Raw genomic sequence first — 72,089 nt, 5'->3', positions numbered from 1 at the left:
ACAAAGGAACGGGCCCAGATCTAGCAACCCATTAATGTTTGTAAATACCTATAAATATGATAAGTAATGGAGAGAAAGATTCATTCTGTTGAAGTGTAAGAATTCTAGAGAGAGAAAATAGAAATGAATTCTTTGCATCTTCAATTGGCGCCGTCTGTGGGAAGCATTGAAGATTGATTGATCATTGATCAATATCGCGTGGATTCAAACCAATTCGTGAAGACGAAACTCGATCTTTGGGAGTTGGATCCAGATCTGAGAGATTGTGACCTATTCTGGAGGAATTTTAGTTCTGTTGCTTTGACGGAAGTGGCTTCAGATCTACGCAACAACGAGTTGTTCGATTGCGGCCGGATTTGATGGATTTAGAATTCGGAGAATTCAGATCTCGTCAACCGTAAGCATAACTCGGAGAATTCGAGTCTAGATCTGAAAAATTCGCGCTCACGAAGCTCAGATTTACTCAAGAACTTGAGATTAATGCTTTTACTCCGTTCAGGAATAATGATAGGTGAAAGCTCCAATCCGATGGAGGCTGTCCAGCAAACGAAGCTTGAGGAGTTGATGAACTTGATCGAAGCTCTCAAAAGAGAGAATGCAGAATTGAAAGCTGGAATGCAGCATCAGCAAATGCCGGCGGTTCCGCGTCCACTTCTGGCCGGTGAAGGAGGTATTCAATCTAATATCGCACATCAAGGCGAGCAGGACGAGAACAATCAGTCAGCTCTCCACCGTGATGAAAGGAGGATGGACAATTTGCCGCCAAATGTTCGTCGAGTTGAGGATCACGAAGGATCGACTCACGTTAATCCGCGACATGAGCAGATCAGATAGAACGAAGCCATGACCTTCGATACGCAACAGGAAAGGTTCAACCGAGAGGAAGTGATAGAGGTTGATCGCCGCCGAGTTGTATCGCCTTGGCAAAGAGAGCTCATTGAGGAACGGTCATTCGATCCGTCTTACCGGCTCTCCATGGCTACACTCACTCATTGCGGTTCGGAGAGCAGATCTGTAGCTCATAGAGCTACCGCTGGGCTCCAGAGAGAGAATGAAGCACTCCGATCCGCAGCTCGGACAGTTGATTCACCATTTACTGATGAGATCTTGAATGCTCCGCATCCAAGGAAGTTTGCCATGCTAATCTTTATTCTGTTTGACGAAACAACCGATCCGATCGATCATGTGTACCATATCCAGTTGAAGATGGCTCTGAATACGGAGAACGACTCTTTAATGTGCAAATGTTTCCCTATAAGTCTAGCCGGACCGGCGCTTAGCTGGTTCAAGAACTTGCCTAGGGGCTCGATTGATAGCTTCCGGAACCTGTGCGATCGGTTCATAAGCCAGTACTATGGGAACAAGCGTCCGCCGAAGGACATCTCGAGCCTATTCACAATGAAACAACACAAAGATGAACGTCTCTAGGCTTTTCTCACCAGGTTTAACCTCACTAAGAGTATAGTGATTGAATGCCACCCTTCTACAGCGGTTCAAGCCTTCAAGTTGGCCATGACACGTGGCACTCCGTTCCATACCAGTCTGGTAGTGAACACGCCGACGACTATGGATGAACTCAATGAAAGAGCCGATGGCTTTGTGCGCCTGGAAGAAGAGGAGGCAGCCAATCCTCGGACAACGTCAGTCGTGTCGACCGAGGAAAAGTCCAAGGCAAAGATCAGGCAGAAGTAGGCTCAGCCGCAACGTCAGACCTCCTGGAAGGCAGAAAAGAGGTCCAGGGAGGAAGAGCTAATCATTCCGTTGAAGGTCACTCTGGCGAGGCTATGCCCCATGAATAAATATTACATATTGATACCACCAACTTTTCTCATTCGTAAAACATTAAAACCTAAACCTAGCTAAAGAAGAGAAAGCGGCCGCCTTCAGTGAGCTCCTTTTCAATTCTGCACTTCTGCTATCGTCTCCTTCACCGAATCAAAAACGGGCCAGGATAGAGCAGATCAGAGCAAGTCTTGGCTGATCTGGATTCTTAGAGAACGTTTACGCCTTACGGTACTCCTTTCATTCTTTAGATATGATCTGGAATCTAGATTAAAAAAAATAATAATAAATAAAATTTCTTCTTATCAGTCTCTGAATTGATTATCTTTTCAAGTACTGTTTCTTGAAGCCTGGAGAATCCTTGAAGGACTTTTATAAACGTACAAATCTGATCTGCTGCTGCCGTGAAGAATCATTGTTATTATGCATTTAAATTAAGTTAACCTATGTTCCATTATACACTTTTGTAAAAAATTTAAAATAGACTAATTTGGAAAATCCAGTCCGCGGATTGGATTCGATCCGATCCGTCATTTTACGGATCCTATCCAATCCAATCCGTGGACTAACGGATTAGTGGCGGATTCAAAATCTCCCAATCCGTTAATCCGATCCGATCCGTGGCCACCCTATTGTGTATGCCCCATCTTTTTTGTACTTACTTTCCTTTTTGATTATATACCACTTATACTTACTTTCCTATATATATGGCCATTTGATATTAGGGGTGTTCAAAAAATCAGATAAACCGAAAAACGGGACTGGACCATACTGAATTGGGCGGTTTGGGCTAGTTGTATAACTGTTTGGACTAGTTGTATAGCGGTTTGGTACGGTCTTGGGCCCAAAATTATGGAACCGTAATTTTTCGGTCCGGTTCTGGTTTAGGGTCATGATGGACTGGACCAGCCCGGACCGAACCGTTACTATGTGATATATATATATATATATATATATATATATATATATATATATATATATCATATCCTAAACTTAAATCAAGTAAATTTCTCCCGTGCCCCTTTCTTTCTTTTGTTTTTTAAATTCCTTAAATTTCTTTTAAAAAAAAGTCAAATTTCTTTTTTCAAATATATCTCATTTTTCTTTCCTTTATTTCTTCTTAAAATTCTTTTTATTGCGTGTTATATCAATGTTAGCTAATTTTTTTTTTTTTTTTTTTTATTTAACTTTGCCCCCTTTAAATTAAAATAAAATAAAAAGAAAATCAACTGAAACCGACAAATCGAACAGAACCGGTTTTTCGCAATTTGGTTTGGTTTGGTTCCATGAACATTATGGTTTGGTTTGGTTTCAAAATTAGTGGAACCGTTATAAATGGTTTAGTCCCAAAATACTCTCAATCCGATCCAAACTGGACCGTGTGCACCCCTATTTGATATATATATTTCTCGTTTGAAATATATATATATATCTCTTGGCTTCTAGCTTGGAATTTACTTTAATATAGAAAGTGAGTGAATTTATATGGTTGTAGTGGCTTGGTGGAGGTTATGGATGACAATTTCACCTTAAAGACCATCCCTAATGCTAAAAGTTATTTTCACATGTTAAATCTATATTTTGACAGGTGCTACAGTGTTAAAATGTTACATTTTACCAATTCTGCTCGAATAGTGCATTTTATGCAAAATGCTATTTTTTTATATAACAACTATTATTTTTCAACTACCATTCTCACAATTCATATTTGCATCAGTGATATTACGTCCATTCCAAGTCAAGTTGTAGACATTAGAAGAAAATTATAATTAAACCTAATTATAAAAAATTAAAAAAAAAAAGTAAAAATCTAAAATATCTGGTCAAAAAAAAAAAAAAAAAGAGGCCCATGACCCATATAATTAACTGTATAATTTATATATATTCAACTATATAATTTATAGACCCATGACCCAAGAAAAAAAATAGTATATATTTAGGGCAAATCATTTCAGCCTCCCCAATCGCCTCCATCTCTATTCTCATTCTCACTGAACTTGCCCCCTCTCTCGGCCATATCATTCCAGATTGTTCAAAAAATCAAAACCCATATCTTTTAGTTTCCATCGCCCGCTGTACCAGTTCCCGCTGTCTCTCAACTCTCAAGCTTGCCCCCCTGTCTCTCTGCAACTGCTAACTTGTATGTATAGGTTTTGTTTTAATTTTTTTTTTTTTTTCTGTAATTCTATTTTATGATGAAAGTCTGTAATTCTATTTTTCTCCTGTAATCAAGGTCTGTAATTCTTATTTTGCAAACTAAATCCTATTTGGTGAAATTTTTTATGATCTTTTTTAAATATATATATAAATAGATCTGAAACCCTCTCTCTCTAAAATAGCTACTGCTAAGCTCACCTGCTATATTTTGAATTGACAGCTCATATAACAGCCCGATTGGAGATCAATCAGTTGCGTATAGTAACGGGAAACGTTTTCAGTTATCAACCCTTTAAAAGGCAAAATAAAAATTAAAATCATGTTTAATAATATGTTTTTGTTTTTTCTATAACAGAAAATGTTTTTTTTTTTTTTTTTTTTTTTTTTTTTTTTTTTTTTTTTGTGAAGAAAAGAAAAAATGTTTTAAAAAAAATGTTTATCATATTTTCAGTACAATTGAGCAAAAACGTTTTCACTATTATTATTACATACACACTGTTCATTTCAAATAAAATGTATGTTATTCATGTTATATATTAATGCTATATATTAAATACTAATAAAAATTATATTTATAATATATAATTATATTATATTAAATATTAGTGTAAATTATTTTTTATTTAACAAAAATATATTTTAAAAATGTAATATATTATATAATAGTGTAAATTTTTTTTGGGACAAAAAAAAATGATTTATTTATGATTTATTTTATATAATATAATTAAATTATTATGCAACAAATATAATATATTATTATATACCAAATCTATATTAAATTATAGATATATTATTTAACATTTATATTTATTATAATAAAGTATATGTTAAATGTATTATATATTATAGAGTTAAGTGCAAAAAAAACTCCCACACTATAAACAAAAAATGCAAATATTCTCGTTGTTCAATAAACCCCCTTACATTTTTCAATTTGTGCAAATAAAGACAAATTTACAATTAGAGAGTAATTGAGCAATGAAATGACTAAGTTACCCTTAGTTTATTAAAAAATAAAAGAAAATAAAGAGGCTAAATGCAAAATGACAGAACTACCCCAAGCTAACACATGAAGATTATTACACCAAAAACAAAACACTCACAGTGGAATCTCTGTTAATTTGTTCCAATGATGGCTGCCAGAATACGACCCGAATCTCTATAGCGTGCCACGGCTTCTCCTTCTCCATCCCCTCACTCCTCCGCCAACCAGTTGATGTGTGCTCGGCTTTCCACCGACGATTTCTCTTCTCCAGCTCGTGTCACGTCCGGACAATCTCTCTTTAGTTCCGGAGTCACTCCCGCTAACTATTATGGCGTCGTCGAGTTCTTCATTTTTTTTTTGAAAACCCAAGTTTTGTTCTCTTTTTGCCTCTCTATTTTGGATCAAAAAGATCAGACCTATTTTTTTTGGGAAGCGTATTGTAGTATATCAAGATTAACATACCAACATATACAATTGGTATGCTATTTTTTTCAGAACAAAAAAGGTAACTTGGGTTATGAATATATGTTAATTTTATTTGATTGATTTTTCTTTTATGATATTCTTCCACTTGTTTAATTGGTGGATAATTCTGATGGATTTGTAGTTGCAAAACTTTTGGAAATCTTCAATATCCATCCGTCTGTTCAGTCACTTACAAGGTCAATTAAGATTGTAACATCCAAACCCACAGTTATAATATCAATTTTTTCATTATGCTGGGTAGAAATTAGTTGTTGCAAATGTGAATTTTTAAAAAAAAAAAAAAAAATCTATTTGCTCTGATTTAATTGTTTATGAAGGATTTAAATAGAGCTCAAGATTAGAGAACGGAAGCTTCTCTTTTTAGAGAACAAGATGAGAGAGTGGGGGCGGTGGATGTGAGAACTGAAGTCTCTGTTTAGTTGTTGCAGATGTGATTAGTCTCCTATATTATATGCCGACTGCTATTCGGATATAAATGGATCCATTTGGGTGAGAGAGAAAGAGAGAGGGTAGTGGTGGTGGATTGACTGTTGCGGCAGTGGAGGTGGCCAGCGGGTGGTGTATTGGTGATGGAAGAATGGGTTTGAGAGTTGCAGTTAATTATATATATATATATGCGCACGTATACTCTATACATATACTCCCTCCGTCCCAAATTTAGTCGCAGAAACAATGGCGATGCTAAATTAGGGACACAGAGAGAGAGTATATAAAAGCAATACTATAATTTTAAGAGATATAATTTTGTACTTTTATAATGAGAGTTAAATGGGCGTAAAAAAATTAAATAAAAATTTTAAGGGCATTTTGGAAATTTTATAAAAAAATTGGTCAAAATTGATGATTAGAGGGCCATTTGCTCCAATATTTGAAAATACAGGTTTTATATTCACTTATTTTCTAATAGGGACGTTTCTTGCACATTTTATATATAATTATGGGGTTTTTCGCACTTAAATGTATAGATAATGCATATGCATGCACTTATATACATAATTGGTGAGAGTTTTTTTTAATCCTAATATATATTATTTTGTATTTATTGGGTATTATTAGGATTTGTAATTTTAAATTGAATATAATATTTTATTATAATGTATTGGTTATTTTTTAATATTTGTTAAATCCCTGAATTGCATACATATTTAAGACTTTTTGGTACCAATGAAAAAAATTAAAAATTAGGTAAAATAATTTAAAAAATGTTATGTACATCTACAACAAGTATGTGTTACCCAAGAATTGACTCTAGAGGGGGGTGAATAGAGTCAATGGCCAATTTTTGCAAATTATAGAAATATAATTTCTAATCAACAATATAACCAATTATGCAATAAATAAGATATGAAAGTAATCAATTTAGCACAATTGTAAAAGAGATAAGGGAAAAGAGATTGCAAACAATAACATAGCGATTTTTGCGAGATTCGGAAACTCCTACTCCTCGGCTCAAGATTCTTCTTGAGACTTCCCAAATTCCTTAGAGCTTCTCCTTAATGATGGACAGCAAACCCTCAATTGAAGTAAGACCTTACTTCTCTTTCTTGCTAGGAGAACACCCTTCTCCTAGGTTTTCTTTTGGGTCACACAAACCCTTTACAGTATCGTTGCTAAAAGACCACCTCTCTTAGTTTTACATAGGCCACACCAGCCCTTACTATTTCTTTGCTAAGAGAAACTCTTCCTTTTAGGCTTACAGTAAATTTGTAGATAGAATTTGTAGTACAAGAAATCCTCTCAAGAACTGATACAAATCAAACCTCACAATAGAGTATATATGAAATCAAGTGAAGCTCAAACTCTGAGTATGAAATGTATGAGAGATGATGAGGAAAATGTAGAACAAAAGCTCTGATAAAATACTAGAATAAAAGTTCAGCAAAGGCTCATGAAATGCTCTCTGAAGTTCACTCTGATTCAACTCTGGAAGCTTGTATATGAGATAAAGATCGATGTATGAACAGAGGCTCTATGAGTGAGTATAACCAGAACAAAAGCTCTGTATAATGGTAGAGCCAAAAGCTCTCTTTGATGCAATATAATGTCTCTCAAAAATGATCAACTAATTCAGCAGACAAACCCTCTGTATTTATAGAATTTCATAGCTCAATATAGCTGTTAGAAGTGGTTAGAGGAAATAAATGCAGAAAAAATTGCTGTTGTAATTCAAAACCCTCAAAGGAGCCGGCTCTTTGCAAAAGTGGAGGCGGTTCCATTAAAAAAGTGAAGCAGGCTCTTTTTCTAAAATGGAGACGGCTCAATAGAAAAATGGAGCCTTCTCTAGTTTTGTAGAGCCTTCTCTACTTTCCTGAGCCTTCTCTAAAAAAGTGGAGCAGGCTCTTTTTCTAAAATGGAGACGGCTCAATAGAAAAATGGAGCCTTCTCTAGTTTTGTAGAGCCTTCTCTACTTTCCTGAGCCTTTTCTAATTTTGTAGAGCTTTCTCTAGTTTTTCATTGAGCCTTCTCTAGTCTTTGAGCCTTCTCTAATTTTTCATTGAGCCTGCTCCATTGGCCTTGAGAGAGCTGGCTCAATTTCTTATAGAGGCTGCTCTTGCTTCATGAAGGCTGCTGCTAAATTGGATTGGACAGAAAAAAGTGCATGACTTCAAATGGACATAACTCAGTCCATGAAACTCCAAATGAGGTGAAATTTGAGTCTAAATTTATTTTCTTGAAGTCAGCTATCTAAAGCCACCAGCCTTGCTCAAAAATTCCAACCATAGAAAAAGTTATGGCTGTTTAAGTGCAACCTGGTCAGATTTTTCGCAGAGCAGAATCAGGTATTTTGTGAAGCTCATATCTCAGTCATTTTTAATCCAATTTAGGTGAAATTTAAGTCTAAACTCAAGGGCTAGAAGGCAGCTTTCCAATGCCACTGGCCTTGTGTAAAAATTCCAACTACACAAATAGTTATAGCAGTTTTAGTGCAAGATGGTCTGAAATTTTTCTGGGCTGAAATTGCTTCTTTGAGATATCCATCTTTCTAGCACCTAGGACTTTGATGAATGATTCAATTTTGTTCAAGGCCTGTTTCTAAGAGTTTAGGGACATATGAAGATGATAAATTTCAAGTGCATTGTGTCCTAGAGTCATTTACCAAATTTTGGCAACAAATGCTTTAAAGATGAAAAATTAATTCAATGCATTTTCCTTTTCTTTTTAGAGACCAAAATAAATGTTATGATTAATGTGCATGATCTTAGCATTTCTAACTTAAGTTGTGAGTTCTTTCAAAGCTTATGCAAGTTTGAACTAACTCATTCTTAGCAAAGACTTTATATGTTAAATATATATGTATTGAAGTTCATAGTCTAATGCTAATGATGTAGGAACATATAAATGATGTATGATATACATAATCCAATACAGATGAGCTTCAAATGAATTCATAAAGACTTTGACATTGAATATTAAGCTCTCACCATCCTATCTACCATTTTCTTCATTCTTTGACCATGATCATTTAGGCTTGATGAAGACTTTCTTTCTTTCTTTGAAATGCTTTGTATGATCTTTGAAGTCCGAGTTCTTTTTTAATTTCTTGCACTTTAATGCTTTCTTGAATCCATTGCTTAAGTGTTTAGAATGCTTGAAATGGAACTTCTAACTCATCATTGAGGATTGAATGATTGATCAACTATACTTCACTCAATGAAAATATTAGTACATAAACATCATTAATGGTTTGTAATTATCAAAACATAAGATTGATCTTTAGATAAAATCCTTAGGCCAACAATATGTATTATTAAAAAACTATTATTTTTTATTTTTTCTTCTTTCAAAATTTTGATAACAATAAGTGTTAATAAATATTATTTTTGCCTTTTATTATCATTCAAGAAAATAAAATTATATTTCTACTTTCCTGAAATAACAAAAACAAAAAACGAAACATACTCTTAATTATTCATTCCGCGGATATTCTCAAGATTCAGGAAGCCTTTATTGGGTCACATGTTGTCTTGAAAGGTTAGCGCACAACAGAGATGATACATGGTCTGCATGACAAGAAATTATAGAATTCACCAATGTCAGTGGCCTTTCAACATGAAAAGAAAAGTACCCTTTATTGCCACACACAAAAATATATATATAAATAAAAATTAATAAAAAAATATTTTAGAATTTTCTATTCTCGTATAGGGTTTTGCGGATTTGCACATAATGTTCTAAATCGATGTAACTTTATATAGGAGTTTTAGATATTTTTTAAAAGTATTATAGAACTCTATTCTAAAATTTCTACAGTTATAAATAGGGTGCAAACTCATTTCCTCCAGCTTGGTTGTCTTGTATAGCACAATTTCTCCCATGATTATAAGTTATTGAATCTACAAAACCTATAGTGACACTAAACTGATCAGCTACCATGAAACCTATAGTGACGCTAAAGTCACTAAATTAGGTGAAGTGTTTTCAAATTTTAAAAAATACCTTGGTAGGGAGGTGTAAATTTCAAACTTATGATTGTAACATTTCATCACTAATTCAGAATAAGATAACAATGCAATTTAATAAAAATGATTTTTTAGTGAATTTTTTTATTATTATTAATTTTTTAATCATTTAACACAAGTAATAACTTATTCGTGAACCTTAAATTTCTATAATTATTAAAAGATGTTTAGTTACATTTTTACTGAAATAATAAATAAAAATAAATAGCGCAAAATAAATAGGGTATTACAACATGGTAAAGTTTTCTTGGCATACAGCACACCGACAAAAAGTGCATTTCTTCAACTAGATAAGTTTTGGCTCAATGCCTAGACAGCACTCGGCAGTGAACTGAATTACAAAATGATCACAGCAGTATTCCACATCACATTTTTTTCTCATTCCCACATTTATTTTTTTTGTTATTATTATTAAATTTGAATTGCTAAGTTCGTATCAACCAAAGCAAAATAAAAATATGTACGATTAGGATGTATTTTAATATTACGTACCAACCACATAACCAGATTAACTGAATTGTTTATAACAGAATTTAATATATATATTTTTAAGAAAAATAAAAAAAATCGCCAAGACCAGTGGATCTTGCCCAACTTTTGTTTCAGAACTTGAAGTTCGGTCTGGTTAGATTTCACGCACATAAACCATCAGCTTTATAAACCTACCAGCTTCATGTTAAGGATTTTCTATGTTTCTTTGGATCTCTAAACTCCCACCAGGATTTTCTTTGTTTCTTCATCTTCATCTATTTTATCAGCTTTCATGTTGGCCAAGAGTCCATCCACTTCTTTACCACCTTTGATATATGCCTTGAGCAAGGCATGATACATCTGTCTGCTTAATGGAATCACAGTCCTTACTGAACCTACCAAGTCTTCTACATCTTCAGTGCTGCCTTTCGCACCCAGCAAACTCAATATGCCTGTAATAACCTTAGGATTAGGATTCCAACCTTTACCATCTTCATATAATGAGAGAGCTGCCTTCATGCACACTACAGCCTTCTGCATCTCGCCCTTATCTAGGAACCCGGCTGCCACTCTGCCCCAACTATTTGGAGTCGACGCCTTTCCTTTATCCATTAAGTCTAGAAGCATTGCCTCGGCTTTCTCAAACAATCCCTTCTCGATATACCCAACAACTACGGTGTTTGGCACTCGAAAATCGTAGCAGTTGCCAGATGACTCCCACTCCTCCAGTAATTTCTCAGCTTCTTTGACCTCGCCAAGTCTCACCAGAGATTCCAGTATAGTAATATAATCCCTGTTGATGCACCTCTTACAAGCATTCTTCTCAAGACCCCATAATCTCAGCACCTCAGCCGTATTCCCGAGACTGGCATAGAGAGAAATCAAATGATTATAGCCAAGACCATCTTTATCATCGAGCCTCCCCTCTGATTTCTTTAGGGTATCATTCGCCTTATCTCTTAGGCCAGCCTTAATGTAGAAATTTGCCACAACCGCATATGTGTTCCAGTCCATGACAATGTAGGGTTGGCTCTCCATTTCATTCAAGATTGTTTCCATTCCCTCAATATTTGATTTTACTCCGTAAGAATTAATGCAGATTCTGTAGCTGAAGTTGTCGGGGGAAATGTTGTTATTCTTCATCTCAGTTAGAACATCAGGTACCTTCTCATACTGACCAACATTTGCGTAAAGGCACATGATGTTATTGTAAGTGAGAGGCGATGAAGCAAAACCTAGTTCCTTCATTTTCTGTAAATGGGACAAGGACTTATCAGTTTGGTGCTGTCGTACATAGCAATTCAGCAGAGCACCATATGTCTTATCTGTTTTATCTTGGTCCCTCAAGTTATTGAAATAGCTTTCTGCAGAAAGAAATCCATGGACCCTACCAATCAGATCCAACTGCACAGCATGTTCAGTTGGTGAAAATGTGCAGATTCGTTTATTATTCATCCACTCGGAAACCTGCATCCCCTCACAAAGCATGATATCAACAAAAAATAATTTATAGAAAACTAAATAAAGAACAGGTAACCACATTGATTGAATATTCGGTGCCAATTTTCCATTTCTTCTGGAAACTAGACAACACATAAAGTTTGATATACTAATTTCTTTCCATATTCCACACTTACTTTATTCCAACAACCAAGAGACAGGTCAATCGTGTCCTGCAGAATCACTTGTCAAATGATTCTCTTGCAGACAGACTTGTAGCAAGTCATTTGAACACTTGGATTCCTACCCTAAAAAGCCTTTTCCAGGACAGTTGTGTGCCTTTTAGTTGGTTCATTTAGAAATCATAATCTCTGTTTCTTAAGAGAAGCACAGAGCTTTTCACTGCATCCATTCCATACGGGTCAACTTTGACTGTGTGCATCAGTGTCATATGTTTAAAACTTTACGGTTATATTTCTATTGCTGCCAATGATAATGACATGCACTTGAAGGGAGCATCCACCATTTGAGCCCCTCAGCCTCAACAATCCCACTCCCCCCAGAAAAAAAAAAAAAAAAAAAAAAAAGACATTAAAATTAAGATTATAAAGGCAAAAGAAAAGGGTTATCATGCCACTCCCCTTAACTCAAAATTACAAGCATAGACTGTTTTGTTATGTATAAATGATATAGTTTACTGTATCAGGAGAAAATTTATGTTCCTACTTTTCAATCTAAGCTACAACCATCATCTCTATAATATATTAAATGTGACATTTGAAATTTCTCTAGGATAATTAAGTGCAGGCTTAGAACAGGAATGTTCATCCTTTCTCAACGTCCTTTATGGATTTTGAGTCTGGATGCTCGGGAATAGAGCTATGGCAAGAAATATATATCTCCCTTGCTCTTTATCTATTAAAAAAAAAGGCCTTCTTAGCAAAACTTCGGCCCTATGGGGTAAAGGGAAGTGCATTACTGTGACAGTGTGGCGCCATTTGTACTTGGTAGTTCATAATCTTGAAATATATACTCGTATGAAATTCTGCAGGCTATTACTTTTTCATTTCTTTTCAAAACAAAATAAACATCAAAAACAACTCAATTTAATTTCTTAAAGCAAACTCTTTAAGAAGGATGCATCTATCCATTTCCTGAATACTCTAACTTTCTTCAAACAAATTCCCAATTGTTCAAAAGAATACTTTCATTCATGAAATTCTCTTTCCTAATGCATTATCGCCAGCTAGTTGGTTATGCTTCGATTATCCATTAACACTCAACCAGTAAAAGTACGGTTAATTATTAACTCTCTCTCTCTACTGGGAGAAATGCAAAACTATACAAACCATATCACAAAATCACATATAAACATTTTTATACATACATATCCACCGGAAAATAAAAAAATATATATATACAAACCATAACACAAAATCAAACACATAAACATTATAATATGTGTGTGTGAGAGAGTGGAAAAAAAAAAAACCTGGAGGGCATGAGAGAAGCGCTTGCGCTTGCGGAGATCGTGAATGATGCGCTGAAGCTCGGTGAATCGCACCTTTTTGCCCTTTCCTACCCAGTCGTCAAGCTCTGGCACCACACTCAAGCTAGGGTTTCCGAGCGGACTGATCTTCGAATAGAGTGTGACCTTATTCTGCCGATTCGTATAGTACGATCGGCTCCAAATTGGGTTCCGAATTAGGGTTTCGAATAGACGACAATTGGATTGCATGTTCTAATTCGAACTCAAATCGATTCAACATCAATGACAGTTTCAGTGGAACCCTCAGAACACTGATGTAAGGTCTGTTCTGTTCTGTTCTGTTCTCTGTTTAGTTAAAATGAAGTGTAGTGTACAATACATAATTGGGTTTAGGTAGGGTTTAAGGTTTGAGGCTTTGAGCCCAAGCATGGGCTGGATTTGTAGAGATCAAAGGCTTTACTTTGATTGTAGAAAGAAAATCTTCAGTTTGAGGCTTTGAGCCCAATGCTGAGCCGGAGTATTATTTACAGTAATTTTTTTAATAAAAAAAACTCATTATCTAAACTAGACTAATATAACGGGTGGGCATTTATTTATTTATTAAAAAATTTAAATTGTTGAGTAATACTGTATACCCACCCATTTATATCTCTTTCTTCATCTGGATCCGATGTGGAACAAATACCCCTTGTAACATTCTACTCCACCTGAACTCGTAACGCTCTGGTTACGGTTGGACCACCCTGCCTACTCGAGTGACTCATTTGGACGCTTGGCATGACACCGGATTAAGGATCAGATCCTATCTCTGATATCAACAGTCTGTAAGTCTGTAACGGTGGGCGTTTGCTCATTTATTAAAAAACTTAAACTGTATACCCACCCATTTGTCCTCTTTTCACTTTCCATCCGAAAATAATGTGCGACAAATACTTATAACAACAAACCTCATTAGTAAAGATGTGTGAAAAAGGTTAAACTAATCTTATGGAACAAGTCATGTATGGTCATTTTAAGTTCCGAGTTCGGACTATCACTTGATAATGAATTAAATGGCCAGATAAAAATTTGAAATGTCAAATTGAAACTTCAAATAAGCTCATGTTTGGGAAAGATGAAAAATTAAAGCAAGTCTGATCCTAAAGAGTTCACAAGACCTCCCATCCTTAACCTGAGTTTTACTTCGGGCTCGCTTTATTCACTGAAATCAGATTTAGTCACAAATAGGAGAATAAATTAGTAAGAATGCTTTGCAAATCATAAATAAATGATAATCAAGCAATAAGTTCCCGAATCAATCACACATTATATTTAAAAAGAATTTTTGTTGCGTTTGGTAATCTTAATTGAGCGCTTTAAATTTGAACTAATTTTTTTTCAATTTTAATTTCAAATGGTCTATTCAGTGTTTCAAAACCTAAGAAAATTTATGTATTTTTATTGATTTTAAAATTATGTTTAATGTATTAGGAAAATTTAAAAATAAGTTCAATTTTTTTAATTTTCTTAATGATGTAGTATAAGTTTTTATTTTTATTTTTTTTAAATAATCGTGAGTGTGCAGACGAATTTGTATGCACCTCAATTAATTTCTTGAGGTCTTGAAATTAATGACCGAATAAGCCTCCACTAAGATGCGAAAACTTGAATTGGTGACCCAAGGCCCAGCTGAAGTATACCCACAGGGTTTATGTAGTACAAGTTACAACAACAGATTGGGTTGATATCGAACTTTGGACTAAAATTTCCCAACCCGAACCAAACCTAAGCTTCAAAATAACTCTCTTCTCTTAAACCCTACCATTTCTTACCTTTCAAAAAAAAAAAAAACCTACCATTTCTTCTTCTCCCGATGAAGCTTTCTCTCTCTAGCTTGCTAAATTCACGCCCCAAATTCGCTTATTATCAAAAGGGTTTGAGGCATTTCTTCAGCTCATCACCTACTCCGATCTCATCTTCTTCGTTTACAGGGTCCGGTTCACTGTACAGAAGGATTTCGCCAATCGGTAACCCAAATCTTTCGGTTGTGCCTGTGCTCGATCAGTGGGTTCGAGAAGGAAAGAATGTCACCAAAGAAGAGCTTCGACACATTATCAAAGAGTTGAAAACCTACAAACGCTTCAAACACGCTCTCGAGGTTCTATTACAGTTTACTTTTTCAATATAAACAACTTTATTTCTTTTTGTTTAGTCCAATTTTCTGTTACCCAAATGTTTTTTTTTTTTTTTTTTATTTAATTTTTTTTTTCAGATTTTGTGATTGGAGAGAATGGGTTACTAGAAAAAATTTCAACAATTTAATTAATGTGTCAAAAAATTCAAGACACCCTTGAAGTTGAAGGTCATGGATCACTATGCCAGAGCTGAGGTAGAATTAGAATAGTATTTCGTGCCATGAAATTAGAATCGGAGAAAAACTAGTTTAAAATTTGAATTAATTATGATCTCAGGTTCATTACTACCAAACACTGTGATGTATAATTGTTTGCGCCAAAATATGGCTCATGCCATATTATGACCATCTGTAATGGGTTAAAGTTGAAGCAATTTAGATTTACAAACTCCAAGGATGAAGGAGTGTAGTAAGTTTACAATCGGTCAGAATTCTGGGCAAGACGGTAATAAACTGTTATGATTAAAGTGTTCTTACCAAAATATGGCACTATTTGAATGTTGTCGTATAAAACTATCATAGGAAAGAGTGACATGGTTCACGTTGAGGTAATGCTAGGGGAACGGGAAGACCGAAGTTAACGGATATGGTAACATGCATTAGTTGAGTCTATGGCTTAGAGCATAATGAAAAAATAGAATTCATGTAGTCGACCCCAAGTAATTGGGAAGAATGCTTTGTTTGTTTGTTGTTGTTACATATAATATTATTACCTCCTCCCCAAAAAAAAAAAAAATAAAGAAAGAAAGAAAAGGGAAATGGAAAAACACCTAAGAAAGAAAATAGAAAAAAATGGAAAATGAACCAACTTTTTTCTCCATTTTGAGCTGTAAATTTTAATTTGTGTGAAGAAAAAAGTGGCAATGAGGGTACATTGCTTGGTGTGGCAATAAAAGATTTGGTTGACAAGGATACAAGTTTTACTGAATAATGCCAAATGATACGCCTGTCTCTAGTTTTTCCCTCCTAATATGTAACCTAGGCAGGACTCGTACCAGATAATGATCTTTCCGAAAATATTTTGGTGGCAATCTAATGTCTTAAGCATAAAAGTTATCCCAGCTCATTTGTATCCTCATAATGTCATAGATCCAACCTCTATATTTTGATTTTAATTTCGTTTTTCCAGGTATCTGAATGGATGACCGAAAAAAGATACATTTGTCTTTCTGCTAGTGACACTGCCGCTCGGCTGAACTTGATTTCAAGGGTTCATGGCTTAGAACAGGCAGAGAATTATTTCAATACCATCTCGCAACAATTAATAGGTTTTGAGATTTATACTGCCCTTCTCAACTGCTATGCCCAAGACAAATCTGTGGAGAAAGCGGAGGCTGTCATGCAGAAATTAAGGGATATGGGGTTTGCTAGAACACCATTGAGTTACAATATTTTGATGAATCTCTATTGTTGCATGAGAAGTTGGGAAAAGATAGACGCACTGATACACGAAATGGAAGAGAAGGGCATTTTCTGGGACAACTATACATTCACCATCCGCCTAACTGCATATGCTGCCGCTTCTGACAGCGAAGGAATAGATATGACTGTGGCAAGGATGGAATCTGATCCTCGTGTAGTTCTAAACACTCATACCTATTCTGTTGCAGCTAATGGGTACTTGAAAGTTGGGCTAGTGGACAAAGCTTTAGCAATGATGAATAAATTGGAGGGATTGATAGCAAACATGAAGACAAAGAATGTTGCATTTGATATTCTACTCAGACTTCATGCAAAAACTGGGACGAAAGATGAGTTGTATCGGATCTGGAGTCGGTACAAAAAGGAGAAAGTTTACAACAAAGGCTATATAAGCATGATGCACGCACTATTGAATTTTAATGACATTGAAGGAGCAGAGAAGATTTTTAAGGAGTGGGAATCTATGGGCTTATCCTACGACTTTCGGATTCCAAACTTCTTGATTGATGCTTATTGCAAAAATGGTCTTTTGGGGAAGGCTGAATCCCTTGTAAACAGGGGAATAGAGAAAAGGGGTAATCCTACAGTTGATACATGGTATTATTTGGCGGGCAGGTATATCGAGGATAATCAAGTCTCAAAAGCTGTGGAAACATTGAAGAAAGCAATCTTGGTGTGTCCACCTAACTGGAAGCCCGACAAGGATATTCTGGCTACCTGTTTGAAGCATTTGGAAAGTCAGGGAGATGTTGAAGAAGCAAAGGAATTTATAGGGTTACTGAAGGTGAAAGGAATTTTTTCAGCGGGTGTTCACGAAAGATTGCTCAGCCTTGTCAAAGGATGGAAATCACAATCACAAGCACAATAGTGAAATGGAACGGAAATAGTGATTAGGGCTGAAAAGACACGTGGAACCCCATTGACGAGTCAGAACACTGGTCACTGAGTTCCACTGCAAGCATTGGAGTTTTTGAAATTCAAGAGCCTATATATCTTGGCTTAATGCTCGATACTCGTCATTTCAACCATTGAAGTAATCACGTTGGGGTTCACGGTGCCATATTTTGTGAAGCATGGACAGGTCTCTGTAGAGCCGATCTTAGTTCTGTCACTATAATTCTTCTACGGAGACTGAACATTCTTGGGTAAGACTACCTACAGGTTATAACCGTTCTCATTTTTATCTTTTGACCTCTTTTAAGCCATGGAGGCAAACATTTTCTTTGTATATGCTACGAAACATATGCCATGTTTATGGTTAGCTTTGTGATGCATCTCATTTTTGGCGTTTAATAATAACCCAACTAGAATTGGTATCATGATGTCTTCTCCATGTTAATGTCATTGAACCAGGAATGCAGAAGAGCCAATTTCTTGATTATCCTCGATATAACATTTCTTGTCTGCAGGTTATGAGCCAAAGTTTCTAAATTTGCAATCAGCGTGCACGTTTCATCCTTGACCTTGATTCTTCTAAAAAAAGAGTACTATGCTAAGTCACACAAAAAAGTGGGAGCGGGAGCGAATGCAGCAAAATTTAAGTCACCACGTAGTGGAAGTAGTGGAATTAGGCTGAAGTAAGAGCGTGAGCGGAGCGCGAGAACATTGCATTACGTGACTTAGGTACACTCCCTCATAGGTACTACTCCCTCTGTCCCGTAATAATTGGGCGTTTTGAGAAACTGAACTATTATGGGACGGAGGGAGTGTGATGGAAGTAAAGACCTTACATTATTGGGCATGAAATGGGGTGGATTGGATCCAAATTTCTGTCTGGATCTACTTATGTTGGCCCACGGAACAAGACATTAATGCAGGTTAAGATGGATAACAATGATGGATTATAAATTTGGTGGTCTAGATTCCATTATTGAGATGCAAGGTTGGCCCAAATCAATACATGGCAAAAGAAGATGGGTAAACAAATTGCCCTTGATTCCTTAAACTGAGACAAAATAATAATAATAATAATAAAATAAAATAATAATAATAATAATAATAACATTAACATTAACATTAACATTAACGTGAGATGAAGTAATTAAAAACTTTTTTAAAAAAAATTAAATATAATAGCAGTCATGGTTTGTGATAAAAGAAATAGAATTAATGTCGATTTTTTTATTTAACGGAGGATGGTCGTGTCCCACATCTTAAAACACATTCTTAATTCATTTATTAGTGGGCACCTATTCATAATTTATCTGTGAATGTGAAAAGGTATCGAGGAATAAGACATAAAATTGGAGAAATTATTATATGGTTCTAACCAATGACAAAAAGATACATAAGTAAAAAATGTAAAATAAAATTGATATAAAATTAGATCGATTTTATGATGTGTCAAATAAATATTAGTCCGAATCAATGGTTCCGAAATCATGGAAAAAATTTCTGTAAATTGCGGGTGCGTGTGAGTATAGGAATGGTAGTGACGGTGACAGGTAATTCCAGTGTTCAAACACGGGGTTTCTTAATGCGGGTTATCCCACTCCCGTTTTCGCTGCAGGGAGACTTTCCACCCCATCTTTGCCCCCGTTTAACATCTTTACCCCATTGAATACCTGCCCCAACCCGTTTAAGACTAGAAATTCTCCTCCATTTAATTGTTTTTATCAACTAAAATTATATAATTATTGAAAAGATTCATTAAAAAAAATTGACAATAAATAGTTTTAACATAAAATTCAACATTAAAAACATTCTAAATGGTCGCGCAGGCTACTTGTTCCAGATTTTCAGATTTTGTTGTAAATATATATACTAATGAAATAAGGGTACTTAACTAATTTACTTATCTAAACGGGACGCAACCGTTTAAAAATTCCACTCCCGTTCTCACCCAAAACAGCCAAAACGGGGGGATTTTTCACTCCATCTCCACCCCCGTTTAACATCTTTACTCCCGCGAGTACTCGTTCCGACCCGTTTAAGACTAGAAATTCTCCTCCATTTAATTTTTTTTATCAACTAAAATTATATAATTATTGAAAAAATTCATAAAAAAAACAAATGGATAATAAATAATTTAACATTAAATTTAACATTAAAAACATTTTAAATGGTCGCGCAAGCTATTTATTTCAAATTTGTTGCAAAACAAACTATCTCGATATATATATATATATATATATATATATATATTAATAAAATAAGGGTACAAATATAAAATATATATATTAATGAAATAAGAATACTTAAGTAATTTATCTATTTAAACAGGCAGGACAGAATAGGGCGACCTCTCCTGTCCTGCTCGGATTTCTAATATATCAAATCATCCTTACCAAATAAGTTAAACAATCTCTCAAAGTTATAAAAAACAAAACAAAATGGGATGAGACGGATACCTGCTAGAGGGGGACAAATTGCCATCCCATTAAATTGAGTGGCAAAACCACCACGAACAAAAAGTAACATTAAAAGATGCAAATCAAACCACGTATAATCTTATCAAACATGTGGAATAACACTAACATAGAACGCGGAGCCAATCACGCTTTGGATAAGAAAACGAAATCAATAATTAATATCACTCCCTCTCAATTCCAGTTTTTGAGAGAGAGACATTACTTACTAACTACACTCATAAAAGTCTCTCAAGTCAACATCAGCACCATCGCAGGTTAGATTATGAATTCATGGATCCAATTTTAATGGGTTGTTCATCCAATCTTTTAACCCTTTTGTTCTCTATTCTTTTCGTTTTTAACTTGTCGGTAATAATGTGAGAAACTATAAATAATAAGAGAAATAACTCGTGATCATGATGTATATATGACGACATTGTGTATATATATTTAGGGATAAATTATATTAACCTCTTCTAAGGTTTTTTCACTATACATTGACATTTCTCTTTGTTTACTAAATTATATTTATCTTTCTTGTAATTTGTACGTAAATAACACATATTGTCACCAATTTTGTAATTTTTAAATTTCGATTATATCCTTAGACGACATGTTTATTGCAATAAAATATAATATATGTAAGGACATAAATATAATTACAAACTAAAATGAGGTAAGTGTAATTTGACAAAAAAAAAAAAAAAAAAGAAATATCATTTATATTGATGAGACTTCATTAAAAAAATCAATGTATATATATATTTTTTTCGTAACGAGAATGTTATATTGTTATGAGTTAGTAATTTAAAAGAAAGAAAAATATAGAAAGCTCGAACACAGTTTTCAAACATAAAGAATAACCAACCACTCAAACAACAGCACTCACAAAAATCTGTATCTGTATAATTTACTTTATATATATTTATCACTTACAAGAATGATTTGTGGAAGATCGTATCTGATAGTGGAGTAGAAGTCATCCTTCCGTTTGGGTTACTTTTCTGGTTAGTGGGACAGTTGGAGTGTGCTAAAAGCCCCATTTGTGAGCCGATGAGTCAAATTGGAAGGCATTATTGTCAACTCCCATGGGGCCATCTTCAATCATTAATGCTATCGATTGCTGTCTGCTCTGATTCGGTCTACCCACTATCTCTTTTTTTATTTTCATTAATTAAATGAGGTGGAGTTTTATAAACTTACTCGTTTTCTTGACTATCTTACTCTTTTATCCGATGGATGAGATGAATTTTCGTAGATTTTTATTTTTATTTTTATTTGTTCTATTGACTATTTCTTTTTTTAATTCATTGAATGAGGTGGATTGTCGATTCAGAGACATACCTACTAAATTTTACCAAATGTCTTTCTTTAACTGACCGAATGAAGTAGAATAGACCGATGAAGTAGAATCAACGTAAAACTTGTATCACCATTCACGGTGACCGAAAGTCCTTTCTGTCAATTTTCTACGGACGTCTATGGTCCGTTTGTATTGCCTTGTCACTTCCAAGAATCAAGCTATTGTGCTGGTATAAGGTTTTTTTTTTTTTTTTTTTTTTTTAAACCGACCACCTTTGACATAAGAACTACAAGATGAATTTCGAATATATATAATTACTTACAAATCACATATTAACCTAAAACATTTTACATAATTTCACTACAGTCAAAGATACACGGTCAATATGGGAACGTACATGTAGTAGAAAATGGTATGTTACAAGTGAATATTTGTGACAAGAAATGAATCCTAATTTTAGGATGACTGAGCCTTTTAATCCAGTCCATATAATGTCTTTTTCGGGAGCTAGTGAAAATGTTTAAGCAAGTCCCCGAGAGAGTTTCGTGGATCTATGATTTATGTCTCATCTTTCATTTCTTTTTCGTTTGTTTTGACAAATATATCAATCAATTCCGATTCTCTCTTTTTCGCTTGATTCTTTTTGGATCAAAATATATAGAGTCATGGATAATTGAAAAGTTCGAGCAATTTATGTGAATATGCAATCTCGACAAACTAAAGAAATATCAAACACCCTCTTCCAACACAGGTTTATTAGACCAACAGGTCATTGACAGTGAAACGAGTGTAGAGAAAATATAATACAAAAGACACAAGAAAACTAGAAACAAAAAATCTCATTGAGAGTTAAAAGTTACAGCTTAATGAGGAAAATACATGGGAAATTCGCTAGGATGGTTTTTGTCATATGCACTGAGAATCCATGATCGAACCATTTGGTAACGTCTGTTCAATTTTGTTTGTTCTCTCTCTAAGTCTCAAAATCTTGACCTAGGGTTTGAGAGTTCAGACCACTAAGACAAACGTAAACTAGTAATGTTTATTCAAGCTGGAGGCAATATGGTTAGAGGAGCAAAATGCTAGCCAAGATTTAACCCCCAAAAAAATAAAAAAATAATACCAATATTTTGAGTAACCTATATCAAAACAATAGCATGCAAAGCATATATGTATTGTTTAAAAATATGGGCAAAATTTCATATATTATTTTATTTGTAACACTCATATCTCATCTATTCATCCATATTTCATAACCTTACTTTGCATAAATTTTTACAGTATACAACAAGGGCCAAGGGAGAAAGACATAATCCATGATCAAAAAAGGAGAAGGCACAGAAGAAAGCAACAGCAGAGGAAAATTGAGATTCTGTTCAAACACTTATTAGCCTGCATCTCCTGCCTTCTCAATCTAGGGCTGGTATTCCCCACCAAGTGATACGAATTGGGATATGCATATAAGCTCTCCGAGTTTCCAAACACCCTCGCATAAACCATCTCCCCAAACATCCCAACCATAGGATGATAAACACCCATAGCTGTACTGCCACCAAGATTAAATAGTGGTGGTGGAGAATCTTCTTCGTAACCACTGTATTGATGAGGGGAATATTGGTGTTGATCCTGATAAGGATTGCGATATGGAAGCTGGTGACCAGGATGTGATGATGCGGTCAGAATTTGGGTACCACATGCTGGTGGCCTTGGGGGAATGACCAAACCCTTGCCCTCAAGTTCAGCATCGGAAGGGGTTTGGCCCCGGCCATAGAGGGGGACAACGGTGGTGTGGGATATTTCAGCTTTGCATACCGGGCATCGTGGGTGCTCATCTGAAGCAAGGGAGTCACTCTGGATGTGGAACCACTTGTAGATGCAGGGCCAACAGTAGAGGTGGCCACATAGGGTAACCACTGGATCATGTGCAAAGTCCAAGCAGATGTTGCAATCGAAGCAGCCAGAACAATTTTGTGGGTCGGCTCCTGCAGCCGAGATGGATTTCCATTCATGAGCAAAGTATGGGTCTAAGGCCATGGTTCTGTACTTAAAATTTCTTCAAGCTAACAATCCTCAACTCTGAAAGACAAGAAAAAACAGAGGTTAGTGATTGAGAATTGATTTGGTAGCTAAGTAACCTAAGACGATGTGGGCATCTTTTATCTGGATGGATTTGACCTTGAAACCAATCATTCTATAACTATCTACTTGGGGTGATGGGACTGAGAGTGCGGCTATGGGAAAGAGAAGATACAGGTAAATTTAGAAGAACTGCAAACCAGACAGCACCTGTGCACAAGAGCATAAAGAAACTTGATGTGCAAAAAAAATGCCCAAATTTTAATAATTATGTGTCTGGACCACAAGTCTGAAAACTCCAAAAGCACCGACCGAGTGTTTGATTGGCTTGGTTTGTGGCCAAAAGATAATGTGTCTAGTCTATCACAAAAAAGCATGAAGCAAAGAATTAAATGGACCCACAAACTTGGCTCAACAAATTTTATCAAATTTAGAAGATAAAAGATGACAGGTACCGGCAGTGTATGATTGCCGTGGTCCAAGTCTTCCGGAGTTTTTTTTCCCAATTTTTATTCTTTTAATTAATATTCAAATTGGAATTCCATATTAACATTCAAATAAGCGATTTTCCAAAATATTGATATTACATGAAATCTAAACCAACAAAGTCTTAGCTATCTCTAGTTAAATGCACTACAAAAAGAATAATCCCAAATATTATTCCCAAAGTCATGAAATCTGAACCAATAAAGTCTTGGCAATTTCTAATTAAATGAACAACAAAGAGAGTAATCCTAAACATAAAAAGAATAACCTAAACAAAATAGGAAATAAATAAAATTATTAAATCACATCCCCTTAATGCTAAAAAAAAAAATAAAAAATAAAAAACCTGATTTCATTATGTTAAAATTGGGTGAAATCTAAAACCAAAACAGAAAATAATATGAAAGTAATGCAAAGCTTTCAGAGCAAAGTTCAGTTACCTACCTTACCAAAACGTTTAATAAGTGGGACACTACTCTGGTAGAAATTTAATCTCTTCTAGAACATTAAATATATCAGTCCCATTTTCAACTCTCATCTCATCTTCTCATTGAATGAGGCATAACAACTACTTCTAGACCATTAATCACTCAATTATTCTAGTTATAACTATTGTTCTCCATGCATTTCATTTTGTACTTCTGATTTGAATGGTTACAGTCTCTTTTTTGTTATGTAAGAGGAAACGCTTGCTCCTCGATTGCTGATTTATTTGACCTTTTGGACTATATTGGTCCTTGGGGTTTTCGTTCTTGTGTATTATGGATGCGTTCCCCTTTTGAACGTTTTTCTAATATATTTTACTTATAAAAAAAAATATATATATATATATATATATATGGTTACAATCACCTAGTTGCTATTTAATACTTAATAAAACCTCTTATTGTGACAATCAAAAGGAACAAAAAACAACAAAAAGAGAGAAAGTAATAAAAAATAAATAAAAAAGTAGCTTTCTTTTAGCTTGATCAGGAAATTTGGCAACCAAACACAAGAAAAAGTTTTTCCATAGCTTGTTGGTATTTACATTAAAGATGCTTTTTAAGAGAAATGATAAGACTTTCTCGAATCCTAATAGCTAGCACAGTATTTTCTAAACATATTTTTGAGACTGCTTGTTGTACCTTCCAATTTTGTATATATTCATGTTGCCAAAGTAATATGGGACTCTAAAAATTAATACAAGTGGCGCAATAATATTCACAATGACTCCAAAATCTGGATCGGACATAAAGTGGATCTAGAGATCTACACATCTATCAAACTGCCACAAATTTCAAAACAAAAATTAAAATATACCAGGAGTAATCTATGTTTCCAAAGTACATATATATGTATTTAGAAAGAGAAAAAAATAAATTATTAAAACAAAAAAGAGGGAGATAGAAGCAAAACAAAGAATAATCTTTTTACTTCCAGCAGATAGATACTATCTGATTCTGATGGATTTTTGGGAAATTTTAAATAAGATCCTCAAGTAATAAATCATCAGAATTCTGCTAATATATGTGATAAATAACTGTCTTCAGGAATCCTAGTAGAAATTCCGTAGGAAAAAGAAATCAACAAATGAGTTCAGGAAAATAAATGTGTTTCTACTAATATTTATATGTGATATAGATCGCTGAGATTGTAATGCACAAAAACTATATCATTGAAGAATAATCATTACAACAGCGTAATCAAGTTTGTATGCTGAGCCTCTTTTATGGAAAAAGGCATATCAAATATAGGAGAGGAATTCTTTGAAGAAAAACGGATTTGTTTTCGAGGAAGGAATCATATTTGAGCACAGCAATAACTACACCAATAGGCTTTCTTTTACCTTTTTAATGCAAATGCCAAGAAGAAGGGTAACAAATTGTATCCTGATTTTTTTTTTTTTTTTTTTTTAAAAGGGGTAAAAAACAGGAAGGCTCAACCACCAGAGAAAAGATAATTATCTTCCATGATAGGAGGTGTGAAAAAAGCCGAATTGTGGTTCAAGCCTGGTCCATGAACTCCATGATCCGACATTTATTCACGATTTAAACAGGAAACAAGGAATCTAGGACAAGTTAATAAAACCTTCAGAAAAAGTTGAGTTGCCTTGGCAATAGATCATATTCAACAAGATACACTAAAACCACTCTCATCTATTAAGAGAAACAAAAGTGAAAACAAGCATACTCTTGAGGAATGAAAGTGAAAAATTTTTAGCAAGTAATTTACTGATATTGATAATAGCCCTTCCTTTGTCATAATTTTCATGGAACCCAAACAGAGATGGTAAACAAAATGACAAGAAAATTTAAACAATATTTTCCCCTTTTTCAGTGACACTAACTGCTGGAGAGATTGCAAAAAGCAAATAATAAAAAACCACTCTTACCGACTGAAAGAACAACAAAATAAAATTATCAAATTTTGACTTATTTGTCTCACAAATACAATAATCTATTCACTCCAAAGGGTTCCAAATTAGAGTTTGAACAGGAGGCTAATTATATATATATATATATATATATATATATATATATATATATATATATATATATATTGATGACTACCGAATGAACCAAGTATATAGTTTCTAAATTTCCTCCAATTCCAGCATAAGGGTTTTTCTAGAAATTCAAACAAAAGAAAAAAGAAATTCTCTCGACTTCAGTGACAAAATTATTGAGAAATTATCTAAGAATAATTGAACAAAAAAAAAAACACACACACACACATTTAAACGAATATAGGGAAAGAAAAAAAATCAATTTTTTTTTTTTTTTTTTTGGTAAATAGGAAAAAAAAAATCTGCAATCCACTATCAATGCAATGACAAACATCAGATCGATCGCTAATCACAACACGCACAAGATCTATGACTTTTAGTCACCAAAACAGAAACATTTCTTACTAAGACAACTCCGAGAAAGTTCAATTTGAAAGATTTACGTTTATACCACTGTAACGAAGATATATATATATATATATATATATATATATATATGAAGAAATTTGAATGCATACCGAAGCTGTGAAAAGTATTGATCAACGTTTTCTGTTCTTCGGAGCTTCAACGGCGATTTTAGAGAGAGAAAGATTGAGAGAGAGGGGGTGGTGGCATAGAGTTTTGTAGGTCTGGTTTTATAGACTAATAAACCAATGTTGTTATTCACGTAATACAGCTGATACTTGAATTAGCTGACGTGGCAGCTTTGAAATGGATGGCACGACGCTCATGGATTTACCCTACGGTCAGTGTATCTCTGTATCAATTTGAGAACCAGCGTTTGTACACGTAGGATTCTAATCAGACGTTTTTGGTTTGGGTGGACCCACAATGATCAGGTGGGTCCCATAAACAAATTCACTTTGGACCTACCTCATCCAGATCACATGTGAGATTTGATTTTGAGCATCCATCTCTACCTACAATTTTCTTTTCCTTTTTTTTTTTATGGAAATGACCGATAATATAATTGGACTTCAAGACAACAATTTTAACAATATTTTTATAAAAAAATAATAATTATTGAACATCAAAAATAAATTTTCTATTGTAATTCAGAGTCATGGAAAATCAAAAATATACATGTAAGAAAGTAAAGATGCGTAAATCTCGTATACTGATTGATAATAATTTTACTTATAAAAATGTGATATTCTTTATAGATTTGATTGTTGTGTTGTAAAAGCTAATATTACAAATTCTTTTTTTCTTTTTTTATTCAAAGTAGTTATAATAGTGAAAAGTGTTACATCTATATTTTTAAGTAATTTTTTTTTCCTAATGTATTAACACACATTTTATAATTTGTTCATTACGGAATTCAAATTCCTTACATCGTATTTAAATTTCAAGTGATTTATAAATTAATATGAAGATAATTACACAAATAAAGTTTACGCATCATTGGAGAGTTGGGTGGAGTTGTTTATGAAAGTATAAGTCTTTGTCAAGTGATTCACTCCTAATAAATAATACTAAAAATGTTGGTTTACTAGTTTGGTATGGTGATCATGTTAAAAGACCATTAATAGTAAGTGACCAAATAATTTATTTAGATCTAAATAAATTTATTATTATTATTTTTTTCTCCACGTTACCTAGATAGAAATTAAGCACCAAATTAGTTAAGAAAGACCCACCATGGTGGTCTCATTAGTAATTGCCACTTGAGTTTAGAATTTCCTCCTCCTTTTTTTTTTATTTTTTATTTATTGGGTAATGAATAATGATTGGTTAGCCAAAACTCCACTGTGCTCTAGGAGGTGGGGCCAAAAACCCATTCAATATTTCTTGGAGACTTTCTATGTTTATTTACTACTGCCTTGACATGGATTTCAACCTCACAATGTATCATAATTGGGTGTTCACACATCATCATAATTGGGTGTTCACACATCATCTTTCTTACCTAGTGTTTGAAATGTGATTTGGATTCGGATTTGGAGTTGGAGTTGGAGTTGGCTTTTACCTTTGGGAATATTTATTACAAATTTACACATTATGTAATGGTTACTAATGTTTAAATAATTATTATTATTTTTCTTTATTTGGTAGAAAAAATACAAAGAAAGAAAAGATAATAAGAAGAATATGTCCTCCATCGCTCTTTACAAATTTTCATCCCTTAAAAAATGAGGGAGGTAAAATAGACTATTATAGAAGTTTTTAATTAAATACTATTTTAAATTACGAAAAATTATAATATATTCCGAAGGTATGATACTCCGTAGTCATCCCAATCTTTTAATGTGATGAGACCCACCACCACATTCATGATCAAAGGGTTGCCAGTGTTATGAGATATCATACCCCTGTGTATTTAATATTTTTTCCTTAAATTACACAAGTTTTAAATTACAGTATTATCTTTTATAAACTATTGAGCATAATGGTAAAAATCATTTAAAACTTTATCTTTTCTTCTCTCATAATAAACATAATAAATTATGAACTTTATTATATTCTCTTCCATTCAAACGAACAAAAAAGAAAAAAATAAAAAACACAATTTTTTTTTCAATTTTTTTTTTCTAAAGATGTTTCATTCATTACTTTTTCTCTCCCTTCAATCCAATTTTTTTTACATTAAAATTGAAAAACCTTTCAAAGAAAAAATTAAAAATAAGTTGTAATTGGAAATTAAATTTAGAGTGTGGACAAAGACTTTTAAATTTTATATATACTGAATTCAAGAACTTAAGTATTCAGGGACCCCTCTCTCTCTAGATGAATGCGAGGGTTACCTGTCAGAAAAGTAAAAAGTTCAAATTCCCTGATTATTATTTCAAGTAACTTGTCTATCTATTAATTTCAAAATAATATACATAATTTTAAATATTTTTTCAATTAAGTTGAGAAGAGAATTATATATAAAAGAAAGTAAGTTTAAAAAAAAAGGGGGATTTAAATATATAACAATACAACATAAATTGTTTGTCACATCAAAGCATAAGTATAATTCTTCGATTAAAATCTGAGACAACTTACCTACCTATTAATTTCAAAAGAATCAAGTGTTCACTCCTAAAAAAAAATGTGAGATATTTTGAGAGTTTGAGACTATTAATAGGTGACCAACCCATTTATTTAGATCCAAATAAATGCGACTTTATTTCTCCACGGTGTATAGAGGTAAACTAAATACCAAATTAATTGAGAAAACACACCAACTGTGTTATTTTCATTAGTCATTGCCATTTGAGTTTACGCTGGGTGGGAATTAAAGATTTGAAATTAAAACTTGTAGAATCGGAGAAAAGTAACTAACAAAATTGAACTAATTTTTTTTTTTAATTTTACAAATTCTAATTTCGAACTAATTCTATGCAGTCGAATACAACTCTAAAATTTTTTATTTTAGTTATGGGGTAATGACTATAATGGATATTAATGATTTGTTAAGTGGTCTATGAGGTGGGGGAAAAAGTCCATTTAAGCTTATAATGTACATTGTTGGGTGTTCACCCATCATCATGACTACTGTTACAAAGGTTATTTGTCCTATATCGAATCCGAATAAAAAAATAATTGAGTATAAATGGGTGGTAATGTAACACTATCCAATATCTTGAGTTTTTTAATAAATGGGTAAGTATCTACCCATTACAATTGGTATTAGATCCAAACCCAATCCTTGATCCGGTGCCACGTCAAACGCCCGACTCAAAAGGCCTCTAGGTGAGCTACCCACGGGTAGGAAAGGTGGCCCGACCGCAATGAGGGCGTTGCGAATTCGGGTGGGAGAGAATGTTACAAAGGTCATTTGTCCCACATCGGATCTGGATGAAAAAGTGATTAGGTATAAATAGGTGAGTATGCAGCATTATTCAATAACTTGAACTTTTGAGTAAATGGGCAAGCGCCCACCCGTTACACCTGAATGAAAATTGTGCATCCTTAAATGAAAAGGATAATAGAAACGATGAATAATGTGACACTTTATTTAATCTTTTCCGTCTCTTTCTCTCTTTTTCCATTCAACCTCGAGCAAATTAAATTAACAGGGATGTTTCATCCCTCCTAACTTTCTTCCAACCAAATAAGAGCTTCATTCTTCCCATGTCAACCCTCCGTCCAACTAAACATGGCATTGGAGATGGCTTCCTAATATTGGTTTATGTAATACAAGTTCACTCTGTGCCATTATTACCAATGTGTAAACTTTTACTGTTGAGATAGTCTGCTTCAATTTGAGCTTTAAAAAATATATATATTATTATCCTCTCCTTTTTTTTTATTTTTTCTTTTTTTATGTATTGTTTATAATTACATTGTAATTGGAAACTAATCTTTAGAGTGTGGTTAAACACCTTAACATCACACACACACACACACACACACATATATATATATATATATATATATACACTTTTTTCTGGCTTTTATTAATATTTTTTTTTATAATTAAATTGCAATAGGAAACTAGTTTTAGAGTGTGGATAAACACCTTCAAATCATATATACACACACCAAGGTCATGTGAGAGTTATTTGTTAAGAAAATAAAAGAATAAAATTTCTTTGATAATTATCTCAAACAACTTGTCTTATCTATTAATTTCAAACAATGCTATGCAGTTGTAAGTATTTTCAATCAAGTCGAGAAGAAAGTTAAATGCTGTATTAAAAAAATATAAAAAAAGGATAAAAAGGAGAAAAGACAAAAATAAAAATGGGATTTAGATATATAACAAATGCAACAGGGATTGTTTGCCACATCAACCATAACTCTAATTCTTCTATTATTGTCTCAAACAACTCATTTATCCATTAATTTAAAAACAATGATTTCCAATTCTATGTATCATTGTATCTTGCAATCAAGTCAAAAATAAGTTATAAATAAATGCAAAAAGTTAAAAAGAAAAGGAGAGATATATAGATATATAACAACCACTAAAATATTCAAAAGTTTTGATATAAGAGACTTATTAATCACTCTTAAATTACATTTAATTTAAATTTAGATATTTTTGTGTGTAAAAATGAAACTCAAGACATGTGAGTTTACATTTCGTTTAATTTTTTTTTTTTTTTTTTTTTTAACCACTAAGCAATTCGTAGAAATTAATTGTCCATACTTTCTTCCTTATTTTCTATGAGTGGTGAACATAAAATTCGATTAAATTTATGTAAATATAAACTGATGTAATCATGACATCATAAATATTAATAATATTATCATGACGTTAGATTTTAATTAAATCAGTCCGAGTTATTCGGACTCCACCAACTCATTATGCAAATTCTACGCATTCCAGCTTCCATGACATTTGAATCAATTTTTTTTAAGAATTAAGTAATTTTAGGAGGAAATTTTTTTTTTTATCATGAATGTTATTCTATTTAATTTATAAAATACGTTTTAACTGGAGAAAACATAATGTACTGTTATATTCGAAATTTATAAAATACGTTTTAAGTGGACGAAACATAAATGTTACACTCGAAAAGCAGATCGTGGTTGATTGGTGAATTGTGACAATGTCAAATGAAAAAGACAGGTACCCACGTGAGGGCATTTAATTGATTCCAGTTCATTAATGATGTTGTGTGTCTACCCTTCTAGACCGGTTCAAGATTGTGAAATATCAATGAAAATTAGTACTATTTTAAGTTAGTGGGGTGAAAAAACGTTTAATTCTCTCCACCGTTTGATGGCCACTTATGGGTGATTAGGGGAGATCAAACGTAAGTTATAGAGCCTTCTAGAAGTTTTAAAGCTGATGGAGACTTAATACGCTTGAAATATAACAACTCTCATAGAAGATCATTCTCATATCATATCATATGCCAACATCTTGTTAGTGGACGATCAATTTTGAGTTTTTGTCAAGGCAAAGTCAATACCCAAACTCAACCGCACTTGTGTCCCTTAATGCTTCTGAATTATAGGATTTATTTAATTCCATGATACAATATTTACCTAACAAATTATATCCAGGTGTAACAATATAATAATTTTACGACATTTCATGTGTTAGTGGTGCATTCTCGATAAATAATACTATTTTCGTTTTAAGGATTCGGATTTTCTCTTAAAACATTGATGTTTGGATACATAATTAACATTCACTTAAAATTAGTTAAGGGGGGTATTTGTTCATTTTTTTTAAATAGTTTGTCTTGTTGTTGGAATATTAATTGGCCCTCAAAATAACTCAATGTGATGAAAACTAATTGAAAAAAAATTAAAGGATTTTCAAAAGGGAAAAATAATGTGTGATTTTATTATATATTTTGATTTCCAAGTGTATTTGTGTGGATATATTGATTTTTGTTTAAATTAGATTTATACATATGATTTTAGGTGCACAACCTTATCAAGATATATGCGTCTATAAACATGGTAGTTAGTGGAGAAGGGGTGGTGGTAGGAGGTTGAGAGGTGAGGGGTGATGGCCATCGTTAGACGATGAAAGTGTAAGAGGTGAAAAAAATAGAGTGATAGGGATTAGAGATATAGAAGGAGAGAGATGAGAAAAAGAATAAATATAATAATAGTAAGTTTTTTATTTTTTGAAAGGTTATAATAATGGTGAGTTATAGTGTTTCAAAACGTTATAGTTTTGAGGCACAGGATAAGAATACATGACCTCTCAATGTGATTCACTTTGAAAATTGTGAGTTAAAGTTCTCAAAGTGAACATCTATTTTGAGACCTATGAAGTATTATTTGCTTTCTTTATGTAATTTGTTGCAACATCAAATTTTTTTTGTTCCAAATTTTTACCCATTTTATCCTTTTGAGATGTTTTAAAATACATATCTCATTTAAAAAATAAGTATACTATTTTTATAATATTTCTAAACTACTCTTTCAACATTGACTTGATTTAGTGTATAAGATAATTTTTTTTTTTTTTTTTTTTCTTAGTTGATACTCACACACACATACTTTCATGGAGGCTCAAATTCCTGACCTTTCTTTGAGAAGTAGGAACCTGGTACTAGGGATGACAATTTGACCCGCTCCCGCAGTTACCCACCTCACTTCGCCCCATTTTTTGCGATTTTGGGGGACCATTTTGCTTATTTGAGTGGGGATGGTTTGATGCAATAAAAACCCGCGCGGATTTGGTGCGGGGGCGGGAGGAGGTCGCCCCACACCGCTCCGCCCCGTTTAGATAGGCAAATTACTTAAGTACTCTTATTTCATTAATATATATATTTCCCACTATATATTAATTACTCCATATAACAATATTAAAGTAACAAATGAATTTTATTAAAAAGAAAAATTGCAATGGTGAAGAATTGAAGATGAGGGAAAAAAAAAAAAGAACAAATCTATTTCAACAATAATTAAATTGTGATTTTAAACGGGGTGGGGCGGGTACCCGCGAGGATAAAAATGTTAAATGGTTACAGAGATGAGGTGAAAAGTTCTCTTATTTTTACGGTTTTGGACGGGAACGGGAGTGGGATTTTTAAACGGTTACGGGGGCGGGGAGGGTACACCCGCCCAAACCCGCCCCCGTTGCCATCCCCACTTGGTACTGCTAGGATACAAGCCTGTTGATGCATATAAAATAAATTTAAAAATTTACACTTATCAATATAATATAATAACGAGAAACGATATTCAAAATTCGCTTTTCTATACTTGCAATCCGTTCATCTTTTTCTTTTTAAAAAAATAACAAGAAGACCTCCTAAACTCGATAATCATTATCACTTATTTTGTAATTTCATAACTATTCTTTGTATTACAAACTTGAACTCTTTTTTATTCATTCTTTACTTTCTTTTAGTATACTCCGTATATATATTATTTTTCTTTCCTGTCTAAAGAGATAACTTGGATAATTATTTTTGGGTTCTTTTTCTTTTTTGGGTATTTTTTATTATTATTTTGGAGTCCTAACTTCCGTTACAAATTAATATATATAATATACCACTGTTATAGCTATTATTTACCCCAACAATTAAATATTAAACTGACTAATAAAACATATTAAGTACTGTTCTTTTCCTAAGATTGAAATTAGGACATACTTTTACCAGCCATATACTACTGTCAAATTGGGAAGCAAATTTTCTTTTTTTTAAAGGTAGACATTATTAGCTTCTATTCCAAAACATAGGATCTGCGATTCTACGTACAAAAGGCTACACCTCTGCGATTCTATGTACAAAAGGCTATACTATCTAATGGACGATGAATGAGTCATTCTTCATTTTTTACAAATTTTCTTCTTAAAGAAATAAAAGAAAAAAAGTCAAGGCTATTATAAATATTTTTAAATTACAAAACTTTTTTTATAATTAATACTTTCTGTTTCCTTCTCTCACAGCAAACAAAATAATGTATTATTTTATTTTATTTTCTTCCATCCAACCAAACAAAAAAAAAAAGAAGTGCACAAAATTTTTTTTAGAGATGTCTCATTTATGTCTTCTTTTCTCATTTCCATCTAATTTTCTTTCATCTTACCAAACAAAATATTAAACATAAATAATTGCTGAGACAATTAAATTTAAGACGTTGGAATTTACACCTCATCCAGTTTTTAGGAGATAGAGTTTTACAATTTAGAAGTGTTTGAACTTTCATAACCTTATCAAACTCTTTTTTTTATTATTTTATTTATTTATTTATTGAAAACAACTAGAGGATTAACATAAAAAAGGAGAACCGACGCATTCACAAAAAATAACATTTAACAATCTAGGGACCATATGCTCCACTTCAAATCTCCACAATCAATTTTAAGAATTTTTTTGCTTAGTAAATGAGTTATAACATTACACTTTTTTTTTTTTCTTTTTTTTTTTTTTAAGGAGTCCATGTAAGAGAAGAGTTTGGACAAACTGAAATAAGAAAAGAAATGTCATTCAGGACCACAAAAAGAGACGCCTCTGAAGGTTGAAGACGTTGCGATCATCTAGAAGAATGTGACTGCTTTTACCATATCAAAATGAATTATGTCAAATGGGTCCCTTTCACTTCCTTGGAGAAAATCTAGACTCGTGAATTCAACATGACTAATGCCGAAATATTACTAATTTGAGGTGGAAAAAATCTATCCCCACAAAAATAATTGGACACCATCGATAATGACATGTAAAATAAAACCAATGACGTGGATATAAAAGAGAGTGGTTAAACAGTTAATGAAGAAAAATGTATTTTTATTCACATTGTTTTCACTTGATATTGAAGAAAATATATGTACTATTTGTGTTTTTTATATTCCCATGTTCGGTCAAAGTCTTCATTTCTAAATACTCTAGAATTGTTGAATAAATTGATGAATGTATTATAATTGAAATTGGAATTTAAGTTTTTTAAAAAATTAATTTTAATTTTAAGTCGTTGATTCAGTATTTCAAATGTAACATAAGGATCGTCACCGAAGATGTTGATTTTCAGTTTTTTTATCAGAAAGAGTCAATAAGAAAGAAGATAGAATTTGTTGAAATTAAGATTGATTAAAATAAAACTATATTCAAAATTTAGCTGCCAATATGTTTAGTATTTTTTTTTATTAAAAATTTAACTAGCTAGAATAAACATTATAATTTTTTTCTCGTTTATATAAATATGTCACTCTGTGAATAAGTATGTATATATTCTTGCTAAATCTTAACCACTATTTTTTTTTTTAAAAAAAAAGATAAAAAAAAAATTAAATGAATAAGTTGCATTGATTTTTTGTAATTTATGCTTTTAGAATTATTGGATGTTAACAAAATATTAGGTTTGTGTTAGAATCCCATATACTTTATCTTTATTATCATCCTAAATGGCAACATAAATTCTCTTCTTTTTTTTTTTTTTTCTATTATATATACTATGTTACCTTACTTACCAAAATTGATGTCCAAAGCAACTATGATTTGATTCACAGTTCTTATATATGAACAAGATTTGAGATAACCAAAAAAAAGATGAAGGACACACAAAAATATCACTATTTATCATATTTTATTTCGTTAATTAAGGGTGTTTACTTCGACATTTTAATGCATTCTCAAGATTACTCAAATTCCAAACTTGATGTCACAGAGAACTCTCCATGTGATTCACAATTTATAGAGATGAAAGATCTGAGCCGATTAAGAGATGAGTGGCATTTAAAAAAGAAAAAAGAAAAAAAAAAAAAAAGGCCATTATCTATTATAATTTTTGGTTAATTAAGGGTGTTGATTTCAACATTTCAATGCATTCAAAAATTAGTCAAATTCCAAGGTTGATGTCAAAAAGAACTCTCCATTTGATTTATAGGTCGTAGAGATGAAATATTTGAGATGACCAAGAGATGAATGACACTAAATATATATGTGTGTGTGTGTGTATATATATATATATATCTCAATATTTAGTATCTTTTTTCTTAATTAAGGGCGTTTACTTCAACATTTCAATGGATTAAAAAATTAGTCAAATTCCAAGGTTGATGTCAAAAAGAACTCTCCATTTGATTTATAGGTCGTAGAGATGAAATATTTGAGATGACCAAGAGATGAATGACACTAAATGTATACGTGTGTGTGTGTGTATATATATATCTCAATATTTAGTATTTTTTTTCTTAATTAAGAGTTTTTACTTCAATTTTTTAATGCATTAAGATTAGTCAAATTCCAAACATAATGTCACAAAGAACTCTCCATTTGATTTATAGATCTTAGAGATGAAATGTTTAAGATTATTTATAGAGGAGTGACATAAAACGTGATTATTAAAGGTCTGGTACTAATGTACACTTTTAAATTTGTACTTTTTTGCATCAATACTAATAAAATTTTGAAATAGTCCTTATTGAAATTATGAAAAAATCTCACTATATAAATTTGTCCTCCTCATATGAATTTTTAAATCCATCCCTATTAAAGGATATCTAGTTCAATAATATAACCTTCCCATTCTTAAAAAAGAGGGGGAAGGGTTCGAGCAGGGTGTCAACAAAAAATATGTGCAAGCGTTTCTTATTTATAAAAATGAAAAATAAAATAAAAACTCTATTATATATTATATGTTTTCCTTAATTAAGGGTATTGATTTTAGCATTTTAATGCATTCACAAGATTACACATGTTTGCCAAAGTCTTCTAGCCTAGTCGATAAGATGTCTCTCATTGGCTTTTTGGGCGCATGAGTTTGAATCTTGGCACCAACTAATCCCTAACATTTATCCATTTTTTTAAAAATAATAATAATAATAATAATAAAATATTTGGAATAACTCTCCATTTGATTTATAGATCCTAGAGAAGAAATATTTGAGATGGCCAAGACATGAATGACTTAAAAAGAAAGTCATTATTTAATATATATATATATATATTAATTAAGGGTGTTTTTCTTTTCAATAATTAAGAGTGTTTGACAACTTCAACTTTTTAATCCATTCTCAACATTAGTCAAATTCCAAATTTGATGTCCCAAAGAACTCTCTATTTGATTTATAGACCCTGGGGATGAAAGATTTGAGATGACTAGGACATGAATGACATAAAATATATTTAGTATATTATCAGTTAGTTGAGGGTAATAACTTCAACATATTATGTCATCAAGTTAGACGAAAAATTTTTGAGAGTAAAATTTTGTGAGTCACAAATATAAATATCAATATGAACACGTATTTTGGAGCGGGAAAAAAAATTGACACTGTAAAATTGTAATAAATTTTAAAATTTATGTCACATCACTAGACTTCCATTACATTATAGCCAATCAAAGATGAAAAAATTAGAAAACTTTCACCATATTTGTCAATGTCTATAGCCAATCAAGCCCTTAAATGAGGGCAAAAATCAAATGAAAGATTTGGATTTTCATTGATCGATGGCATATTATTTATGTTGTATTGAAAAACTAAACATGTGAGGCACGCGAAAGCTTAACCAAATAATTGGGAAAAAAAATAAAGAAGAAAAAAATCGTATGCACAAGTTAAAAATTGTGTACCAACCAATTATAAAAAATTATGTACAAACCAATTATGATCTTATAATGATAATGAAAATAATAATATTAAAATAAATGAATAAAAATTTAAAAAATAAAAAATAGCATGGTATGGTACCCAATACATTGTGTGGTTACCTAAGCTTTTAATATCAAAATCTAAACAATTTGTATTGATTTTTTCCCCTTATAAAATATATGTTCTCTCGGATCTGGAAGGTGGTGAGCAACCAATAAAGAATTGATTGTTTTATTTTATTTTATTTTATTTATTTATTTCTTATTATTGGTGAAATCTTTTGACCCATAAGTCATTAATTGGTCATCTAGATAGCATTATTATATTATTATTTTTGGATGATTTCTTATTATTCTATGTTTGGAAGACCAAAACTTGGAAAGGGTATTTCAACCACCTCTCTTTTGTACTCACTCTGTAAATTCTAATACTCCGTTTGTTCAGCTACCCCCATACTTCTTTAAAAGTAAACAATTAGTTTGGGCTTTGTTCATGATAATTTTTAAGTCTGGATATTTTACTTTGAAAAACAAGAAAATATCACTAAACTTAAATATATTCAAATGTTTTTTTTGATGTTCAATTGAGTTTATTCGGCAATTAAAGTGTGTTTTTTTTGGGTGGTATTTGTTTCCCATTTACTTACAATGACATTGTGGTATTAAATGATTCAAGTCTCTTCTAGAGTATTGTAAAAATTAATTAATATATAAAAATAATACTCGTAACAAATTAAAGTACTATAAAATGAGAGATTTAGAGATAACAAAAGTGTCATATATGGTTCGAAAAATAAAAAAATAAAAAATGAGTAAGACTTAAAAAGAGAGAGTTTAGGATCTTCTAAATGACTATCAATTTCATATGAATACCACTATTACCAAAACCTATAAACAATTATTCAAAAAATCCAAATTAAGTTTTCTATTGATCATTTGAAGGCAATTTATATTTCTTGTCAGCTAATTCTAATATGTTTAATTTTCCCGCCATTACACTGTTTTTAATAGTAAAATATGCTTGCTTTTTAAGTTCCAATGTCAATACCTAATTTATATAAATATTAATTTCACATTTTTGGCAATTCCTACAAGTTTGGAATTCGGGTTCAGACCAGGTAGTGGAACAAACAAATACTTATTCCCACTAAAACATTTTTTGGGCTTGCGCGCGGCCCTTTCCAATGTAAAGTTCAAATTTTTTTAGACTAATATATTTTCAGTCATGATATAAGGTACAATAAGAGAATCGAATATCGTCTCTCAAAATAAAATTTGAATATTGTAATTTGTTTAATGTACTAATTCTTTATTTTTGAACTCGTTTACAGCATTTGTGGTCTCAAAGACTACTTATATACCCATTTTTTTGAATTCAAAATTTTTGGAAGTTAAATCTTAGATTTTTTACTTTCAGAATTACTATTAAATTTTGAATATATTTCAATATCAAATGAAGTTCTAAAAATTTAAGAAAGAGAGTGACACATGATTTATTTTGTTACATGTAAGTGGATAGTTATATAAACATAGCAGAATTATGAAAAAAGTTATTTTATGTTCAACAGAGTTTGTTGGGCAATTAAAATCTTTTTCGGGTATTAATTGTTTATCCTTTACATGCAATGACATTATGGTACTTTACAAAATAATATCTAAATGGTTTAAGTCTTACAAAAGCATTGTGAAAGTTAATTGATATATAAAAAAAAATCAAATTACTATAAAAATAAGAGTGATAGAGATAAATACCTTTTTATGGTCACCTACATTGCTTTTCAATAATCATGACAATTTTTTTTAGTTTGATGACCTATTGCTTTTCAATAATCATGATCACTGTACAACAATTAATTTTAGTTTGATGACTAAGTAATAATTTTTCCTTTCCCAATTTGTTTTTCATTACCTTTAAAAGTGAAATATATTGATTCTGATTTGAATTAAATGTAAGTAGATTTAAGTTTAACACTTTAGCATCTCAAGTTACAAATGATGACATAAGGGTGGTACTTGTTCCCTTTTCAAAGTTCAAGCCCAATGACTATTTTCTTGACGAAGTTAAAGAAAGAAAAAAAGTTAAAATATGATGACTCTAATTTGAAATAAAATCTAAACAACTTAAATTAAATATGTTGTAGCACTTGACTTGAGCTTCAACTTGCAACCAAAGTTTTACCCTAACACAACCAGAGTCTTTATGATTAATTTTTTTTTTTTGAAAAAAAAAACTCTATTAAAATGTGTTAAAGATGATTTTCACGTGTTCAAATCTTCTTTATTTTGGAACTCGGAATTTGTACATACAACATCGAACCTAAACCTAAAAGCAAAATTTCAAATTTGGATTAATGAATCAAATGTTGATTAATACGTAATCAATCAAATACTACTTGAAAACGACTCTTCTGCTTAGAAACAAAAATGTTCCAAATGTTCTTAGAAACTCTTGCTTCCATTGGACCATTAGACAAAAAAACCCATTATTCGATTCATAATCACTCTATATGTCTCACATTAGGTCCCATTTTTCTATCTTTTTCCGGGGTCGATGACTCTTTATAGCTATTACCTTGACACCAAAGAAGAGTTCAACCCAATACTTTATTTCTGTCCTAGTTTATCCTAATTCGACATTAGAAGTATATCGATTCTTCCCCAATAACTAAATATTTGATTCCATCCATAAATCTATTTTCTTCCCCATGAGTTATGTGGAGTTTGTGTAGTGTTCACTTTTGTAGTCCCACATCGGAAAAAACATAAGTGGGAGTTATTTCAAGAACTCTATATAATGGATTGAAAGCATAAGTTACAACATACTTACCTGGACGGGGTCAATGGGTGATCAAAAAGGCCCATGGCCTAGGTTGGTGACCTCCATTGCACTCAGGAGGGGTGTCCGCCTAAAGTCTACCAAAGTGGTAGAGCTTACGTCATAATTTGTGGTAGTGGGGGCCTGCGTTCGCGCGGCCCCTTCCCAATGTCTAAAGCCCAAGTTTTCTTTGTGTTTGTTTATGGGTTGGGTCTCTTATATAGCCCAAGTTCTCCTTATGTTACTTATGGGTGAGGTCTCAAACACAAAGCCCAAGTTATTTAGTTTATGGGTTGAGTAATCTGCATTTATTGGTTTGGTCTCAAAAACAGTCCAAGTGTTTTTTGGATTACTTATGGGTGAGGTGTTGCCAACCAAATTGGTGTTTTTGACTTTGGGCCTAAACAAAATTTCAATGACAATAACTATTTATATAGATTTTAGTTTTTTGGATTACTTATGGGTGAGGTGTTGCCAACCAAATTGGTGTTTTTGACTTTGGGCCTAAACAAATTTCAATGACAATAACTATTTATATAGATTTTAATTTCATAACATATTAACGGATTCTTTTTTTTACTCTTTGAAAACTCGAACTCTCTTCATTCCTTTTAGAAGGAGATAAGATATTAAACAAGTCATACTTGAAGGTTCAACCTCCTAGAGAAGAAATTATACCATTCCACTAAAAGTTCTTTGGTTCTATTCAACTAAAAGTCCTTTGATTTTCACATAGATTTTATGAATTAAAAGAATGGTGGGTGGATTGGTTCTCATCTACTTTTATTTGATTTCACAAAATTCAACCCCTTTTAAGTATTCAATTTTACCATTATTGAAATCCAAATGCAATAGTCAAATGGTATCATCCATATGGTATGATGAAAATAAGCACACCATTAAAAACTTTAATGATTTGGACTCTCCAATAAAATTTTTTTGGACGGTTCATAAGATTGATAATGGAGCACATTCAACATCATTGGTCACCTTTAGTGCTTTCCAGTAATCAAGATGATTGACTCTATACCAATTACTTTCGGTTGGAAAATGATAAAGTTTCGTTTGGTGTCTCATACGTCAATCGTTAATTTAAATTTTTATTCGTTTTTTGAGTTTTTGTTGAACACTAGTAATCGGAGATGCACGCAAAGTCTATTGTCAATTACAGTATAACATTATTCCTTTAAGTTTGATCACTAAATTATAATTTTGGATATACTGATTCTTATAAAATATAAGAAGGTTTAATTATAACATTATAGTATTAGGTTATTCAAATGCAATATAATGACTCTTATTTGAAACAAAATTTAACGCACTTGATTTGAGTATCAGTTTGCAACCAATGTTGGATTTTTAGTAGGGGTGGGTAAATAATTCGTAAATTTGCGAATCCGATCTGATCCGTGTGGATCGGATCGGATTGCTACATTCACGGATTGGTGGCGGATTCAAAAAATCAAATTCGTAGCTCAATGATCGGTTCACGGAAGCTCAAGGATCGGATCATGGATTGAACTGTTAAAAATTCGATCCGATCCGTGAGATTTATACATATATATATCAAATGATATTTTAGTAAATTTAATTAGTTGATGATTGTTTAATAGATTATAAGAATGTACTAGTTGATGATCATTTAAATATATGAATTAATAGTGATAAATTTAAATTTTATTGATTGGGTTATGGTTAAAAAATAAATAATATTTGAATTATTAGGAAAAATCCCAATCCGCGGGTCCAATCCGATATGATCCATCATTCAATGGATTCGATCCGATCTGTGGGATAACAGATCGGTGACGGATTAAAAAATTTCTAATACGTAAGGAGCAGATTAGATTAGGATTGATGCCTAATCCGATCCGATCCGTGACCACTCCTAATTCCTAGCAAATATCTCATTGTTCAAATATTGAATGAGATTTAGAGACACCAATTGTTAAAAGTAAAACATGCTTGGTTTTTAACTTCTAATGACAATAACTATGTACACATAATCCTTAGTAGAACCCGAATTTCTAACTCAGAAATTACCAAGTGGGGTACTATGGATCTTTGTATCATTTTTGTGACATTAATATTTATATTACATCTAACTTTCAAAGTGGATGGACTTAAGAAATTCGGTTCTAATTACAAAACCTTTTTAAATTTTAAGCTAAAATATTTTGTTGGGCTTTATCCAAGTTTGCAATCCGTCTGTGTTCTTGTTTGGGCCTTGTTCGTGGCAAGATGAAAATAGGCCCAGAAAATAGTTTATATTGACCCTGCGAACCCATTTAATTTTCTCTATGATTTATATCAGAAATAAATTATTTTCAGATATTTTTAATGATCTTTCGAACCATTATCGGTTAATAATTGTGCACAAAGAACATCCATATTGCTTTTCAAAAATCATGATCACTGTACAACCATTATTTTTAAGTTTAATGACTAATGAGTTATAAGTTTTTCTCTGCAAATTAGTCTCTTATTAATATTAATATAAATAAGTTATAAGGTATGACTAATATTAGGTAATTTAAGTGAAATACGATGACACCAAGACTGTAACATAGTGATACTTTTTCACTTTTTGAAATAAAAGATCGGGAATTCAAGTACCCACACTAATAATTTCTTGACATATTAGAAAGATAAAAAAAAGTAAAATATAATAACTGTTTGATAGTTGGCTACGATGACATTATAGTATTGTGAAACATAAGATTTAAAAGCAACAACTCTTAGATCTTATGGTTGAGACTTAGGAAAATAAAATAGTTAGAAAAGAGACCTTATAAATGTTCATTATTGACTCATTGCAATAATACTTTGAAAGCATACGTAACACACTTGGTTGAACTACATGCAAAAAAACAAAAAAAAAATTGTTCAATCTTTGTGCCTTTTCGTTTTGAGCATAACCCCGGGATCTGGAATTTTATATATTTACCACATCTTTTTCTTATTAACATTTAATTAATGTGTTTAATTCACGATGTTTAGTGTTCTAACCCAAATAAGTTATGGATTATTCATTGTGAGATTACAATCCAAATATGTAGATTTTAATGAACTTTATAAGCAAGAAAACAATCGGAGATCCATATGCATTTTCGTCTGTTTAAATGCTCATATGTTTCAGTTTCAATCCTACGTTGAGAAAAACATAAGTGGGAGTTCCTTGGAACTCTATATAATGAATTGAAAGCATGCCTTATAATATACTTACCTGACGAGGTCAATGGGTGATCAAAAAGACCTGTGGCCTAGGTTGGTAACCTTCATTGCACTTTGGAGGAGTGCTCACCTAAGATCTATCCAAGTAGTAGAGCCTATGTCATAATTTGTGATAGTTGGGGCTTGTGTTGGCGCGCCCCATCCTAATTTATAAAGTCCAAATTTTTTTTGTCTTTACTGACGGGTTGGTTGTCAAGACAACTGTTTTCTTTATTACTTGTATGAGCCTATGAGGTCTCAATCTTAAGCCCAAATTTTTCTATTCTGGGTTGGGTCTTTCGGATCCAAATAATATGATGAGAATAAGCACACCCCATTAGCCTAGTGATTGCTGTATGGTACCAATTTATATTCGTTTTTTTTTTTTTTTTTTTTTTTTTTTTTTTTTGTGCTTTCTCCAAACTTTCGTCGTTGTTCCTGTTTGGGCCTTGCACATGACAGAAAAAAATTAGGCCCAAACAATTGTTTTGATAACCTTAAACCCATCTAATTCTATTTTTTTTTATTCGCTGTTCAATAAAATTGGCATTTCTAAAACCCTAGCCTAAAACCTTCCTTCCCCCTCTCATCACCAACACCTAAACCCAAAAACAGTCATGGAAGCTCAGACAGTGAAATCAAACCTAGTTCTCATATTGGACTACGGTTCACAGTACACCCACCTCATCACTCGTCGAATCCGGAGCCTCTCCGTCTTCTCTCTCTGCATCTCCGGCACGTCCTCCCTAAAATCCATTTCCGATCTGAACCCAAGCGTCATCATCCTTTCCGGTGGCCCCCACTCGGTCCACGCGCCCAACGCTCCGACCTTCCCCGACGGGTTCATAGAATACGTCGAGTCCAACGGAGTGTTCGTGCTGGGCATATGCTACGGGTTGCAGCTGATTGTGCAGAGTTTGGGTGGGGAGGTTAGGGTTGGGGAGAAACAGGAGTATGGGAGGATGGAGATTGAGGTCGAGAAGGCTTGTGGGTTGTTTGGGTCCAAAAGGGCTGGGGATAGGCAGGTTGTGTGGATGAGTCACGGAGACGAGGCGGTGAAACTGCCGGATGGGTTTGAAGTGGTGGCGCGGAGCCACCAGGGGTTGGTGGCCGCGGTGGAGAATCCATCCAAGCGGTTTTATGGGCTTCAGTATCACCCTGAGGTAATTGGGTTTGATTTGTTTTGTGTTTTTGATTTGATTCCTAGTGGATTAATTCATAATGTTGGCTTCTTTGGATTGAAAAATGTACTGTTTACTCTTTAGTATTGAATGGCCTGAGATTTACAGTATGACTTTGATATATGTATATATTCTTTTCAAAATGATAAAAAATTCATGCAAATAAACTTATATCAGAGTTGGCCTCCAAATTAATAAAATAAAAGAATTTCAGAATGCCATAATAAAGAAAAAGAAATTAAACATTAATTGTTATTTTAATTGAAAATTGCCCCATACTTCCATTTCAATTAAATTTGTACGTAATTGATTTTGTTTTGATTATTATCAAACTAACATATTAGAGAATTTTTAGATATTTTGTGTAAAGTCAAGTAGTCTAAGGAACAAGAAATGGTCAAATTCTGTACCACCTCACCCTTAGGATCTATTGTAATAGGGATAAATAAAGAAAATTTTAGTAGGGGTGATCATAATGTATAGAGTGTTTTACCAAAAATTTAGTTGGGCATTATTATAATTTTTTGCAAGATTTTAGTTACATAATATAGATAAAGAGAAGGTCAGTTACATAGGTCCGTCCCTCCTTTCATCAAAATGCAATTTTATCTCAACAGTTAGTAGCAAAGATGCTCTCTCCTAGAATGTAACTTAAAAATTTGATGGCTATTTCCTTTTCTGAAATATTTGTTTAAAAGCAAGTGTAAGAAATGATGATTGTGTCAATTAGGGTGGGATTTTGTGTCCATACTATATGGAAAGGCACAGGAAGTGAACTAATTTGTCAATCAGTGCATGGCCCTTGATCTTTTTTATAATGGAATGACTTTTTTGAAATTGGTCATTGTGTTTTTGAATTCGAAAAAATATGGATGACTATATCTCTCTGTGTATGTTCTTTCTATAGATGTCTTGTTATGTTTTAGAAGCAATTTGTCCTTTTCTTCATCATACGTATTCTTCTAAGGGAAAAGTGTAACCTTTATAATCTTGGACTAGATTAGTTGATTTTTTTTCCTCTGCTCTTGTATTTAAGGTGCCATAGTTTTAAATTCATGCAAAAGTGAATGTATTAAGGAGAATTGTTTCTCACCTTTGCTAGTGTAGTTGTTTGTTGAAATATTTCAAATTTGTATTGCATTTCTACTTCAATCCTTGATATGAGTTTTGAATATTGTCCAGGTTACACATTCACCAGAGGGGATGGAAACTCTGTGTTATTTTCTATTTGATGTTTGCGGAGTTACTGCAGACTGGAAGATGGAAGACATAATGGAAGAAGAAATAAAAGTTATCAAAGGTATGGTGGGGCCAGAAGATCATGTAATTTGTGCATTATCTGGGGGTGTGGATTCCACAGTTGCAGCCACTCTTGTTTATAAAGCGATTGGAGACCGGCTTCATTGTGTTTTTGTCGATAATGGTTTATTGAGGTACGAGTGGAGCCACTGAATAATGATTTATCAAATATATATGCAGGTCTAAGATTTCCAAGATATAAATTGTGTCATTTCAGTTCTCATTGTAGTCTTTGCTTCCTTTAGGTACAAGGAAAGAGAGCGTGTGATGGAAACCTTTGAAAAGGATCTTCATTTACCTGTTAGTTGTGTTGATGCAACAGAGCAATTTCTTAGCAAGTTGAAAGGCGTGGAAGATCCTGAGATGAAGAGGAAAATAATTGGAAAGGAATTTATTTGCATCTTTGATGTTTTTGCTCAAGATTTGGAGCATAAAGTAGGAAAGAAACCTGTTTACTTGGTCCAAGGAACCTTATATCCAGATGTGATTGAATCTTGTCCACCACCTGGAACTGGAAGAACCCACTCCCACACTATCAAGAGCCATCATAACGTCGGAGGACTTCCCAAGGACATGAAATTGAAACTCATTGAACCACTCAAACTTTTATTTAAGGATGAGGTTTTTTATTATATTTCTTGGCAATTTTGGTTGTAATTCTATTTTTCGCTTATTTGATTTGACACAATGCTGTTGTTTTAATTGCTTTTGTTTTGTTTTGTTTTTTTTTCAAAGGTTCGAGCATTAGGTAAGATATTGGACGTTCCTGAGTCGTTTCTGAAGCGCCATCCATTTCCTGGGCCTGGCCTTGCAGTACGTATTTCGGGTGATGTCACGGTAGGAAATGCGTTGGATATCCTTCGCCAGGTAAATGGAGTGTTTATGCACAGATTATAAAACTTCACTATCTTGGTTCAGTCCATTGTCTTTATTCCTAATGACTTTTTTTCCAGGCGGATGAAATTTTCATTCAGTCAATCAAGGATGCTGGAATTTATGATTCTATTTGGCAAGCTTTTGTAGTGCTTCTGGCAGATAGATCAGTTGGGGTTCAAGGAGATCAAAGAACACATTCACGTCCTGTTGCACTTAGAGCTGTTACAAGTCAAGATGGAATGACTGCAGACTGGTAAGCATGTGCTACATCTACATTTGTTTTTTTATATATTAATGTAATTCAATTTTTGTTTTGCTATAAGCATAGTATGTTTCTGTGTAAAGATTATGAGCCTTCCTCATTCCTTTGTAAACCATGATTTGAAATTCAAAAACCCTTTTGTTGGTTTTTCTTTTTTCTTCTTACTTATTGAAAGTATGTAGTGGTTGACTAGGTGCTTTTTTGGTATGATTAACATGTTGCTGGAAGGTTGAACTAGTTCCTTTTTCCTTTTGATTGTTCTGTTGTCCTGCTTTATATTTCAAATGGATGGGTTGGTGGGTGGGTTGTTTTATTACGGAAGAATGTTGGTTTTCTGTGAATGCATGAATAGATGCTTAAGAATATGAAAAATCCATTGAGGCATGTACTTATGAACCATAGTTGTTAAAGGCTCAAGGTGCACTAAGGTGCCAAGACCTCCTGGAGACTGAGGTGTAAGGCGAGGTGCAAGTTGAAAAAAAGTATAACATTTGCACCCAATAAAGATGGTTTCTCAACTAAGTTAATTTGGTTATTAATTCTAAATATACATCAATAAAATTTAAGTAAAAATCAGCTTGATCATTGGCCAGTTATATATATATATATATAAATTCCTATATGATTATATCCTACTGTACAGGAAGGAGTAAAGGCTGCAAAGCATCCTTAATGAATTTCCTTAACCATTAGCAAGATTTATTTGTAAACACATCATAGAAGAACCCAAAGTCCTACGATAATGAAATTGAACAAATTCTAGCAGGCACACATCCAATTAAATGTTGTAATCTGATAGTTGTTATTAAATTCTACGAAAATGAGATAGTTGTTGTATTTGATAAATTTTGTGTTATTAAATTCTCTCAGGTGTTACCTTAGTTGTTAAGGACAGATTAGGATGCAATGGCCACTGCAATGATATTTTTGTGTGATTTTTACAGAAATATTTTGTGTTATTATATTCTCTTAGATATTTTCTGTTTCCGTGGTTGTTAACCACTTTTTGATGCTATAGGCATTTATGTAACGAATATTAGTTGTTGTTCGAGATTGAACATTGTCTGAGTTCAGGTTTTCTCATTCTAAATTCTTCTTCTCTTTCTTCTCTCTCATCTCTTCCTCACCTCTAATTATGTTCTCTAGTTCTCTTCCTAATTTTTTCTACACTTACAATTGCGATCAAGCTACCAGCCCTACATCAAATTTACTGTAGTTGATATTCTATTAGGTACTTATTGCTTTCATATTTAACCTTTTGATTTGTCTTTGGAAATTTCAAAACTCCAGGTACAAGTTCGAACACAAGTTCCTTGATGATGTGGTTAGAAAGATATGCAATAGTGTTCGGGGTGTAAACCGAGTTCTTCTAGACATTACGTCAAAGCCTCCATCAACAATTGAGTGGGAATGAGACCATGTTAATGGCTCTGGCGTAGTGGAAAATGAGTAAGGATTTTTTTGGTGTTATATGGTCAATTTCATCTTCCTACATGTGCTAGGAACTTAAATGTTTTGGACTCTTAACATTTGGATTTATATTTTAACATGGTATAAGATTAAAACATATTTGTGCAAAAGGAAAGAAGATAATAATATATACTTTAATAAAAGAAGAAATGACAGTACCCTTAGACAGTACTTAAAATCTACGCGAGCAAAAGTCATAACCATGACAAGTATATTCATGGTGACGTGTCTTCGTGTTTTAATGCATGTCTTCTTGATTATTATCTTAAATTTGTCCCTCAGACTGAGGGGTTTTGAATCTCTGAGTTAGGTGCCCAGCTGCTTGAATTCGGCCGTCTATAGTTAGGCGACTAAATCCAGAATGCCTGTTCTGTTTTGGCCAAGTTAGGTACCTAAGGCAACCACTTATGCGACTAAGTCATTTAAAATCGTGAATTTGAATTCTTTTAAGGTCAAAATGACTTCTAACTTTCCAATGACAATTATACCCTTGTGATGTGAATCAACTAAGTTCAGTGGGTAAGTCATTGAGTGTAGGGACCTTTAAATGATATGTGCCATTTGCTTTGAGGGTCCTAAAGTCTTACAAGTTTATGCGTAGAGCTATCATGCAAAATGCTTCAAGAATTACTTTACATCAAAATCTCTCTCTCACCAAAAGTATATACTACTCATAATCTTGATCTTTGACTTTGGGCCTATTTGGAATGGCTTTTAGAGAGAGGCTTTTGACCTTTGGGTCTCAAAGGCCATTTTTCAGACTGGATTGCAAAAGCAAAAGAGCTTCGAGCTCTGGTAGGTACCAGCTTCCTCAAAACTGTCTTCCATATAAAACATGGGAAGCTGTTTTATATTTAATGAAAGTTTTCATAATTTCTATAATACCCCCTTTTTGTCCGACCTAATATTAAATGATTCAACCTCAGTATTTGGTTTCCTAAGCAACCGCACTAAGCAAAAATACCCTGGTTCCCTTTCCTTGCTGAGAGACTTCCGCTCCACCTCTGGTAAGAAGGCGTCGACATCGACGTCAACAATGCTAGCGATGGCAGAGGTGACGGGAGGGAGATGATTCAAGGGTAGATGACGACGACGATGCCCAGTGGCGATGATGAAGACAACCATGGCGATCATCAGAGGGCTACAGGAAGTCTGGATAGCCGTGTTGGTAAGGATGATTGAGAAAGGAGAAGGCTGAGAACGAAAACGTGACTTAATCATCTCAAGAGTGCACCATTTGATGGTGGAATTGAGGTTTTGGTAATGGGGATGTGTTATGGGGTTTGGATGTTTAGTGTTCTAGTTTACTTTTGACTAGTGTGGGTCTCATTTTGTCCATTAGGTGTTTGATAAAAAGTCAAACTGGTTTTTGTTTTTTTACTACTGTTTGTGCATAGTTTTTGCATTTGTTAGAGTTTTGGACATGGATTTGAAGAATATTTTCAGGATGGTAATCAAAACAGCAGAAAATAAGAGGAAAACAATTGTTTCACTTGTAAAAAGCTCTATATAAAAATAATTTACAATGGAAAATGTTTTACGTCGAAACAGCCTAACTGAAATATGATTTTGATTTATAATAGTGTTCAAACCTTGTTGATCATTGCAATTTGGTTATGTTGAAACCACAATTATGAAGCTTATAGTTCCCTTTCATCCAAATGTAAATGAATTCAAGCTCACACGAAATCTGGAATCACCTTCAAATAACACCAAAGAAAATATGACAAATGGAAATATTCCAATGGCATTCAGAGGTGGCCATAGTTACTTGTTCACAAATTGGTTGCTTCAAGTTTTCTAACCATTCAATTCTATCCATAATCAATGTTCTTTGACAATTGAACATGCATGTAATTTATACACCTACCCCACCATCATTTTTTTTTTTTTTTCCTTCCAGTGAACTTTGTCCATAGCAAACACAAAATCCCTCCAACAGGAAAGATATAACTTTTTCAAGAAAAGTTTTCAGAGAATCAAAACAGAAAATAGTTTTTTTTTTTCAAGTTAAAAATATGCTTGGTTGGAAAAACTAGAAAATGAAGAACAAAAATTTATAAATCTAGTTGATTGTATCTACTGAAAATAATTTTCGAACCTAAAAAGAGGTACATAATCAAAACACACACTAACTTTAACCACATTTTATGTTGGGGATTCTTCCATTCATAAGTCAACATGAATTCAGCTTATATAACTGTTTGAGGCCTAAAACAAAATTTCTAAATTAAGCCCTTTAATATATTAATATAATATTAATATATTTTTTTATTCAAGGAAATATAAAAAAATTCTTGTGATTTAATTTTGTAGGCAATTGATGTCTGAGGGTCCAAAACAAATATAAGACATGTAACAGGGATAATAATTTCATTTTGTAGGCAATTGACTGTGAGAGAGAGTCCAAAACAAATGTAATGTTGAATAATTATGGACATGTAAATTATGTAATAGAGATAGTGATTTCATTTTATAGGCAATTGCTATGTGAGAGTTAAAAAGAAATGTAATGTTGAATAATTATTGATATGCAAGAGAATTTAAAAATTATAAGAAGCCATGTGAGATTCTTGGAGGGACAAACTCCACACTATCCTATCTTAGCTGGTACATAAGAAATTTCTTATCAACAAATAAAAGCAATTTATATAGTAGAGAATATAATAGAAGCAAATCTAAACTTGATGACTTCAAGTAATTCTCTAGGGATAAAATATAAATAGAAGCAAGTCTAGTCCATAGCTTTGCTCCATGCAATTGAAAGATGTGGAGTTGTCAGAAACCTGTATATATATACCTAGAACCGTTGATAGAATCTAATATACTCTTTTCACAGACAACAAATTCAGAAGGAAGCATATAGGTCATAAATGAGGTACAATCAAAAACCACATTAACAAAAATGGGAACCGTACAAGAAACTGTTGAGTTCCATACAAACACATATGTATACATACATACACATAAAATCTCCATAGTTTCCTCTCCTCAAAAGAGCTAATAATTGAATCTAATTTAGATTGGATCTATTGATAACTGGATTGCTATCATACATGACAACCAATAAAGAATTATAGTAAACTGTGGTAAATCAAAGTGGGAAAATCCTTTCTTGGGGGTAATCAAATCTCATTACAAGTGGCACAATCTCAAAATTGGTATCTAACTAATAAATTAATTTTACCTGATTGAGTACGTTCGAGACCACTATACTTGATCTCTACTTTTGTTCCGATTCCACGGAACAACTCAGTAGTAAAAGTTTTACACTGACCATCATCACGATCCTTATCCTTAGCCTCAAAAGTAATGTAGAAGAATACACCAGCCACAGACACAGTTTGCCCCCTTAAGCTCCACAAACTCGTAATTTGTCTCCTACCAAGGAATTTTTCCAAGCGTAATGTGAATTAAGCTGTGACGCTCTGAATTTTCACAAATTCGGATAGTTAATGTGACCCAAAAGTTGACCCGATAACGGATCCGGAATGCGAAAACGAAGACAAGAAAACAAGGTTTCTAAGGATAAACGGCATCCCAAGAACACTAGAGTAACTTTCCATGAAGTCACAGAGTTAAAAGAAAACAAAATGCAGAAGCGATAATTTAAAAACGGACAATTTTAGTCCTAGGGGCAAAACGGTAATTTTTAGAAAGTTATGGGTGCAACCGAGCACACCAGGATAGACAACAAAAAATTAATGAACTTAGACACAAAAATCATCTGATTCAAAGTTTGAACGAAAGAGAAAAGGCAAAATGAAGAACGGACGTTGTCGCAGTTACATTTTCTCTCTATGCTACTAGCCTCGTTCCCAAGAAAAGAAAAAGAAAAAAAAAAGAACTTATCCTTGCATTCAACTATACCAGGCTAATTAAAAAATTCCCAAAGTATAACAAATAATTCATTCGCATCCATAGAAGGAAATTCCCAAAACATAAAAAATAAATAAATTCCCAAAGCATAAAAAATAAATAAATAAAATTCTTCCCATCCATTCAAGATTCAACCATAAAGGACAGTGACCAATTCAAATATAGAAGGTGGTGGAGTCTGGATAAAGAAAAAAAAAAAAGCAATCTTCTTCGCAGTCAAAACGAAGTAAAATTAATTAAAAATCAAAACGAAGTAAAATTAATTAAATCATGTTTGGGTGGTTAATTTACTTAACATTGTCAAATACAAATTTTTATTGGAATGATTTAATCATGTTTTGAATTTTTTTCATTTCACTATCTACTTCAATACTACCATTTTGTTTGGGATCCTATTCTTTACGTCCCTCCCTAGAGCACAAGCTACAATGTTAAATAATAATCACGTGATACAAAATTTAACTTCGATTTCTCTGACAAAGATGATACAATTCTACTAGGATTGTCTATTCATAATGACTTGTTTCATTAAAAAGTTATGATGACATGCGAATCAACGGAGTACCAAAAGATATTAGACCAACTAATTGATACTTTTTTTAACATGCTAAATTAATAATATTCAAGGGCGAAATTATACTCCAAGATTCTCACATCCATATATTCATATGAAGACGATTATTGACTTGATAATTATTTAACATTGTCTTAATACCTTTAGAATCTATTCAACACATCCGTACTTATTATTATTTTATTGGCCTGGCGGTAGCAAAGGAATGGGTTTTTTTATTTAATTTTTTCAAACGCTACTACTCATTTATTTTTTTGTTATTCTTTTTTTAGACGCCACTGCCTTCTGCTTTTCAGCAGGCCACTGCGCTCTCAATGGACTATGGTTGATAGTATGGGAAATATATATACATATGTTATGATTTGGGAATTTCTTAATTAGCCAACAAGGTTTTTTTCTTTTTCTTTTTTTTTTTTTTTTTAATTATTTTCTCGGGAATGAACAGCAAGTAATATAGAAGAAAAACATAACCAAATTGATTTTATTCCATTTTTAACTCTTTCCTAAATATAAATATAGATCTAAATCTTTCCAAATAAAAAAATAAATTACCAATTAAATTATGTAATTGTTTAATTAAAAGATTTATTTAATGATTTGAAACATCTTGATAAAATAAATTATGATTAATAAATTACCAATCAAGATGTTTCAAATCATTTATTATGTTTTATCCAATTCTTTGAATTGCATTAATCATGTTAATTTATTTTATTTTTTATTTTGTTGTGTTTGTTTAATTTTGTCATGTCATCATTTATTTTTTAAAAAAAATATCTTAATTTATTTTAATTGATCTGTTTCGCAACATGGTTCAAAATTCTTTATTTTATTACAGATATATTATTTTTTTCTTTAAAATTTGGTAGTAATTTATTTTTTGAATGACTCCATTTATTTTTGAAAAAACATCTTAATTTATTTTAATTGATCTATTTCGCAATATGGTTTAAAATTATTTGTTTTATTACAGGTACATTATTCTTTGAATTGCATTAATCATGTTGATTTATTTTATTTTTTTATTTTATTTTTTGTGTTTGTTTAATTATATTTTATTCTTTGAATTGCATTAATCATGTTGATTTATTTTTATTTTTTATCTTTCCGTGTTTGTTTAATCATGTCATGTCAGGATTTATTAACTAAACAAATAAGTTTAGTAATATAATATATTTTCTTGTCTATAAGTTTTTAAATATTATATATTTTTCATTATCTAATTATGTACATATTATACAAATAATTGCAACCCCTTAAACTTGAGGTTTTACTCTTAAATTTTGATCTTGACAATACATTTCGCTTCATAAATATTTAAAATTTTAATTACTCAAAAAAATTACTAATCAATTATTTGAAAAAGTAAATTTATTTTGATAATTTTTATATAATTTTTTTAATTAAAATTATAAAATAACCTTTCATCACGTTGTGTGTTTTACTATATATATACGGTGAAGTGCAAAAAAAACCCTGTAGTTTTAAAAGTGTGCAAATAACACCCATCCTGTTCAAATCGCAGCGGTAGTATGTAAAGTGAGCAAAGAATGACTTTTTGTCCAATAATAATAACTGGTAGGTGAAAAGACCAAAATACCATCCACTCTACTCATAACAAAAATAATTAAAAAAACCTAGAGGGCAAAATTACTTAAAAGGACAAAATCAAAACGACGCCATTTGATTTCTCTTTCTTTTACAACAAACCCACCGCAAAGCAAGAAGGAAGCCATATGTTTTTGCCCCTTCACACACTTAGCCAAACACTCAAAGTCTCCAACCATACGCAATCTCTTCCCCCTTCCCCCCCCCCCCCCCCTCTGTTGTGGTGTTTTTGTGTAAATCAGTGCTTCAACGAAGACTCTGTTATGGGTGGAACAAGATCTTCATTTGGGTTTCAATTCCGATTAGGGCATCCTCTGCCTCGCCCATCAATTTCGTCAACGTCATCTTAAGGGATCATAGAGTTGGGTGGAATAGGATCTTCATTTGAGTTCTTAATCAAATCACATTTTTCCTAACCCTAACCAGCACGATTATAAGAAGATACTGAAATTGGTATTTGACTAATCTCTATTTATGACTATTTATATCTTTCTTTTAGGCTCTTTTGCGTGGGCCGTGTGGGCCTTAGTACCAGATTCCATTTTGTATAAAGTAGAGAAAGCTTTAACTCACAACGCCCTCGTTATTGGCCTTGCGGTATGGGTCGAGTGCTTGGCGTGCCACTGGATCGAGAATTGGATCTAACTCTGATACCGCCTGTAATAGATAGACATTTACCTATTTACTAAAAAACTTAAGCTATTGGGTAGTGTTGTATAACCACTCATTTATACTAATATATTTTTTCACCCAAATTCGATGTGGAACAAGCACTCTCTTGTAACACCTAGCTTATGTATTAAAATTGGGTTAATCCCACTTTATTATTACAATTCTGTTTGTAATCTGGGTCATAATTAGTTTTTTTTGGCTAATTGGAAGTTTCACATTTAATTAAACTTGTAGAATGTGATGATAAATGTATATATATATATATATATATATATATATATATATACACATTTTTTAACTACTTTAAGAAATTATGTGCAAAAGAAACATAAATTATAAAGGGTAAACTATGAAACAGTAAAATCAAAGGACAATGATATAACCGTCCCATCCTTGGAGGGGAGGGGAGGGGAGGGTTCAAAGTGTGGGACCAAAAAAAAGTGTTGAATGTATTTAGGGATGGGGTGGGGATCTCATCCCCCTCTCCGGTGCAATTTTTACTCTCATCCCCACCCTGATACCAGCATAAATATTCACCTCCACCCCTATCCCTATCCCCATCCCCGCCCTGCCCCCCTTTCCCTTTTCCCCGCCCCTCCCCTATAACCGGCTAACCTTCTTGTAGTCATCCCAGTTGCTTGGTCAGTTGAAGTAGTTTGGTCAGTTGAAGTAGGTTTTGAATTCAATAAATAAATTATTGTTTGCTTTTGTTGGAGAAAGTAACATATTAAAGAAAAAAATATATATATATATCCTTTGTTGGAGAAAGAAAAAACTAAAAGAAATATATAAAAAAGTGAAGGGAGAGAGATTCATAAAGAATAAAAAATAAAAGGTTGTCTGCTAAGTTTTAAATTGTTCCCACATAATATTTATATATATATATACACACATGTATACTTACTTTAACATATACATATATTTAAGAGTATTTTTGTAAACTTACACTATAAACGGGGCAGGTTTACCCTATCCTCGTCCCTGTTGAGGGTTTAAAAAACTATCTCCATCCCCATTGACATAAAAGGGTCCCCAAACCTGCCCTAAACGGGGCGGGGCGGGGCGGGGCTGGGATTGGGATTTTGCCATCCCTAGTGATGATGGTCAGTGTAAAACTTTTATGCTGAGCTGTTCCGTGAAATTCGATCAAAAGCAAAGATGATGTATTGTGGTCTCGAACGTACTTACATTACTTTTGACATTGATAAAGATCGTGATGATGGTCAGTGTAAAACTTGTGGTAAGTGTAAAACTTGTAATGCTTAGCTGTTCCGTGGAATTCGATCAAAAGCAGAGATCAAAACATACTCAATTTGGTAAAATTAATTTATTAGTTAGATACAGTTTTGAGATTGTGCCACTTTTTTGGGGGAGAGGAAACTATGGAGATTTTATGTGTAATGTATAAATGTATGTTTGTATGGAACTCAACAGTTTCTTGTGTGGTTCCCATTTTTGTTCATGTGGTTTTTGATTGTACCTCATTTATGACCTATATGCTTCCTTATGGATTTGTTGTCTGTGAAAAGAGTATATTAGATTCTATCAACGGTTCTAGGGATATATATACATACATATATATATATATATATATATATATATATATATATATATATATATATAGATTTTTTTTTTTTTTTCCTGAATAGTTCTAGGGATATTATCTCTTATTATTATACAATAAAATTTAGAAAAGGTATAACAAGGGTTCCAATTACATAAACATTTTAAAAAAGAAGAATTACAATATAATAAGACTATCATGTCTAATTTAATCGAAGGCTTATGCCAATGCAAGAGAACTCTTATTTTGTTTTCTTGTATTCATTTATTTTTATATATAATTTCACAATTGAAAGTTAGCTTATTTTTGTATCTTCGGTTTTTTATTATACTATCAATTCTGAGTGATACGTGTTCTTATGGATTTGTTTTGGGAGGAATGAGAGACATTTGTTTCTGTCAACAACATGAATTTTATTATTTAGAGTCATACTCTCTATTAGATCCTTAGCAATTATAAAGCAAGGTTATTTATCTGATATTGAATTTGTAGGTACCTGTAATGTAAGATTTTAAGAGGTTTAAGATTTCTACTTGAGATACGTCTTATATGCACATTTTAGAGGTTTAAGATTTTTCTTTTAATGCCACTTACTTCCCTTTGTTTTCTAGAGAGCATTAATTTGATATTTTGGGAATAAAGATAATGAGGTGTTTTTATTGACTAGAATAGAATTAGTTACACTTTTACATAAGATACTAAGAGAGAGGGCATGGCAATGAGATGAGATTGAAAAATTAAAATGTAAAGTTTAACTATTTCATAATGGTTGCTCAATATTTTGATTTATTCTCAAACACCCCCTTTTACTGAAGATACTAAGAGAGAGGGCAGAAATGGATGAATGAAGTTTATCATGACACGTTTCTTGATGTGACAACTCCACATCTTTCAATTGCATAGAGCAAAGCTATGGACTAGACTTGCTTATATTTATCCCTAGTGAATTACTTGAAGTCATCAAGCTTAGATTTGCTTTTGTTATATTCTCTACTATATAAATAGCTTTTATTTGTTAATAAGAATTTCTTATCTACCAGCTAAAATTGGATGGTGTGGAGTTTGTCCCTCCAAGAATCTCACATGGCTTCTTATAATTTTTAAATTCTCTTGCATATCAATCATTATTCAACTTTACATTTCCTTTGAATTCTTACATAGCAATTGCCTATAAAATGAAATCACTATCTCTATTACGTAATTTACATGTCCATAATTATTCAACAATATATTTGCTTTGGACTTTCTCTTAGCAAAATGAAATTATTATCCCTATTACATGTGTTATATTTGTTTTGGACTCTCACTGGACACATCAATTGCCTACAAAACTAAATCACAAGAATATATTTATATTTTCCTTGAATAAGAAAAATATTAATATTATATTAATATATTAAAAGGCTTAATTTAGAAATTTTGTTTTAAATTAAGGTATGGTTACCGAAGGAACACCGTCGCAGGGATCTGGTCAAAGGGTAGAGTCGGGTGAAAACCTAGACGTCCCAAACGACCAGGCACGGCTTGCAGCGTTGGAACAAACTCTGAGTCAGGGTATGAACCAGTTGATCCAACAAAATGCAACGCTCTTGCAACACCTTGTTCCACCGGCTTAACAAAACTTTCCAGGACAAGATATCTCAGGTCCAAACGGAGGTAATGAAAATCTTGAAGAGAAGGATAATCATTCCCCCCAAAATGAGACTGAAGTGGAACAAAGCCAGGTGGGAACCCGACATAAAGAGGTGGTTCACCTATCTCTCCTACGGAGTTCCCGACCTCCTGAAAGCATAGCCTTCTGTCTTAAGGAAAAGACAAAGAAAGTTACCCATCTCGACTTGCAGATCAAGGATCTCAAGGGGAAAATGGAAGATGTAATGCAGGCTATGAAAGGGAAAGGTCCTGCCACCGTAGACGACCTGGTACAAAGAACCAACTTGCCTTTCAGCCCCGCCGTTATGAAATGTCCACTACCTAGCAAGTTCAGGATGCCCTTGTTCGAAAGCTTCGATGAGACCAAAGATCCCCTCGATCACCTAGAAACTTTTCAAGCTCTTATGCAGTTACACGTTGTGCCAGATGAAATCATGTGCCGAGCTTTTCCCACTACACTTAAGGGATCAACGAGAGTTTGGTTCAACAAGTTGAAGCCAGGAACCATCCACACCTTCGAAGAATTGAGTAAGCAGTTTGTGAGCCACTTCATTGCTGGTCAGAGGCATAGGAGGCCGGCTACCTACCTGTTTACTGTGGAGCAACAAAAGGAAGAGTCGATTCGGGAATACATCACCCGATTCAACGCAGAGATGTTGCAGGTAGAAGAGGCGGACGACAAGGTAGCTTTGACCGCTTTCATAGGAGGACTCCAGACCTCCAGATTCTTGTTCTCCTTATCAAAAGAACCTCCCACCAGCATGATAGAGTTGCTAATCAGAGCGCAAAAACACATCAACGCTGAAGACACCATGAGTGCACGGAAGGAGGGAGAGGACAAGAAGAGGCCAGCCCCTCTCGTCAGGGATGAAAATAATACCAAATATAAGAAATCGTTCTTTAGCCAGAGTGACAGCACATATCATGAGAATGACTCAGATGAGTATACTGACTAGAAATTGTCTCGCGGCTAGAATTAGCCTTATCAAGTCATTCACAATAAAGACTGGGGGCATCTCAGTTAACCAATTTAAATGGAGGGTAGCTCCATCATGTGTTATTTTGTTTTTAATAATGATGGTCTTTAATAAAATTCCTTTTAGTTTATACGTGTAGTATCCCCGTACTATAAGGGATAGTAAATGAGTGTCCTGTCTTACAAGGACCCGGGCTGAATGAATCCCGTAATCCGTATCCCCGTACTAAAAGGGAATAGTAAATGAGTGTCCTGTATTACAAGGACCCGGGCTGAATGAATCCCGTAATCCGTATCCCCGTACTAAAAGGGAATAGTAAATGAGTGTCCTGTATTATAAGGACCCGGGTTGAATAAATCCCGTCATCCATATCCCTGGACTATAAGGGATAAGTATCTTGTATTATCAGAACCCGGGTTAAATGAATCCCGTAATCCATATTCCTGTAATATAAGGATAATAAATGAATGTCCTGGACTACAATGACCTGGGTTGGATGAATCCCATAATTAATATCCCCTTACAATAAGGGATATTAAATAAAAATCCTTTATTAAAGAGGTGAGCTGGGTAAAACTCGTAAAGTTCAATTCCCTTAGTAAAGGGACGAAACTCGTATAATTTATTCCCTTATAAAAGGAAAAGTACTGTTCCCTCGGGTAAAAAAAAAAAAAAAAAATTTATTATTACTATTCATGAACAGTACCCGCGGGGTACTGTTCATGCACAGTACCCGAGGGTCTGTTCCCTCGGGTAAAATATATATATATTATTACTATTTATGAACAATACCTGCGGGGTACTGTTCCCTCGGGTGAAGTGAAAATAAAAAATAAAAAAAAATATTATTATTACTATTCATGAACAGTACCCGAGGGTCTGTTCCCTCGGGTAAAAAAAAAAAAAAAAAAAAAAAAAATTCCCTAAGTTACTATTTATGTGAATAGTACCCTCGGGAATAGTACCCGCGGGTACTGTTCACCGGGGTTGAAAAAAAAAAAAAAAAAAAAAGTATTATTATTATTTATTACATTCCCAAAGCTAGACGTGCAAGCTTGGGAATGGGGGGCAACTGATAGGGAAAAATATAAACCTATCCTACCCTCGATAAGATTGATTAGATTTCATTATCAAGGATAATGAAATCAAATCTGACGTGGTTCAATAAGTAAGAATAATCCTACTATAACTAGATGAGGTCAAAAGGATTAAATCATATCCTGACAAATCTGGTAATAAATCTCCTATGATTTTGCACAAGCGGAAGATAAGGTCAACCATCGATATCAGCGGAACGATTTTGATTCCAACCGACAGCCATAAATAGGGCATCAAGCCATTAAAGAAGGTACGACGTAAAAATTATGATTAATCCCTGCCTTCTTTTTAGACCTCCGTGACTAATTTGATCGTCGGAGAGCTCTTAGCAGGCACCACACCGGTGCCGTCAAGGTTCACCGATCTTCTCCTCTCTTCTTTGCAGAAAAACGGTATCATATCGGACTGCGCGAATTTCAGCCTCAACAGGCCTCAAACAGTATCAAGCTGAATTCATGTTGACTTATGAAGGGAAGAATCCCCAACATAGAAGATGGTTAAAGTTGGTGTGTGTTTTGATTATGTACCTCTTTTAGTTTCGAAAATTATTTTCAGTAGATACAGTCAAGTAGATTTATAAATTTTTGTTCTTCATTTTGTAGTTTTTCCAATCAAGCATATTTTCAACTTGAAAAAATTGAAAGCTGTTTTCTAATCTAATTATCTGAAAGCTGGTTTTGAAAAAGTTACATTCCAAAAAGGTTTGAAATGCTAGGAAACAAGTATCTTTCCTGTTGGAGGGATTTTGTGTATGCTATGGAAAAAGTTTGCTGGAAAGGAAAAAAACATATGATGTTGGGGGAGGTGTAAATTACATACATGTACAATTGTCAAACAACATTGATTATGGATAGAATTGAATGGTTATAAAACTAGTAACTAAATATTCTTGTTATTGTTTCGACTCATAACCTCAATTATTGTTTCAACTCATATTCTCAAAAGAGTGGGTGGATCCCGTTCTAATAGCTCCGAATAAATTATATACTATGAAAGTTTCTTATTCCACAACAATGACATGGATTGGGGTTCATAACCATGACTTCCAATGCCCTAAATCTTGTGGCACTTACCAATGAGGCCCGTCAATTAGTATTGACACTAACACAATTGCAATTAATCAATTAAATCCGTTCTTCATCGACAAACTTGGGCTGATCCAACTTTCCAATAAATTTAGGAAAACTTGGAACAATTATCAAATTTGATTTTGTGCTTTCTAGTTTATTTCTATATGTAAGGATAAACATCATTGAGATAAATTTGTACCTGGCCAAGTATACACCTACTATTGTCCAACTAGAACTTAAATTCTTGATCTTTTATGAAAGATAAAGGAAATACTACTATGTTATGCACTTGATGGTGAATAGGGATGGCAAAATCCCCATACTCGGCGGGTCCCCGCCTCACCCCGCCGTGTTTATAACGGATTTGGTGACCCATTTATGTAAATGGGGAGGGAATAGGGCTTGTATTTGAAACCTTGGCGGGAGATGGGGCGGGGGCGAGGGCGAGGGCGAGTAATCCCGTCCCGTTTATAATGCATTTTTACAAAATTGCCCTTACATGTTACAAAATATTACTAAATTACATAACTATATATATAATATAACATCTAATTATGTTTTAAATTGTTATAATTATAGTGAAACTTTATTAAATTATTAAGTTAAAAAATATTATGACTCTGTTGATTTTGTTGAAGGTGAATTGAAATTTAAAAAATGTTATGCGGGGCGGGGACGGGGGCTAATGTGGCGGGGCGGGGATGGGGGAGGGGATTGAAAATTAAACGGGTATGGGAGTGGGAATGGGGATAAAAAATTTGACCGGGATGGGGATCTCTGCCCCACCCCGCCCCATTGTCATCCCTAATCATCACAATCCTCATCCTTGGCCTCAAAAGTAATGTACAAGAATATACCGGCCACGTCCACGTCCACGTGGTTTGCCCCCTTAAGCTTCACACACTAGTAATTTGTCCCCTAACAAGGAATTTTTTCAAGTGTAATGTGAATTTAACATACCAATCAATAAAAGAATAAATAAGTAAAAAATTACCTACATTATTGTGATTGTAATGATGAATTGCTTTATGTGTGTACCAAGAGACCTTCCTTCTATTATCGGGGATTGTTCTTGAGTTCTAGTGGAGCACCAAAACCGTAGGATAATGGGTCACGAGTTGGAAAAGATACCTACAAAATACACCAAATTAACTAGCCCAGTATTATATATATACACTCACTGTGTCAAAATATATCTAGGGCGTTGGAGAAGAGACACCTACTGGGGCTTTGAATACATCTGTCCAACTTGTTGGGGGGTTTGTTCGGGTCATCAAGTCCTTATAAAACGCACCAAATTAATTAGTCACATATATATACATATACATATAAATATATATATAGAGAGAGATGTCGTTGGAGAAGAGACAACTTCGCCGCTTTCTTCAACCATTTCACTGACGACGGCCTTTCCTGGTTGTTCAAAAGAGACGTTGAGTTCAGAAGCCATACTCCAATATCAGAATTGCAAAACAGAAGAAATCCTTTCCTTGGTTCGGCCTCCTTGGCTTCGACCCTCTCTTTTCTCGGGATTTGCACTAGATCTTAGAGCAGAAGCAGGATGATCTGCAACTACCACACACGCAGGTAAGAAAGAACCACAGGGATAACACCATTACAAGCAAGTACTAGATATTTACTTTATTTAACTGCTCGTATATGCGAGCGGAAGAAACCTAAAATCTAATCCTACGGTAATTAATTAATTAATTCTTTATTTACGTATTTTAAGGAGCTTACCTTTTTTTTAATACTACTATATACCATTAACAAAAAATGAAATAACTAGATATGTTTTTTTTAATGGAAACTAAACTAAAACCAATTCAATTTGGCTACCTTTTTTCTCTGTACTACCAGCCTCGTTCCCAAGAAAAAAGGTTAAAAAAAAAAAAAACAAAAAAAAGAAAACTTATCCTTGCATTCAACTATACCCGGATAATTGAAAAATTCTCAAATTATAACAAATAAATCATTCGCATCCATAGGAGGAAATTCCCAAAGCATAAAAAAAGAAGTAAAAAAAATTCTTCCTATCCGTTCAACCATAGAGGACGGTGGCCAATTCAAAATATAAGGTGGTGGAGTCTGGAAAAAGAACAAAAAAAAAATCAGTCGTTATTGCAATCTTCTTCTTCGCAATACAAAGTAAAATTAATTAAATCATGTTTGAGTGGTTAATTTTCTTAACATTATCAAATAAAATTTTTTATTGGAATGATTTAATCATGTTTTGAAATTATTTCATTTCATCATCACCCTCTATACTATCATTTTGTTTGGGATCCTATTCTTTACATCCTTCCCTGAAGCACAAGTTATAATTTTAAATAATAATCACCCGATACAAAATTTTCCTGACGAGGATGATACAATTCTACTAGTATTATCTATTCATAATGATTTCTATTTGTTATTCCATGCTCTCTCTAGCTACTGAGCCTGTTGGAGTCCATACTAACTAACAAGATGAGCCATAAGCCACACGGTTGCCATCTCTCGTCTTGCCAAATTAAATATGAAATCTGGATGCTGCTGCATAAAAAAGTAAATATTCCATTATTTCCATCCACGATAACTGCGATAGATTTGTGAAACCAACTCATTTGAGTTAATTGTTGAATTATTGAATAATTCGGTGGGTTAACCAACTACTACTTTAGAAGAAAATGACAAGTAATCCAACAGTTGAATACATCCCAAAAATGCTTACCAGAAAAGCAACAACGAAAAGGAGGTCTTTTTTTTTTTTAAGTTGGGACTTACACACACTGCCTCCACTAAGGTTCAAGTCCCTGACCTCCCTTTGAGAAGTAGGAGCCTTGTACTGCTAGGTTATAGGTCTGTTGGTAAAAAAGAAGACTATTTCCATTCTTATATTATATAAAATCAAAGTGGTTTTCACGTGAGTGGTGCATCTTTCGCACTTTTACAAATGTAGTTGGATATGTTCGACTTTCAGACTTTTTATCATAAAAAGGGATATAGAGGAGAAGAACACAAGATTTTTTTTTATTTTATCTTCATTACTAATGCCAACATAAGTATAAACGAGTCGTGTATAAAATGCAAATGAACCAGATTTTCACCTCAATGCAGGCCTAACACATATTCATTCATGCTCACAGTAAAGTGAAGCATAGAATACTACTGTATAAAAGAGTTCTAAATAAAATGGAACCCTTTCAATTACATTGTAACCTGGTGAAACTACAAAAACCCAGATCACCAGAAAGAATCATAGTGAAGTACATATCATCTGTACAGATTTATTACGATGTATGGGGAGTGGGGACCAAGCTTTTGAATCCAATGAAGAAGCCCCTTTTTATGATCATGACATGTTGAATCCAGTACCAAGTTTAGAGTTCCATCAAGGGCGAGCGAAGACTGGAAGTTCTCTAAAACCTTCACGATCTGCCAAAACCCGGGTCTCTTTTCTGGTTGCGAACACCAACATTGCTCGATTAAAGCTCCCATAGCAGGAGGGCAATCCCCAGGGATAGCTGGTCTCAAATTCTGAAAGAAAATCCCAAATCATGTTGATGTTAGAATTACAAATATTAAGGTACATCTTTGGAGTCCTATAATTAAAATAATAAGGCCAAAATAAAAATAAAAAAAACATAAGAAGAATATGCTGCATATCCTAAGTTCTAACTGCAGAACCAAATAAAAAAGTTAGCAATTTGAAAACTATGGAGCTTCATCCTATAATATTTCCACCAAAACTACAATAAGTAGAGAATAAATAGAGGGTGATTCAAGAAATCATGTTGCCTACTGAATAAGAACTGGATCTGTGTTAAGAAACACACTGGAATAGAATGAACAATTCTACAATTTGACAACACCGGCTTTCGAGGGAATATATACGATAGACAACAAGATTTGGCTGATGAAATGAGCCAAGAACCGCACAGTTCACAGAAAATTTAGAGGCACAACATGCCAAACTCATCATCAAGCTCTGGAGAGCACTTTTACATTTCTATGGTCGTCTGTTTTTTGGTAACTCTGTCATGAACAAGTTGAGCACATTTAATTTTTGCTTTTGACCTAATGTGGTGCGTTCATATAGGTTTGGAATAGCATTAACCTCCAAACACAGCAATTAATCATGTACAATACAAATAAATAAATTACAATGGAAAATGCAGATATGCAGAATGGACTTTAATAAAAAAAAATAAAAAAATTAAAACAAAAACAATAAAAATGAATTCATGAAAGTACCTTATTTGCCACAGCAAACGCAGCTTGGATGGGAGTCATGTCCCCATATGGAATAGTTCCAGCAACCATTTCCTGTAAAATCAGTCCGAAGCTGTATACATCAACCTTCGGCCCATAGGACTTACCACGTTTGATCATCTCAGGTGCCATCCAACGATAAGAACCCGGGTCATCTACCAAACGGTCACAATAGGCCTCCTCACAAGATATTCCGAAATCAACAATTTTCAGTTGAAATTCTTCATTAATAATAATATTCTCAGGCTTGAGGTCCCTATGGATGATGCCTTGCGAGTGAATGTATTCCATTCCCCGAGCAATTTCTAGAGCAATCCTGATTATTTCCGGTAATGGAATGGATTTATTCTTAACCTCAAGCTTGTGCAGGTACGCTCTCAATGAACCCTCAGAGAGATACTCGGTGACAATGCAAAAAACTGGTGTCTTTCTGCATGCTGCTACAAACTGTATTAACAGATAAAAAGTCAGAAGGGTTCTAACAAAGACATCAATGCTCAAACTGTATTTATCAACTCGTAAACCACATGAATGGATACTAATTCTAAAAAGGAACAAGGAATAAGCAATTTACACATTGAACAGAGCAAATTCAGAACTTAGAATTTCCATAACTTAAAAGAAAATTTAATTGATTCATCATTAATAACCAAATAGCATATGGTGAAGGGGAAAAAAAAAACAAAGAACGAACTCAAACCTTTATGACATTTTGATGATGGAGACGAGACAAAAGAGTGACTTCTCTATTGAATTGCTTCTCTAACCGCGCTGCCAGTGCTCCATTCTCTTCATCATCTGGCACCCTTATAATCTTCACCGCAACAGGTTCGTCCTTGTATATTCCATGATATAGCTGACTATATGCCCCCTGGGCAAATTTAAACCCAATAAATAGATCAGAGAGATCAACCATCCACTCATCTGTTGTTTCCACAGAGCTAACTCTTCGTCCTCCCTGGTCAAAATATTTTCTCCATGATGATTCCTTCCGGCTCTTCGTGTTGAGAAGCTTCATGAAAGAAAATTTCCCTAGCATATGTGCCCGGTTTTCTTGGGGATCTTTGTGGAATAACTTGCCCATAATTCCCTTCTCAGGTTCTTTACTTTCAGGATGTGGAGTTGAGGATCTCTTTTGTTCATTCTGAGCGGTTTGGTCCATTGCTAAGCCCTAATGGACTTGGTTACTACAAACCACCCTAGCAGTATTCAGTGTTGTTCAACTCAGAAGCAGACACAATAAAACTATAAGAAAACAATTTCTACCAAAATTGACTTTAGAGAAGCTTTGAAGGTTCAAACCTACAAGCAGCCCAGACTATCTCAAACCTTGATTGACTTGTCAAAAATCAACCCTTAATCAGAATAAAACACCCTTGAAACTTCAAACCTATCAAAACCCTATTCAGAACCATCAAAATCACCAAAAACCCTAAAAACAAAGCCAGCCTCCAATTCAAAAAAAAAAAAAAAACACAAACCCTATTTATAAGCTTCAAAGTCATATCACCGCTTTCATTGAATCAACAGAAACCCTCACCGCAAGGAAGCTTGAAAGTCAAGCATCATCTTACCTGGAAATTTCCACGCGTATACCCATATAAAAAATAATCAAGCAATTAAATTAAATAGATTGAAATTCAAGAAATACCCATCATTAGTAACCATATTAACTGCCAATAATATTCATTGCTTCAAAAGACTTCTAATCTCATAAATAAAAAATAAAAAATAAAAACCTATCATATACTGTATTATACAACACACACACACACACATTAATATTCTCATTAATCCAAAATCAAAAACTAATCCTGGCTTCAAAAGAAATCCTAGGCCCATTAATAAACCTATATCATACACATTAACCACAAATCAGAACTAATCAATGCTTCGAAAGAATTCGTATAAATACAATTCACATGTACACAATCTGAGCATGTGGGACTAACAAAAAATGGTATAGATATCACGTTACAGTGTAATTATACCTCCAACGATTCTCTGCAGAAAAACCCATATATGCGATGCAGCTCTCTCTCTCTACTCTCAGCATGGTCGATGAAGAGGTGGATCCTAGAGAGAGAAAACTACAGATTGCAGTGATTTGAAGGAGAAGGAGACTCGAATTCAATGAATTCATGGCGTATCGCACATAGAACTGTGTGAGAGTAGATTCCATTCACCGAATTTTGTTGCAGAGAGGCGATAGCTATGCAGAAAGTGAAGAAGGCGGGGTTAGAGAAGGAAACAAAATACTCCGTAAGAATTACGAACAAAATAACATTTGAATTTTTGCTTTTATTTTTTTTTTTTTGTATTTGTCAAAGATTTAAGCAAGGTTAAAGTTAAATTTATCAAAATAATTTGCCAAAAATTGTTGTAAATTGTTTTTTTGGAACTTTTACAGTAAAGTGGTGTTAGTAAGTATATTATCCATAGCTAAGCGTAGTTTACATATTTACAAATACATGAACCAAGTTCTATTTTTAATCTTTTATTAAGCTGAATTTATATTTTCACCTCTAGGAGTTTATTTTATGCACAATTACCCAAATAACAACTTATTCAAGTATTACAATATTGTCAAATAGCACTTAAGAACTGCTACATAGCGCTAGAATTAGGAGACACAACACATACTCTACAAAGAAGAATTGAAGAACTTATACCTAGAATTATATTAATACAAAATATTTTAGAAGCCAGACGGCAAAGATTTTAGTTTATGAATAGAATTAATTTTAATAATTTAGATACTTCTATAAAACGATTAGGAGAAAATCTAGATTATATTAAAGAACAAGTATTACAGAATTCTAGTCCAAACAATTTAGATAACAAGATAATATTAATCGCAATTAAGGATATCAATAGTGATATTAAGAATATTGCTGAAAACCAGAAAATAATCATAGACTCTTTAAAATCCCTTAAAACCGATATCCAAAAATTATTACAATAGTTTTATGAGCACCAGTAGTTTTGATTATTTAACCGCATTAGCGAACTTTACAAAATTGAAAAAGAACCTATAGGATTTACTAGCTTTAAAACAGACGTACAGTCAACTAATATACATATTAGATAAAATAACTTTTTAATTCAGTTATTACTCCAGTTATTTGATAAAGTTAATAAACTTGAAGAGAAATTAGAAGTGATACAAGAAAGTATTTCCAGGTAATCTTCTAAAGAATTATCTGAATTATCAGAAAATATAAAAGAAATAAAATTGTCAACCAATAACTAGTCCTCTCCTACAACAGCCAAGCGTGTAAATTTACTACAATCTCAACCTTATAAGCAAATACCATAATGGCCATTATCCTTAGAAAAACCAAAGAAATAATGAGAGTAGAAGATTTATATAATAATGAACATGATGCTAAAAAATATATAGAATAAGGAATGAAGAAGGTAAAAAATAAAATTAATCTTTATTCTAATAATTTATTAAATTTTCAGAGCAGGATATATAACCATTTTAGCCAATGAAAAATAAGTGCAGTTAATAATCAAGTTATTTTAGACATTGTAACACCTGAAGCATGCCAAGAATTAAATGATAATAATTTAGAACATATGCATTTAGGCGTCATAATGATAGGATTAGTGGGATTAAATATAGCAGAAATCGGAACTAGAGCACTTACTTATATTTATGATGATCGATGGAATAACCATCAACAAGCACAAATAGCCAGCGCCGAGATAGACTTAGCTGACAATGCCGCAATAGTAGGATGTATTCCCAATTATACGATGACTACTAGAGAATTTAGTCAACATATTAAGATAGCTATATTTACAAAAGGATATAATATGATAGGACAATTTGAAAATCTATTAGTTAATACTTTATTTATGGGAAAGGTAGTTAATCAGTATAACTTAAAATTTAAAACCTAATTTAGTGAAATGGTTAAACCTTTTAGTAGTAAATATGTCAAGATGATAGAAGCCAGAAAAATAAGCAGTATTACCCATGAATGAATAGAATGGAAATTACCTAAACTTACTAGTACACCTAAAAAGATTCTCGAAAATAATATGATATATATTTCAAATAGTGGAGATGCTAGCAAAAGGTTTAGTAATTATAAAAGACAAGACAATTTTGTTGATGATACTCAAGAAGACTTTTTAACTACACTAATAGAGATAGAATCTCCTGAAGAAATAAATATCCTTTATGATAGATTAGAAGATGAAATTCTAGATAAAATAATATACGATTTTGATAATTTAGAATTAGAAGAGTTGCAAGACAAGTATCCAGAACCTAAATACCAACTTATCGAAAGTATTTATTTAGGACAAGGAAATAATGATGATATTAAGAAAAATATTCTAAGTGTTGGATTTGAATCTTTCTATACAGCATTAGAATTAAACACAGTAAAAAAAGAGTTAAATGTAATAGAGCATAGAGAAGGGAAAGTACCAGAAGAATCAGGCTCTCAGTCAATTGACCAAGAAATGGGAGACCAAACAAAGACTAACACCTCAGGTAGTAATACCTTAAGTGATGACTTTACTACTGGACAAAGGTTAAACCCCTCACGAGAAACTTATGTAGAAAATAGAAATATACCTAACACAATATCATAGACAATATGATAATATACCAGCGCAACCATTAGGAACAATATTAGACATAGCAAGGCACGATCCCTAGGACTGGGCAAATGTAATCGAAAATTGGGAACAAGATTGTATTCGGCAATCTATTTTGACCAATTTTGACAATAGAACTCAAGCCTTAACCTATTGTGAAACCCTATTAAGAGGAACCATTTGTGACTGGTGGCAGGCTTATAAAGTAATTTATCTCAATGATTATGCCATCCTACGTGATAATTTTACCATTCAAGGCTTTACCAGCCTCATTAAAAAAGTATTAATTGGTGAAGATAGATTATTAGATGACACCTTAATAAAACAAAACGAAGCTTTACGTAATTTAGAATTACTACAGATTTGTGATTTTAGATACATAAAAAACTACACCAATAAGTTTTTTTAGTATTTTGCAGCCACTGGTAAAACAGGTGATAAAACATTACTTGATCGATATCTTTAGAAGTTACCCGGAAGTGTAGGAACTAAAATA

At 33.0% G+C, this 72,089-nt stretch overlaps 5 protein-coding genes and 2 non-coding genes across 8 annotated transcripts; 4 read left to right on the top strand and 3 right to left on the bottom strand.

Moving 5' to 3' along the window:
- Positions 1 to 10,324: 10,324 nt before the first annotated feature.
- On the bottom strand, positions 10,325 to 13,638 carry LOC132305553 (pentatricopeptide repeat-containing protein At4g21705, mitochondrial-like). The gene is made up of 2 exons (XM_059803186.1): positions 13,277 to 13,638; positions 10,325 to 11,811 (listed from the first exon to the last, which is right to left on the bottom strand). Exons 1-2 carry the CDS (start codon positions 13,520 to 13,522, stop codon positions 10,579 to 10,581), a joined length of 1,479 nt encoding a protein of 492 aa, XP_059659169.1. The 5' UTR covers positions 13,523 to 13,638; the 3' UTR covers positions 10,325 to 10,578.
- Positions 13,639 to 14,614: 976 nt separating this feature from the next.
- Positions 14,615 to 18,187, top strand: LOC132305543 (pentatricopeptide repeat-containing protein At2g20710, mitochondrial-like). Its single transcript, XM_059803176.1, has 2 exons — positions 14,615 to 15,410; positions 16,576 to 18,187. Exons 1-2 carry the CDS (start codon positions 15,126 to 15,128, stop codon positions 17,734 to 17,736), a joined length of 1,446 nt encoding a protein of 481 aa, XP_059659159.1. The 5' UTR covers positions 14,615 to 15,125; the 3' UTR covers positions 17,737 to 18,187.
- Positions 18,188 to 22,694: 4,507 nt separating this feature from the next.
- On the bottom strand, positions 22,695 to 27,217 carry LOC132305533 (E3 ubiquitin-protein ligase RMA1H1-like). Its single transcript, XM_059803167.1, has 2 exons — positions 27,090 to 27,217; positions 22,695 to 23,597 (listed from the first exon to the last, which is right to left on the bottom strand). The coding sequence occupies exon 2, from the start codon at positions 23,553 to 23,555 to the stop codon at positions 22,842 to 22,844; it is 714 nt and encodes a 237-aa protein (XP_059659150.1). The 5' UTR covers positions 23,556 to 23,597; positions 27,090 to 27,217; the 3' UTR covers positions 22,695 to 22,841.
- A 14,110-nt stretch (positions 27,218 to 41,327) lies between these two features.
- On the top strand, positions 41,328 to 41,488 carry LOC132284629 (U1 spliceosomal RNA). The gene has a single exon (XR_009472327.1). It is a non-coding gene; the product is annotated as a U1 spliceosomal RNA (small nuclear RNA).
- Positions 41,489 to 44,541: 3,053 nt separating this feature from the next.
- LOC132284635 (U1 spliceosomal RNA) lies at positions 44,542 to 44,699 on the top strand. Its single transcript, XR_009472328.1, has one exon. It is a non-coding gene; the product is annotated as a U1 spliceosomal RNA (small nuclear RNA).
- Positions 44,700 to 45,041: 342 nt separating this feature from the next.
- Positions 45,042 to 51,122, top strand: LOC132305524 (uncharacterized). The gene is made up of 6 exons (XM_059803161.1): positions 45,042 to 45,699; positions 46,900 to 47,150; positions 47,262 to 47,637; positions 47,752 to 47,883; positions 47,970 to 48,145; positions 49,445 to 51,122. The coding sequence occupies exons 1-6, from the start codon at positions 45,154 to 45,156 to the stop codon at positions 49,566 to 49,568; spliced, it is 1,605 nt and encodes a 534-aa protein (XP_059659144.1). The 5' UTR covers positions 45,042 to 45,153; the 3' UTR covers positions 49,569 to 51,122.
- A 14,730-nt stretch (positions 51,123 to 65,852) lies between these two features.
- On the bottom strand, positions 65,853 to 69,465 carry LOC132305510 (serine/threonine/tyrosine-protein kinase HT1-like). Of its 2 annotated transcripts, XM_059803154.1 has the most exons (4): positions 68,965 to 69,465; positions 67,674 to 68,547; positions 66,956 to 67,420; positions 65,853 to 66,238 (listed from the first exon to the last, which is right to left on the bottom strand). In XM_059803154.1, the coding sequence occupies exons 2-4, from the start codon at positions 68,133 to 68,135 to the stop codon at positions 65,975 to 65,977; spliced, it is 1,191 nt and encodes a 396-aa protein (XP_059659137.1). In that variant the 5' UTR covers positions 68,136 to 68,547; positions 68,965 to 69,465; the 3' UTR covers positions 65,853 to 65,974. The 2 variants fall into 2 exon arrangements, with proteins under 2 accessions (XP_059659137.1, XP_059659130.1); XM_059803147.1 differs by having other exon boundaries at positions 67,674 to 69,465.
- Positions 69,466 to 72,089: the final 2,624 nt, after the last annotated feature.

Source organism: Cornus florida, unplaced genomic scaffold (genome assembly GCF_030987335.1).
Source record: "Cornus florida cultivar Cherokee Brave unplaced genomic scaffold, ASM3098733v1 CherokeeBrave_3.0.0_Hap2_Chr01, whole genome shotgun sequence".
NCBI classification, from domain to species: domain Eukaryota; kingdom Viridiplantae; phylum Streptophyta; class Magnoliopsida; order Cornales; family Cornaceae; genus Cornus; species Cornus florida.
This window is presented reverse-complemented; position numbering and strand designations above follow the sequence as displayed.

Excerpts from the sequence above, each read along its gene's own strand:
- LOC132305553 (XM_059803186.1), bottom strand. The coding sequence starts at position 13,522 with ATGCAATCCAATTGTCGTCTATTCGAAACCCTAATTCGGAACCCAATT. Across the intron at positions 11,812-13,276 it reads GCTTCTCTCATGCCCTCCAG|GTTTCCGAGTGGATGAATAA; the intron begins GTTTTTTTTTTT and ends GAGGGGATGCAG.
- LOC132305543 (XM_059803176.1), top strand. The coding sequence starts at position 15,126 with ATGAAGCTTTCTCTCTCTAGCTTGCTAAATTCACGCCCCAAATTCGCT. Across the intron at positions 15,411-16,575 it reads GCTTCAAACACGCTCTCGAG|GTATCTGAATGGATGACCGA; the intron begins GTTCTATTACAG and ends TCGTTTTTCCAG.
- LOC132305533 (XM_059803167.1), bottom strand. The coding sequence starts at position 23,555 with ATGGCCTTAGACCCATACTTTGCTCATGAATGGAAATCCATCTCGGCT.
- LOC132305524 (XM_059803161.1), top strand. The coding sequence starts at position 45,154 with ATGGAAGCTCAGACAGTGAAATCAAACCTAGTTCTCATATTGGACTAC. Across the intron at positions 45,700-46,899 it reads GGCTTCAGTATCACCCTGAG|GTTACACATTCACCAGAGGG; the intron begins GTAATTGGGTTT and ends AATATTGTCCAG. Across the intron at positions 47,638-47,751 it reads AACTTTTATTTAAGGATGAG|GTTCGAGCATTAGGTAAGAT; the intron begins GTTTTTTATTAT and ends TTTTTTTCAAAG.
- LOC132305510 (XM_059803147.1), bottom strand. The coding sequence starts at position 68,135 with ATGGACCAAACCGCTCAGAATGAACAAAAGAGATCCTCAACTCCACAT. Across the intron at positions 67,421-67,673 it reads ATCATCAAAATGTCATAAAG|TTTGTAGCAGCATGCAGAAA; the intron begins GTTTGAGTTCGT and ends CTGTTAATACAG. Across the intron at positions 66,239-66,955 it reads CGTTTGCTGTGGCAAATAAG|AATTTGAGACCAGCTATCCC; the intron begins GTACTTTCATGA and ends ATTTTCTTTCAG.